General features: G+C 38.6%; 4 protein-coding genes and 1 long non-coding RNA gene across 6 annotated transcripts; all 5 read left to right on the top strand.

The window, feature by feature from the left end:
* Positions 1 to 4,077: 4,077 nt before the first annotated feature.
* Positions 4,078 to 7,545, top strand: LOC144024464 (neoverrucotoxin subunit alpha-like). 2 transcript variants are annotated; one of them, XM_077530779.1, is made up of 4 exons: positions 4,078 to 4,297; positions 4,424 to 4,532; positions 4,618 to 6,087; positions 6,175 to 7,545. In XM_077530779.1, the coding sequence occupies exons 2-4, from the start codon at positions 4,433 to 4,435 to the stop codon at positions 6,717 to 6,719; spliced, it is 2,115 nt and encodes a 704-aa protein (XP_077386905.1). In that variant the 5' UTR covers positions 4,078 to 4,297; positions 4,424 to 4,432; the 3' UTR covers positions 6,720 to 7,545. The 2 variants fall into 2 exon arrangements, with proteins under 2 accessions (XP_077386905.1, XP_077386903.1); XM_077530777.1 differs by having other exon boundaries at positions 4,078 to 4,532.
* Positions 7,546 to 20,422: 12,877 nt separating this feature from the next.
* bhlhe40 (basic helix-loop-helix family, member e40) lies at positions 20,423 to 25,633 on the top strand. Its single transcript, XM_077528805.1, has 5 exons — positions 20,423 to 20,992; positions 21,078 to 21,141; positions 21,234 to 21,341; positions 21,732 to 21,855; positions 23,427 to 25,633. Exons 1-5 carry the CDS (start codon positions 20,916 to 20,918, stop codon positions 24,275 to 24,277), a joined length of 1,224 nt encoding a protein of 407 aa, XP_077384931.1. The 5' UTR covers positions 20,423 to 20,915; the 3' UTR covers positions 24,278 to 25,633.
* Positions 25,634 to 27,221: 1,588 nt separating this feature from the next.
* LOC144023404 (N-acylethanolamine-hydrolyzing acid amidase-like) lies at positions 27,222 to 31,288 on the top strand. The gene is made up of 11 exons (XM_077528806.1): positions 27,222 to 27,633; positions 28,273 to 28,440; positions 28,507 to 28,630; positions 29,388 to 29,478; positions 29,540 to 29,625; positions 29,845 to 30,017; positions 30,111 to 30,173; positions 30,280 to 30,346; positions 30,457 to 30,485; positions 30,646 to 30,715; positions 30,863 to 31,288. The coding sequence occupies exons 1-11, from the start codon at positions 27,452 to 27,454 to the stop codon at positions 30,881 to 30,883; spliced, it is 1,074 nt and encodes a 357-aa protein (XP_077384932.1). The 5' UTR covers positions 27,222 to 27,451; the 3' UTR covers positions 30,884 to 31,288.
* A 145-nt stretch (positions 31,289 to 31,433) lies between these two features.
* On the top strand, positions 31,434 to 37,359 carry arl8bb (ADP-ribosylation factor-like 8Bb). Its single transcript, XM_077528807.1, has 7 exons — positions 31,434 to 32,249; positions 33,244 to 33,324; positions 34,475 to 34,548; positions 35,317 to 35,410; positions 35,573 to 35,640; positions 35,774 to 35,844; positions 35,929 to 37,359. The coding sequence occupies exons 1-7, from the start codon at positions 32,127 to 32,129 to the stop codon at positions 35,976 to 35,978; spliced, it is 561 nt and encodes a 186-aa protein (XP_077384933.1). The 5' UTR covers positions 31,434 to 32,126; the 3' UTR covers positions 35,979 to 37,359.
* A 9,359-nt stretch (positions 37,360 to 46,718) lies between these two features.
* Positions 46,719 to 56,642, top strand: LOC144023369 (uncharacterized). Its single transcript, XR_013284537.1, has 3 exons — positions 46,719 to 46,835; positions 55,875 to 55,929; positions 56,038 to 56,642. It is a non-coding gene; the product is annotated as an uncharacterized LOC144023369 (long non-coding RNA).
* The last annotated feature ends 15,447 nt before the right edge of the window (positions 56,643 to 72,089 follow it).

Below are 72,089 nucleotides of genomic sequence, written 5' to 3' on the forward strand. Positions count from 1 at the left end.
CTCGTTCTTGCCCGGCGTCGGTCACTATCAAGTTTAGATTTTTTTTTTTTACGTGGCACTTGACATTGTTTTCTTTTTTTTTTTTAAACAGCCTTCCGCGGAGTAACAGCGGGTGTCTGGGGCAGCGAAAATCTGTACTAGTTCCGTCTTCGCGCGACAGGAAACAACTGACGATGACGCGAATGACGTCACATCCTGCAGACAGAGGGCGGGAAATTCGAAGGATTCGGACCGGACGCTTCCGAAATAATATTGGCCAGAGGCTTGTAGGAGTACCCATTGTGAACAGCTAAGATGTTGATCTACTAATTAGAATATGTTTCACTCATAAATGGTCAAATAAAAAGGCTATTGTTAAGATATTTTTTGGGGAAATCCTACATAGTGTAGCTTTAAGAAAATGAAATGAAAACGCTAGTATGCTGTCCTGGATCAAAGCTTCAAATAAATAAATAAATAAATAAATAAATAAATAAATAAAGATCACGGTCAGACTCTCAGGTGGATGCGCAGGCTGATACAGCACGGACGTACTGAATAAACTAAACTGGGCTGCTCATTCTGTAGCGAAAAGTGAAGCCGGCGGCGGCCATCTTGCGTTACCACACTTACAGTAAGTTGACTTTTCTGCAGCATACTTTTTCCTCCTCTGCAGCGAAAATATCACTGTGTGACGTATGGTTGTACCAATAAGTATAAAATAAGTGTAGGAGATGCTCTAAATGCAGATTTCATCAGTAAGAAATGAAGAATGTGAATATCCTGCCTAGGGTGCCAAGTTGCTTATGGACGCCACTGGCCAGCATAGACACATCCGATTGAAAATACTTTTGCATTAAACCCAGAATAACAAGCAGTTGGCGGGCCGTCTTGTAGCAGATATCTTGAAACCATAATATTACAAAACTTTGTTTTGCACTGTTAATACTATAATAGTTGTGGGCATGTGCGAAACTATTAAGGCTTCTATTGTTCCAGAGCAGAGAGAAGACGCGCATTGTGATGCTCATGAACTTTCAATTGTTCTGATCTGGGGTGGAACGGCGAGATCCCCTTTGTTGGAACTTCCTCAGAGGACTAAAGAGGTTGTCAGAGTAGCTTTAGAAACGTCATAAGGCTATTAGTGTCAAAGGTCCTGAAAGCTTGAGGCTTCATTCCAGGATTCAACGATTAGCCCGTAATATAGTTTGAAAAATTGTCCTTGATACAAAAACAATATTTTCTATAAATTGTTAAAATTAACTCACTCAAACTAACCTGTGGTGATAATACCACCTCACATATTTTAACATAGACAATATATAAACTCAGGAAAATCAGAATTCATTCCTGCAACAAAAAATGTACAGATATATTGGGCTTAATACGTTCCTCCCACGATTCTTTTTGCTGGAGCATAAACAAGAAAAATAAAGTAATGGTCTCAGACTGTGTGTGTGACGTCGAGGCTTCTCTGTCTGCCTTTCCTGCCAAGTCCTAGCGCCAGGGCGGCGTGCTACAATGCGGCACCCTGGTCCATCAGGGATGAATTCAGCTTCTGCCGAGTATATTTTTAACCAGCCGGGTTATGTAACAAGTACTTGTTGTTTGGATCTGAGCGCAGAGGAGAGGAGGCGGCTTCCAATGGCAAACATGCAGGCCAATTTACCTCGCCTGTGTTAGCTGTGATGTTTTCGTGTTGTTTCACCTCATGGTTGCAATTGGATATGTTGTGTTAAAATGGGACTGAGGAGTCAGCCATTAAGCTAACATCTACTTAAAATGAAAACCTAGCTGTTGCAGGATTTGTAGACAATGTTCTCTCAAAAAATATTCATACGCTGGACATTTTTTTGTGTCTGACTGTCTTTAAGCTGTCAATTACTCAAGAGATTCTCAATCAAATTAATAGAGTACCTTCTCAATGCAGGAATATCCAATGTTCATGAATTATGCCTGACTAGATGTTATCAGGATCCTTTTAGAATAGTGCTGAAAATAGTTTTGTCAACAATGTCTAAAAGTGCCATTTATTGAAATGGAAAAAAGTACAACAAAACTTGGTAAATACTTACTTTAACACAAGCCTACTTACAGCCTTCTTAGTAGGTAGGGTTGCCAACTTTCTCATCCCAAAATAAGGGACAGGTGCATATATATATATATATATATATATATATATATATATATATATATATATATATATATATATAAAGGGTGTAAATCTCTCTAATCAAGACGGTTCGATACGCATCTCGATACATGGGGTGCGATCCGACGCAAGGACGGTTCGATTTTAAAATGAAACGATTCGGTTCGGTTCGATTCAGTAGGATTACTATTCGATTCGGTTCGATTCGGTGTAGCGGTGCACCGATTAATTACTCAACGATTAGTTAATTGTCAAATTAATTTACAATTATTTTGTTACTCAGTTTATGGTTTGAATATCTTGTTTAATTTAAAGTGATCAAAATGTGTTGTAACTTGTACATTTGTAAAAATCTGCTTTTATTTTGTAAATACAGCGATCTGTAATGTTCTAACATGTTGCAGACCAAATTAGTAACTATCAAGTCTCTTAAATTGTTTTTTATACATCTGCCGAAATACTCCACTCGTAAGTTGTAACTACTAATTAATATATTTTTCAAAGTGCCACCTTACTACATGTAAACTAATTAACTTAAATGCTGATACAGGCCAAGTTTTGATTATCACTCAGAAAAAAACCTTATGAGAGAAAATGTATATACACATTCTTACTGAGTAGATAGATAGATAGATAGATAGATAGATACTTAATTTGTTTATTTATGTATTAATCCCCCTAAGGGGAAATTTAGTTGTCCATCAGTAGCACCAGGAAAATAAATAGACAACAACAAAAAGACATCTCGAAAGTACTCAATATGTAAGAACCCGACAGTTTACATCACTACTAATTATTATAAAAATGGATAGCAGCTGGAATAAAACATCTCTTAAGCTCTTTATAGCTTGCTTGTGTGTGAAACTGTGAACACAATGACACAGACAGATAAACAAACATACTGCACAATATGCATGAATTCAACCTCTTTTCTAATTCTAAGACCCTCCATCCTCTCTTGAACTCAGTCAACCCTGCTTACCTGGATGACTGTGTTTCCACCCTCCAGCAGGGCAATGGCTAGCAGTATGCTTTCTTGGAAGACGTGATCGCTGGTCACGTTCCAGATCAGGTAGCACTGGACCTCTGCTAATCTCTCTTCACCTCGCCCTCTGACCCCAGGACTAACAACTACCATCACAAAAAAAAACAAAAAAAAAAAAAAAAACGATCAACATTTATTATACTTTTGCCAAAGTGCATAGAGTAGAATGGGTTAAAATGCTGTTAAAATCGCGATTTATTTAATAGCTTAGATTAGGGGTGTCAAACTCATATTTACTCAGGGGCCACATGGACGAAAATATATTACCAAGAGGGCCTGCCCGGTAAAGTCATGGCATATAACTTAAAAACAATTGGTGTCAGTTATACACAGATTTAAGACTTTAGCCGTGTCATTTCTGTTTGTGTTACCAGTAGCTGAATGTGTATCATATTCAGAATGTTTGTTTGATTTATGTTGGTCTATGTTTTTATATTTTTCCACAAACAGTAACTTTAGGTTGTGTGTAAAATAACATCCAGGTCAATTCCGGGTTCAAGTTGCATTGCTCATCTGAGAATTGCTCATGAAGTTCCGAATTTATGTTTTGATCTTGGACATCTGATTAATTGGTCCAACATGATTCATATTTGTAGTTTACAAGATCATCTCACTCTACCTCTAATACATTCAACCACACCATTCCTCTCTCAACTTGATAATTCTAATTTGAAGCCTTCCTGTATATAACATTCAAGAGCAGGTAATTTGCCAAGAGCTATCGAGTATGTCATAAAATAACTGCTGTCGTAAGTGCGACTGTCATTATTTATTTAATTATCTGCTTGACCACTCATTTCCAGGTATCAATGAACAATCTTAGAGGTAGATGACTAACAGAACAAAGCGCAAAATGTCAGTCTCAGAGTACCTTAGTGGTTCGGTTATTTGATAATTAAATTAGAAACGGTAACTAACTGAAGACAGGCAATATGAAAATACACGCAAATGATAATGAAATCATTGAACAAACTGAACGTCTGCAATAGGCAGACACATGCAAAAGACCAGGCAATTCTAACTATAAAAGGGCTGGCCATCTCACTGATGATCACACTGGCATCTCCGGTTCGAAGCCCAGAAGACTCAAACAACTCAGCTGATCATCACACCTTCATCAGGTGAGTGCTAACTCAGCAGCTGTACGAATTGTGCGTTGACGACAGGAGAAATCAGAGAGAACGCTGCTATTGGATGGTCGCATAGCTTTTATGTTACAATGACATGTTTTATTGTTTGCCTGTCAGGTACTCATCATGTCTTCAACTGCGACAAAACCCATGCAATTGCCTGCTCTGGGTCAGCCCTATACCTTGGGGATGCTCTATGATGCTCGCAAAGATACACTGATTCCAGGTAGAAATTGACGCACAGTCGTCCTTATTGGGGGGGGATCGATTGTCGAGGTTCTTACATACAATATATATGTCTTTTCGTGCAGGTTTCACTCTGTGGGATAGAGACAGTCTCGATAGCCAGACCACTGAAACAACTCAAAAAAGCAGTTCCTTTAAGATAACAGCCTCTGACACCATTGAATCAAAGTCTTCTCTGATGGATATTGAAGCTTCTCTGAATATAAGTTGGTTAGGTGGATTGGTTGAAGTTTCAGGATCTGCCAAGTACCTGAATAATAAGAAGAAATTCAAGAACCAGAGCAGGGTATCTTTTCAGTATAAAGCTACCACCGTCTTTAAGCAGCTTTCTCTTCCTGCTCTTGGGCCACTAACCAGCCAACAACAGAAAGTGATTGAGAACAGCTCGGCAACACATTTGGTCACAGGTCTCCTTTATGGGGCAAATGCAGTCTTTGTGTTTGACAGTCAGAAGTTGGATGCCAGCAGTGTTGAAGACATCCAGGGTAGCATGAAGGCTGTCATCAAGAAGATTCCTACATTTGATATTGAAGGAAGTGCTCAAATAAAACTGACTGCTGAGGAGCAAAAGCTGACAAATAAGTTCAGCTGCACATTCTATGGAGACCTCATTCTTGAAAAAAACCCTTCCACCTTTGTCCAAGCTGTACAAACCTACAGTGAGCTTCCAACACTATTGGGAGATAAGGAAAATTATGCTCCTGTGACTGTCTGGCTGTATCCTCTGCACAAACTGTACGAGAGAGCTTCTGTGCTGGTCAAAGAGCTCAGCATCTCACTAGCAAGTCAAATTCAAAGAGCTATAGAAGATGAAAATGAAGTGTATATGAGATGCAACGACAGTTTGTATAGCAATGCAGCAAGAAATTTTCCCGCAATTCGCAAGAATATAAGCAGTTTCCAAAAACTTTGTTCTTATTACAAAGCTGCAGTCACACAGTACCTAGCCAGAAATCTCCCTTGCATCCGCAATGGCAAAGAAGATGAGAGCGCATTAGCAAAATTTTTAAATGATCGAGAAAATTCTCCATTCCGCCAACCACACCTAAACGGGTGGTTGGCGAACAAGGAACGAGACATCAATGTCATTGATTCCTGTGTTAACATGATACTGAATGGCACAGACGCTCAAATAGTGCACAATAAATCAGAATTGGATAAAGTGATTCTTACTCCAGGTGTCACAGATGTTGTTTGCTTTGTTTTCACTGACTTGGAGACAAATGACCCCTGCCTTAATTCCATGGCCAAGTACCTGGAGGAATTCCAGCCTGGAGGAATTGATGACAAACACATTGTGTTCACGACTGACGTCATCATCAAAATGAGAGAAAAAGCCCAAGAGTTCATTCAATATGGCAAACTTTTGAGAAATAGCAAAAGTGTCAAGTTTCTTATCACTGCTATGACAAATAACAAATACAAGGGAGCTTCCATCTACCATTACAAAGATTTGAGCCTACGCACTGACAACTTCACAAAGCCATCTGTCCCATCAGTAGAGACGATCACAGAGAGAAAGGACCTCATCTGGTGTAAGTTCCTTTTTTGTGCCGCTATTCACACTTCCAAATTATGAAATGAAACCAATTGTAAGATGTTTATTTTTGTCTATCCACTAGATGCTACTGATCTCACGCTGGATGAAAAGACTGTCAACAAACATCTGACTCTGTCACAAGAGAACAAGAAAGTGACCTTCGGCACTGTCAAGTCATATCCTAATAACTCAGAAAGGTTTATTGATTTCGAGCAAGTTCTATGCAAAGAGCCGCTAACTGGTCGTCATTATTGGGAGGTTGAGTTTAGGGGTGAGGTTGATTTTGTTGTTGCATACGCGTCAACTCCGAGGAGCACTTCAGAGGTTGGATGGAATAAGCACAGCTTCGCAGATTCCAAAACTTCCTGGGGAATATACGCTGGAAATTCCTATCTATTAGAAATGTCATTCATATATTTCATTCCATATGTGTCCTGGCAAGCTTATGCTCCAGGCGTGCAAAAGCTTGGAATTTATCTGGACTGTCCTGGGGGTACTTTGTCCTTCTACGCTGTCTCTGGAGAAACGCTGAAATACTACCGGACTATCTCACAGCAGTTTGATAACACACTCTACGCAGGATTTAAACTTACGGAACAAGCGAGTTATGCTTGCCTGTTGATTTAGCACAGGAAAGCCATTTTCCTCGATTGTACTTCGGCAACGATATTTGCTCCGTTAGGTTGAAACAGCTTTTTAAGCAGTCAGCACCGCTTTTTAATTTGTATAACCACCTTCGCGACTTAAGCTTCACAATAAGGCCTCGCATAGCAATGATTTATCAAAGAATTGCGGACATGTTTAGAATTACCAATCCTTGTTAGAACGCTGTACTTCTAGTACTTTTTAATTAAGCATAGTGAACTGATCCCCAGGCATATACATCTGCCACAAACATGACACAGGTCTGTGTTTTTGTTTTTTTTTGTCTGTAGTCTCCTCAGTGTTCTCTCCTGACGCACAATCAGAATGGCTTTACTGTCATTGTAAACATGCCACAATGAAATTGGAGTTGACGTATATGCAACAGCCAACAGACTTATTTTCCTGCAGCAGCACAGTTTTTGATTAGGCTAAACACAATACAAATTTAAAGTAACTCCTCCATGGAAAGGTAACAAGTTATCTTTGTTTATCATCCAACAGTCTTTGTAATAATCTTTGTTTCTCATCCAATAATTAGAATCAATCCTGTTATTTTGCTAAATAGTATTTCCCAAATGTGTAATTGATTAATATGCATAAGTGTATCTATGTAGACAGCTTTGAGCATGTGTTCTCACTAATTAGCAGCTGAATCAACAAAGATGCAACGCTTCACTTGATGAGCTATGAGCTTTTCACTGACCGTAGCAAGCGCCACTGTGTGTTCTATACGATGTAACTGTAGACTTTTGTTGTCTCTCTCTACATTTGTGTAGTCACATGGACAATAAAAATGCTTTATGCACTATTCTTTTGTTCCTCATTCTGTCTCCCTTGTGATAAAAATTTTATTGGGGGTTGAAACAAGAATCTTCTCTCAATTGACCTTCCCGTGGCACGCCATATATATATATATATATATATATATATATATATATATATATATATATATATATATATATATATATATATATATATATATATATATATATATATATATATATATATATATATATATATCACAAAATCTGGTGTTTGAGCAGGCGCGTGTGTGTGTGGCCAAATATATGCCAACCACTTGTGATTTTAAAGTGCTGTTTCCGTTCCATCCAAATTTACTGTTGCATTCTTAGAAGTGGAAGAAGCTTTAGTTATGTAGTAGAACTGTTGAGTTGTGGCAAAACTCTGAGCACATTGGTGATGCAACATCACAACAGTTTAGAGATGGGCTGCGTTTCTGGGTAGTGTAAACAATGAAACACCTCCGCTTCCCAGAATGACTGGTTAGTCACGTCAGGTTCTGTTGGGGAGTGTTTTTTGTTTTTTTTTCTATTGGTTTAGACCTGTTATTTCACACATGGTCCTCTTCCATCACGTAAGTCTTCATTCTTGGCTTTGTAACACAACTTCTTGTTTAACAGACTAATAAACGCTTCATTTTTTAACTTCATCTAAAGAATAAGACACATTGGCCATCATTTAGTGCAACACATAGTTTTAGCAAATGACTGCTTTGACACTTTGCCTGACCAGCCCTCATGACCGTATTTCCTCCTGCTTTTTATTATTTTTATTTTATTTTTTTACCCATTTTGTTGTTGAGGTAACAAGCACAATTATGTCATGTTACCCACAAGTTAGCATTAAAAAAATAATAATAATAATCGTAAAAGAGGTTTTTAAGAGAGCATGTTGTTAATCTGTGTGTGTCATTTGTCCTTGATTAATTCAGGTTTGGAGAGAGATAAATTTGACAATAAGATGGTTACCTTTGAGGAGCACATCAAAGTTGTACCTATTCTTCATCGTCCTGGTGAAGTATACTACGTGGCTGAAATGATCAGAGTAAGGTTATTGGAATGCATTTAAAAAGCGCCAATCCTAATCTATTTTAATCTTTGCCTCTCAACATTTTAGCAACAAGTTCAAATGGATTCATCTACAACAGTTTATTTTAGCGCACAAGTATCACACAGTGTTGGCTTGACACATTTGAACCAAGAGTAGCAAGACAGCATTATGTAATCCCACCCCCTTAAATTCTTCTGAAGTATTATTGCATGACTCGGCTTTGTGACTGGAGAATTAACATCCAGGCCGTCTGCCTCCAGCATATATTGCTTAATCCCCCAGGCAACATGCATGCACACGCACACTCGCGCACAACAAAAGAGTTACGAACCGAAATTTGACTATGTTCTGTGCCATGCCTTGGTACAATCCTAGAAGGTTTCCTCAGCGATCCTCCACAGCTCCGTCATCACGACCATAGTAAAGTCAACCGCAGCATCAAAACGGGTCTCCTTGAAGACCCTTTTTGAACTTGTGAAAGAGGAGAAAATCACAGGGCCAGATCCGGTTAGTGGAGAAGTTGGTCTAGAATGGAACTTTCAGATGCTCAAGGCATTTTGAGCAGCAAACACTTTGTCATGATGAAGCAGTTGTTCTATACACAACTCTCACCTCTTCGGTAGATGTGCTGACTACATCTGGCCTACATTGAAGGTGAAATCCTGCAATTGACAATTTGGATTTGAAAAGTATCTTTTGTATTTTTTTGGACACATGTTGCATACCTATTTGCCAATGTAACCAGCCAATGAATTACTACGTGTCTGCCCCGTGTCACATTGCATACAAATATATATTCATCAAGTGCATTTTTTACATAAAAATGGAAATAAGTGACTCATAATTGATTGTTCAAGCTCACCCAAAAGCAATGAAAGCAGAATATAATTTAGTTGTTACTCATTTTTTATTTTGTGCCGCTATCAGGCTTTGTCACTGGACCCCATCTTGCTCACTTCATTGTCTTTTGTTTGACGTGTTTCTCTCAGTCTTGTGAGCAACCACCTGATTTGGGATTAACTCCATCCTCACTCCTATTAACCTCACACCCTGTTGAACCAAAATTCGGTTTTCAAGGCTGCATTGTTATTAGCTTGTGTTGTTTCTTGCAATTTGCTAAGTGGTACAAAAATGAATGTGCTTTAACCAATCAGATTTAGATTCTCCTCTCTGGACCAGTTAGCTAGCCCATGAAAATGGCAACATTTCTCTGTTCTCTGACTGGTTGGTCAAAACACAAAACATTTTCTAGTTCAAAACATGTCTGGAGCAATCTGCACACATAATACCTTGGCTGGGCATTGTGCACATAACTTATTTGTGCATATAAAGTACAAACGTTTTAAAACAAAACAAAACAAAACAGAAACAAGATACTTGTGTATAAAACTGCATGTAAACTTAAACAGGCTAATCTTGTACATGGAAATGAAAGAAGAAATGTTGATCTTGTCTCATATCTTTTGATTTCAAACCCAAATGTTTTGATTCGACACCAAAAATAAAATAATTTTCCTCTGTGTTCCAATATTTTTGGACAGGATTGCGTCAAACTATTTGTGATTTCCATCAGTGCCTTTATCTATTAAGGTCTGTCGGCTTTCATTCTGTTCCGTGACGAAATAGTGTGGAAGAAGCATCAGGAGAGAAGGCGATGGAAAGCGGACTACTCTGACATTAGCTTGAATTGACGTCAGTCGTGGAGGAGTTGGGGTGAAGTGTCACGTACACAACATAAAATGATGACTCGTAATCACTCATTGCTCTTACTTTGATTGCGTATGTGAAACCCAGCATCTATTCAGTATGTATAACAATCCAAACCTATTGGTGTTCCCTTGTATGCTGAAATATTTTTTTCTTGGTCAGATTTGTAGTTTATTTTTTTGTTTTTAAACAAAGAAAGCTTGTCAATCTTCTTGTGGGATGTTTCTCTGATGATAAAGACCGTAGTTTTGTAATTACCATTGAATCTCTACTATAGTCTGAATGTCATGTCTGCACTATTTAACTGTGAGACTCAAAAGTGGCTGATATAAACAATCTTTTGGCCCATTTTAGAAAACATAATGCTTTGCCAAGTAAATATTTACTTTTATTTTAGAATAGTGCAGAACTGAAAATGAGAAGCATAATGCACTCATTCACTGCCTTTGACAAGTATACTTGTCAATTGTATTTTTTAGAGCAAGGGCTAATCTGACTATGCTCCACAGTAATTGTCAAACTTGGAAACAACTTTACTGATGCCGAATCACCGGTAGATGACATCATTGCCCCATTTTATACGAAATAAACACAGTTTCAGACTCCATGGAATAATGGCTGTATTTTGGCAAACCTACATTTTTCTACTGTCAATTATAAAAGAACGGGACGGGACAAAATGTCGGGAGTCTATTCTGTCATTTGGTAGATTCGGTTTGCATATAATTATTGAACGTAATATAACATGGGTATTGAAAATTTTGAAATTTTCTAAAATGGCTGGCAGTGAATGAGTTAAAAAGCTTTAAAATACTATTGCAACATAACATTCAAAAGCAATATATATTGTTTTCTTTTTAAGTTCATAGAGGAAAGCTCTCAGCTGTTGTGTTTGTAGACACCTTTCCAATGCAAGCTTCATTTATGTCATGGAAGTGGAGCCTGCACATGCCATTTCTTGTGTCCTTTCACAATGAGTGTGCGCTACTACTTATCTTAGTTTTGTGTTATTCCCCTTCACCACCAGTTTGTGGTGTGGGTACACGCAGTTGTATTCAAAACTAGAGTAGCTATAAAGGGCTCTCGCAGCCTGGGCCACTTTGGGGTACTGGCACATTGGAATGAGATTATTTTTATTTATTTTTAAATTGCATAAAAAAACATTTGTTGTTCATATGGATTTTTAGTTTAGTGGTAGTCCTGTTGCGTATTCAAACGTTCACGAGTTTTCACATGTTTAGACCACCCATATCAGCATACTTTTTCTTGGCAAACAGTGTGTAGCCCCAGCAACAACATGTGGTGAAGTAAAATAAGTTTTGCTTTTATTTGGAAGATTTTTTAAATGTCTGACAATAAACTGTTAAAATATTGATTATTTTGCCAGGCCTGATGTGTGAGCAAAGTTTCATGAATTTTTGTCCATGTTAAAGGGATAGTTCGGGTTTTTTGACATGAATCTGTATTTCATCCTCACCTCCAGTGTGTGCGATCAGCACTGACTTACCCCTGACAGCGTTCTGTGACACGAGTTCTGGTCCGGTTTTGCTCAAGAGGAAAATAGTCCGCCAAGTTGGATGGGGCCACCTAAATAAAACGTTTTTCATGTGAAAACAATTTGTATTCAAAAGAGTAATATATTTGCATTACAAAACTCCCTCCTGAAGAAAAGTCAGACTCCATTACTGCTTTTTACTCCGGCACTACTTTACTTTTCTCCTACTACAAGTTGTTTGTCTTTTCAAAGGCAGAAGGCGCGACTATCAGCTGTCTGCAGGGCGACGCGCAGTGATACGAATGAACAGAAAAATAGTGCCTGGCAGTAATGGAGTCTAACTTTTTTTTAGGGCGAAGTTTTGTGACGCAAATTTATCACTCTTTTGAACACAAATTGTTTTTAGAAGAAAAACATTTTATTTAGGTGACCCCAGCCAACTTGCTGGACTATTTTCCTCTCGAGCAAAACCGGACAAGAACTCGTGTCACAGAACGCTGTCAGGGGTAAGTCAGTGCTGATCGCACACACTGGAGGTGAGGATCAAATTGAGATTCATGTCAAAAATCCAAACTATCCCTTTAGGACACTCAAAAATGTGCGTGTGTGTGTGTGTGTGTTTTTTTTTTTTGGGTCAATCAATGCATTGCCACGGCAACAGAATTTCACAGCATGACCACTATGGTGAAAAATAATTCCACATATGTTTTCAGGCCTGGACTGTCATCAGATATGTGAAATTTTGAGAAGATCATCCGGGTCAAGTTACAGCGGCACTTGCTGCTCGGGCCCTAATAATAGCAGCACAACATCACTAACTAGATCAAACACAGTTTTTGGTGTACTGTACTTTCTATTTCTACATGTCATATGATTTTGTTGAGTAATGTCAGTCATGACAAAAAAAAAAAAAGTGGCCCTTATTTAGTGATGAAGACAAATACGGAATGAAAATGGGGGCAAATTGGATCATTGTGGACATTTTTCAGACTTAATCAAACTTGATCGTGTGAGGAAAACATAAATGCAGAAAAATGATAGAATGCTCAGATAAAGTGTTCTTAAATACTTGAATGGAAGAAAATTTGGTCCTGGAGCCCACAGATTGTTTGTGCGACGAGTTCCAAACATTGAATAGAAGCCATAGCACACGATGGAAAAAGTGACACATGGGAGCCCTCAGCCCAAGCATTATGGGATGTATTTTATTTTATTTTATTTACTGATGTAAAATGTATTTACTTGAAAAAAAACTTGTATTGCACTTCAAAATGTTTGCTTTGTTCTTGTTTACTGCAAAACTGATATTTATGTTTCATGTACAGCACTTTGTATACAGCAATGCTTGTTCTTAAAGCACTTTAGAAATAAAGTTGAGTTGAGTTGAGTTGAGTTGAGTGTTGGCCTTGTTTATTCCATGTCAGGAATCTTGCATCAGATGGGATAGCCTATATCAGAATACTTGAAGAGGTTACGTTGTCTTATACCAGTGGTGGGCAAACGAGGTCCTCAAGGGTTGGAGTCCTGCAGGTTTTGGATGTTTTCCTGCTCCAACACAGCTGGTACATGATCAGCTCATCAGCAAGCCTTGCATAATCCTGATAACGATCCTGTTGATTGGAATCAACTTGTGTTGGAAGAGGGAACCCTCCAAAACCTGCAGAACTCTGGCCCTCGAGGACCCAGTTTGCCCACCTCTGCCTTAGATCACTCTGCTCTTATTCTGATTGTGATTGTCTATCACTTGTGTCCGAATTTTCTCAGTAGTGGCCACATTAGTTGTAAATAGTCTTATGGCAAGAGTTTGTGGGAAAATGTGTTGAAGGGTTAAACACTGACCCCTTCATATGACTCATGTGGCTGATTTGGAGGTAGGTTCAGACATGAACTCACACCGACACGTGGTGGTCAAGTCAGTCATAAAAGTAGAATAGAAGCATGAAGGAATTCAGCCAAGTTGCCCTTTTGACCCTGCTAGGATAATTAGTCTAGATTAGAGAGGTCACCAACGTTATTGAAACCTAAAGCTACTTTTGGCAACTGATTAATGCGGGAGCGAAGGGCTACTAGTAACAAATTGTCTTAAATGATCTTTCATTATGTTATTATTAATAAAAAATTAAATTCTTCTATCTGAAGACACCAATCATGTTAATGATTTCTCACAATTATCGAGCTGATACAGTAGTAGCAAATTAGCTTGTAAAAATCACCTGAATAACAATGACACACGTGATCGCTGGTTTGCTCACTCGAGTTGCACAATTTTTCCAATCTTATTTTTCTAGTAAACAGAATTGTACAACGGCTTTACCCTTGAAATGAGAACCGCATTTGAGGAAGTGAATGTCACCAAGACTTTTTGACCCAGACAAGAGGAAATGATGGTGTTGCTTGTGATGTGGAGCTTACTTTTAATCAAAAGAAAATAGTTTGAATGAAGTCTGTTATTCATTTCACTTGATGTTTTTCAACAAATCATATTTCCACTTTGTCATTTCACTTTTGATATGTCATTATGGCAAAAAGTTTCTGTGAATTCAGCTTAGTCTTTACCTTTACTTTCTCAATATTTCAAAGAATATCTTGTGTTTTTATTAAAGTGGAAATATATATATATATATACACATATATACATATATATATATATATGTATATATATGTATACAGGACTGTCTCAGAAAATTAGAATATTGTGATAAAGTTCTTTATTTTCTGTAATGCAATTAAAAAAACAAAAATGTCATAGATTCTGGATTCATTACAAATCAACTGAAATATTGCAAGCCTTTTATTATTTTAATATTTCTGATTATGGCTTACAGCTTAAGAAAACTCAAGTATCCTATTGCAAAATATTAGAATATTTCCTCAGACCAAGTAAAAAAAAAAAAAAAAAAAAGCCATAAAAGGCTTGCAATATTTCAGTTGATTTGTAATGAATCCAGAATGTATGGCATTTTTGCTTATTTAATTGCATTACAGAAAATAAAGGACTTTATCACAATATTCTAGTTTTCGGAGACACACACACACACACACACATATATATATATATATATATATATATATATATATATATATATATATATATATATATATATATATATATATATATATGTATATATATATATATTGGATTGTCATCATTTCATTCTTTTAAGTATTAGTTCCCTGAAAATTCTTCATTTGTTTAGTTTTTATTAGTATTATTATTATTTTTTTATTTACTGTGTGCTAGATTTAAAAAAAAAAAACAAACAAAAAAAAAAAAAACATTACCAGTCCAGGGTCGATCTCACCAACCGCCCATACTCAGACGGAATAGGATCCAACTCACCAACTTCCCGAATGAGGATAAGCGGTGTTGAAAATGGATGGATGGAATAATAATTTACATTCAACTCATTTCACCATTCAGTTTTTACAGCATTGACTTGTCTTTCTCATAACGTCTATATTTGTTCAGGCAAACTAAAGTTGTCATTTTTGAAATTGGAAAAATGATTCCAAATGCTCACAACCACAATATGGGGCCGATTTGAATCACAAACATGAATGCCAAAGGAACAAAGTGTCACTTTAGATTTAAATCACTGCCAACATGTTAATCCAAGACCAACATATGTCAAGGTGCAAACAACCAACTACAAAGTTGGCTCTGAACAGAAAGCGAGTGCTATGAGTCAATAGTTGACATTTTATATGCGTGGCTTTCAGTATTAGTGTTGCATATTGCGCATCTTCCATCTGATGACGTGATAGTAGTGTACAGAAAAGATCAGTAGACTTTCAACTTTTTCCCCTATGCAGCCACGTTGTCCTCTTTTCGATAACCGAACACGGAGAAAGCAAAAGAAGCGGATTGGCCTGCTGGGACATCCACAGAACATGAATGTCGTCGTCAGCCCCCAGCAGCCTGCGTAGGCTCGAGAGACGGCACATGAAGCGCCTCAGCATCGACCTTATGTCTGGACAGAGTTGCACGTAAACAGTGTGAGTACAGGAGAATGGAACTTGGAAGGACGCTGTGTAATATAGATGTAGTGATAATACAGTATAGTGTATTAATCTCACTCAGAACATTGACACTCAACCACCATTTCCACCTTTCCAGTCCAGAAAGTTGTTTGTGCCAAATGTTTCCTGTGTAATATTACACCGGGTTTCCCATGCATGTCATTTACTGGTCGCACTTGCGAATTGGAGATGACAAATCGTCCAGTTTTATTAGCCTCCATTTTAAATCATTTCTATTTTAAGCCGAACAAGCAGTATTTTGAATTTGTTGGATATATCAAATTAAATATGCAACTTCATGTAGATGTGAGTTCCATAAAACATTTTATTTCACAGTGTTGACCTGTATTTTGTATTTAACACTTGATGGACAAAATAGGGACTTTTGAATTTACTTTTACAATTGTTGAGATTATACTGTATTTAATAAGATGGCTTTATTTTTTCTTTGTGTATTATTTAAATTAAGTGTTCTGCACACAATAAGAATGTTTTTGCAAAAAGAATGCCGTGTTGTATTTAATTTTCCTGTCTGTGTAAATCCAAATCTTATTCTCAGTAAAAACGATGTACTGTAGTATTATTTCTCAGCAGTCAAGTGTGTTGTATAATTGATTAAGTATCACTGCCCAGTTATGGTTTACGGGACATTTGGGTCATTCTTACCTGAGCAAATGGCAATCAGCATTTCTTCTCTCTTCTTTGCAGCAAATATGCTTGTTTTCTGACTCTTCTTTTTCTGAATTATTTGGGCTTGCAATTAACTTTTCGTGCCCAGCTCACCTGTGAACCTTGCAAGGACAGATAGTGTAGAAAATGGATGGGATGTCTTCAAATTATTATTTTTTTGTTCACTGTACGTATGTGTCAAGTTTATTGCTTGCCTTTGCCTTTGTACAGTATTGACATATTTCTTAGTTTACAATTGGTCATTTATAGAATTGTTAGAAATAATAAAAAAGAAGGCCATGCTGTTTTGTATATTACAGTAGAAATGTTTATTAAAATTAATGGAATTATCCTTTTTGTTCTGTTGTCTTTTTAGAGCTATAAAACATATCACAAGACACCTAATGATTAGTGTCATTTTTTTCCTTCTGCATACATTGTCATACATTGGTCTCTACACAATGACTCATTTTGTGTGTCATTTTCTAATGTGTTAATTTGTTACACTGTAAAAATAAATAAAATAACAGAATTTAGATGTTTATTTTATGTTACAGATTTCTCCTGTGTTTTTAAAATATTTAATTTTCAAAAATAGACTGTGATATTATATGCTGAATGTAAAAATTAACATGAAATCACTGTAACTGTGAAAACACGCAATATTCCTGTTCTTTGACTGAGAAACGCATTAGAAATACATATATTCATTGTTAAAATATGTTCACAATCACAAATGAATCTTAATTTCACAAATATCTGCCTGTTATTAAAGGGAATATACTGTGAAATAAAACTTTAAAATAAAAAAATAACATTGAAAATTACTGAGAAATTAATATAGTATTTTTAATTTTATGATAAATTGTATATTAATTGACTGATGTTTTTTTTTATTGAAAAAAACTACAATTACTGAAATGCTGATGGTAACATTCATTGACATTGTACATTTATTTTGAAAGGACATCTAAAGATACATAGGGAAAGCTTGAGAGGGTGAATATTATGCAAAAAATTGCACTTGAACTTGGGCATGCTTCCGCTTATGGGGCCAGCAACTAAAATTATATATTTCATGTGATCTAAAATGACTAATAACAGCGGCGGCGTGGCTCACTGGTAGAGTAGTACTACTACCGTAGTAGGCTAGTATCACCGAGGTTTTGGGTTTGTTCCCCTTTGTGACCATGTCGAAGTACATTTGAGCAAGATACTGAACTCCTGATGTTGCATCATCAGAAGGCGAATGAGTCGTCAAAATGTAAAGCGGTTTGAAAGCTTCGTAAGGTAGAAAAGCATTATATAAATGAATTACCATAACAGGAAATTGTTACAATTTTAAACCTAACGTCTAGTTTTTCAACTGCTTTTTGATATATGTTTTGAAAGATGAGTCACATTATTTTTTCCCCGTCATATACTGTGATATTACATCAATCGCAAATTATACAACCTCTTTCCATAAAATCACGTCACAACTAGTAACGGAACATTTAGTTCAGTTTAAAATAGCACAAATAAGGTACAAAGCACAGAACAATCTACTCTGCCACAGTACTCAGATGCCATTTGAAATTAAAGAGAGTCCTTATGACATAAGGGGTACGAGTGTCTACAAAAAAAAAATCAAAAATCAAAACAAGAACAAATATTAAGCAAAGGAGTGTTTCTGTATGAGGCGTTAATTTGTGGAATCATTTTTGTACATACCTGAAAAGATGCAAGTTACTTGCTGAGTTTAAGAAAATGTTTAAAGCATAGTTCAAGAAAATTATTTCAATCAGACATGAGCTGATAAAATTGCAGAAATGTAAATTTGTTCAATGTATCAGTATGAGTGTAATGAAAATTGTATATGTGAATATGAGGATGTATTATTATGGTGTATGCCTTTGAATTACATGGACATATGCTATTGGCAAATGTACGTACATGTCAAAGTGCAGTTGTATACACGAGCACTGGTACACATTTTTTTTCTGTCATTGAAAAATATTAACCTATTATTGTATCAATAATGAAATAAGTCAAAACACAAAGAATAAGGGGTAGGACTAGATAAATTTTCAACTTCTTCCTACTCCTTTTGAACATGTAAATTGACTAATGATTGTATACGTTTTTTCTCAATTGTTTTAAAATATGATAATGTTTCTAATTATCAACATTAAACATTAAAAACAACCTGAAAATATGGCAAAATCTTGTTGAGATTTTAACTACAAACTGTGCTTTAATTATGGGAGAAAAAAGTTTTAATGAGTAAGCAATAAATTTCAGTTAATTCACTGTATTTTTTTTGCATCCTAGCTGCTGAAAAATTGTTTTTTTTAAACATATTTTGCAATGTACTGTACTCATTCATTCATTCATTCATTCATTGCAATGTCATAACTGTCATGTATTGGTAGTAAATACCAGAGTTGAACAAACAACAGTTTTCATATGCTAGATAATTGGTAACAATTAAATTAATTAACCGGGACAAAATTGACTTTTAAATGAATTATATATAAATAGCGTTGGGTCTGTGGAGCGAGTCCACCAATGCGCCACATACAGGCAGTAGTGTATGGAAGTAAAATGCTTTTATTGTTTTTGTGGATATACTCTTTTTTTTTTTTTTTTTTTTTTTTTTTTTTTTTTTTCCCCCTCTCACACTCTGAGCTCTGCTTCCGCAAAACAAAAAGTTCGTCTCTGCGCACACTTGCTGGCAAGAGTAAAACCATTCCAACTGAGCAATCCTGAAGCACAATCAAGCCCCGCACATGCTCAGTGGTGAAATCCAATCCACAGTTACACACACACAGACACTCGGAGCACACACTTACTGGCAAGATTCAGCCCACTGATATGCGCGCACTTGCCGGCAAGAGGCTGTCAAGTTGCAAAGCTCAGGATCCAGAACCTGTCATCACAGTAGTCAAAGCAGGATTTGAGACGGGCACAGCTGTATATCGGTGTGGTGAGGACCCTAAGATGGTCTGATCACAGCAAGTTGTTTTTCTTGCTTGCAGTTCGGAGGCAACGTGACACGGAACAAGCAGGTCTAGTTTCGGAGTTATCATAGTCATCATATTCATGACAGCAAGCATAAACCAACCACGCACGTAGCAAACCCAAGCACGCTGCCAAACCCTCAATGTCTGTCGACAGTTACACAACCATTTGGAAGATCGCCATGATTGTCAAAATAACCACACGTGTTTACCATCTGGCCTATGCTGGAATGTAATATGTTACCTTGAAATCAAATCTGTTTTTTTTTTTCCCCAAATGAAATTATTAACATTGACGTTATGGAATACCATTGTAATCCATTTAAATTTGTTTATGATAAAGTAGCCTAATCATCCATTGATCTCCAGAGAAATTCAAGTGAACCATAAATATCATGCAACTTTTAAAAATTATTATATAGCAACATAATTGGTACAGCAGCAGTTATCAATAATAGAAGTAGATATCTATTTTTTATTTTTTTTTAAAGAAAAAAACAAAACAAACAAACCCCAAAAATAGTATATAGGTACATTGCATAGCAACATTACATAATACAAATACATACATGTTTTATTGTTTTTGCTATCATTATTATCAATCAGAATGTCAGTGTAGTGCTGGGTTGCCAAAGTGGTGCCCACGGGCACCAGGTAGGTAGCCCCTAAGCACCACTGAGGCAATACATTTCTAGCAAAACATTTTTTAGCCAAGAAGTTGCTCAGTTTCCAAAAGGTTGGTTGACCCCTATGACCCCTGTGTGACTTTATTAATTCGTTTGTGAAAGTCAAACGTTTTCATTTTGCACGCTGTGTTTATGACTGCAATCCACATTAAAGGAATGTTTGTAGATGCCCGCTGCTCTACTTTTTGTCTTTGATACCAAATGGGGAGCTGCGTTAATTGCGTGAGGACAAAAGCTTGTACAGTGTGTCCAGAGAGTCAGAGCGTGGTGGTACACGGGACTCTGCTTACGTGGGTGGCGATAGGCCTACTACAGTAACAGGCTGTTTACTCGCGTATGTGCGTGTGTTCATAGACAGGAAGCAGCGCCGCGGGGAGGGGGGCTTGAAACGCGCCGTCCAACACGTGAGGCTCATGTGATTGACTTCACAGTTGCACAGTGTTGGGAGACGAGGGACGTGCCTGTAGTCACAGGACTCGTTCCACACGTAGGCATCGAGCCACCCGCCCATTCCTGGCGCACACGCAGTTGAGCCACGGACGTGTGTCAGAACTGCGGTCCGGTTCGCAAACCTCACAAGGGTGACAAACACGCGGTGGCCGCAGCTCCCAAGGGACAGAAAGAGAGAGAGAGCGGCGTTGAGAACAAACAGGAAATTCAGGAATACCGAAAGCTTTTGGTGGATTTTTTCGCTTTGGATCTTTGCAATTTGTTGTATGTTTTTAGTCGTTTGACTTTTTTGAGCAACATGGAGGGGATTACGAGGGCGCAGCCGCCACCATGTGTCCCCAAACGCCCATCGATGGATATCGCTGACATGCAGGGGTAAGGATTACATAACAAACAGTTAGTGCAACTACATGGAAAACGTTCAATCCTGATTTTTGCTTAAATTCACTTCTCTCCAAAGGATGGATTTCCCTATTTACGTGTACAAGTCAAGAAGGGGCTTAAAACGCGGCGATGACAGCAGGGTAATTTCAAGTTCCAATGTACTTTTTTTTTTTTCTTCTCTTAAATGACAACTCACGAGATGTCAACGTGAGCGTGTGATTTATACGTGCAGGAGACTTACAAGTTGCCACATCGACTCATCGAAAAGAAACGACGAGACAGAATCAACGAATGCATTGCTCAGCTGAAAGATTTGCTCCCAGAACACCTCAAGCTCACAGTAATGTTTTTTTGTTTTACTTTGATGCATCGTGTCTGTGAAGATAACGTAAATCGTGGATTGTTCAGATTAAAAAAACAAACAAACAAAAAACATTTAAATGGAAAGCTCAATTTACAAAAACTACAGTTTATCTGACAGGTTGTTTGTACACATTTATAATAATAATAATAATAATAATAATAATAATAATAATAATAATAATAATAATAATAACATAGTTGATGTATTTTTTATTTTTATTTTTTTTATACATATACTCAATTTTATCAGATGTTCTGGATTGCCTTGCATGACTTCCCGGGGGCGGGAGGCTTAGCCTCTGTTTGGCTGCTGAATGTGTTACATAAGAAAGATCAACATTCTTATCGAAGGTCTTCCTGTTTTTAGACGCTGGGTCATTTGGAGAAAGCCGTGGTGCTGGAACTCACTCTGAAGCACGTGAATGCCTTGAACACCCTGCTGGAGCAGCAGCAGCAGCAGATCATGGAACTGCAAAAGGACCTGCAAATAAGTACGTTTGATGTCACAGAATATGTGCGTGTATATTTTGAACCCCCCGTTTATTGCAGCAGATACATTCCAGACCCGCAATAGTGAAAATCCACAATATGGAGAATCCATATTGATAATCCGTCTTTAAACACTAGAACACCAACCAAAACATACAACTTCGTCTAATGAAAGTCCACTTGCTTGATGCTAACTGCTAATGCAAAATGCCATTGACGGGCTAACACAAATTACTACACACGGTACGGTAATTAAAAGCCTTCAAACAACTATACATACGGAGCAGCAAGCCACACAAAATACAGATATAACAATAGTCACAGGTGTGTGATATCGCTGCTACAACAAATATTAAAATGACAAAACACAATGCAATACTTCACTAAAAATGTGTAAATTTGGACTTGCATGTAGATTGTAAATCCTTAACTCATTCAAACCCCAAAATGTATAAATAGTTTTTTAATACTTTTTCACTCACTCCCAAAAACGTATTTATACGTTTTTTTTTTTTTGTTTCAGCAGGTAGCAGCAGAGTATAAGAGATCAGCCAGGGCCATGTTGCAACAAGCTATTTTCCCCAGTGTTTTCAACAGATTTGTGAATAATGATGAAACTTAGCTATACTCTCATGCTAATTGCTACAAAATAGATAGAAATAGATACAAATAGGGGTGTTAAAAAAAATCGATTCGGCAATATATCGCGATACTACATTGCGCAATTCTCGAATCGATTCAATAGGCGGCTGAATCGATTTTTAAACTTCCATTTTTAATGGAAAAATATTCAACAAAACGTCTGACTTCGGGTTAGGATTCACACCTTGAGCATGGAAGAATGTTATATGAACGGAACATTAAGCCTTAATATTTTATTTTAATGCTGTTCAAACATGAAACAGATTACAACCTCTATAAGACTGAAATTTCAGATAAATAAATAATACATTTTCATACGAATCTTACACTCTACAAGCTTACTGATTAGTATTTTCTAAATTTGAATGAAAAAAAAAATCACAATAATCGACTTATAAATTCGTATCGGGATTAATCGGTATCGAATCGAATCGTGACCTGTGAATCGTAATACGAATCGAATCGTCAGGTACTAGGCAATTCACACCACTAGATACAAATATACTTTTTTTTTTTCCTGATGAAAGAAGAGAGAATCTAATGTTTCTTTTTGGTAGGTTCCATGTTTTTATGGCAAAACACAATATTCTGTTGGACTTGCAAAATCAGTCAAAATGCAGTAATACAGAAGCGAAGGGGTGGTTCAGTGAAAATGGCTGGGAGCGAATGAGTTAAAAAAAGGATTTCAGTAATCCATGGTGTAGCAAGATCTGAGGGTCATGAACAATGAACGTGATATAGCGGGTGTTGCGTTGAATGCAAATGTTTGCTGTTATATAGCTAGTTAGCTACCTAGCTAGACAGCAAGATAGATAGGTAGGTAGGAAGGTAGGTTCATTTTATGGATGGGAAATTAAATTTTAGTTTGATGGGAAACTTGAAGTTGTGTGTGATGCATTTTAGAGTAACATTGTTCCTAAAATTGCGCCAGGTGATCATGGCAGTGACGGTCCGGAAATGAGCGAGCAGATGTTCCGTTCGGGATTCCACCTGTGCGCAAAAGAGGTCCTCCACTATCTGGCTCGCCGAGACAGCAGTCAGGACCTGATGCCATCCCATGTCATCAGCCACATCCGCAAGGTCGCTTTGGAGGTACTACAACATCAAAGCGACACACTTGTCAGCGAGTCCATCGTTCAGAGTTCAGAGAAAGTGAAGAAACCCCCAGAGCAGCACTCCAGAACTACCGAGGGCGCGTCTAAGAACTGCGTTCCCGTCATTCGAAGGACTTACCCTGGTGGGATGGGGGAGCAGAGTGGCAGCGACACAGACACCGACAGCGGCTACGGGGGCGAACATGATAAACGTGACCCCAAAGCCCGGTGGTCCGACAGCCGCAAAAAGGAGGGGGAGCATCAGCATGCTACGTCCGACGGTATCAAGCACGAGGCGGACGAGCCTCGAGCGAAGAAGTTGAGGTCTGACTCCTCTGAGGACGAAAACCCCTCTGGTCTTCCAGCCGGAGGCCCTGGCAGCTACATGGCTTTCTCCCCCAACCAGCACCCCCTCTGCCTGCCCTTCTATGTCATTCCCCCTGCGGCTGCGGCAGCGGCGGGGTACCTGCCCATGCTGGAGAAATGTTGGTATCCTGGAGGCATGCCAGTAATGTTCCCTGGCATGAGCGTCTCTGCTGCCAGCTTACCCCCAGAGACACTTTCCCCACCTCTGGTGATGTCCCAAAGGGCGGGGTCTCCAGTTTCACGCCAGAGCCCTATGGACTCACCTGTACTTCACAAAGCTTTAAAACAGGGCTCCCCATTAAACATGGAAACCAAAGAGTAACAGACTTGTAACAAAAGAGGTCCTGAACTCTTAAACTTTCAACCACCGTCTTATCTGCTCCTCCATGTGGCATTCCAAGGGTCATGCCCACCTGTCGCATGGCTCTGAATCACTGTGAACCTGCAAGAGTGTAGCAGAGATTCACTTTTCTGCACTCAGTGTTGAATGTCAGGTGAATCTAGAATGTTAGGGACATAAGATCCCACCCCACAAAAGGTATCTACCACAGGTGTCAAACTCAAAGCCCGGGAGGCGGGAGCCTGACCGGGCCTGCCACATCATTTTACGTCGCCCGTGAAAGCAATTCGACTTCCATGAACCCTGCTAAAATCTTGACCAAAATTACAAATTGTTGGACTTCTGATTTCAAAACGTAATCCGTTAATAAAATGAGACGATTCAACAATTACTTGGTCTCACCAGGTAAGCTGTAACTACAAAATTGCCCGCGGCAAAAATGGGTTTGACACGCCTAGTATATACAACAGGCTATATAGTATGTTTAGACCTGTCTATTTGCACACACGCACACCTGTTAGAATGAATGTAACGATTAAACAAAAGCCCCTTGTACTACACAATAGATGCTGCTTGGACATGCACATTCGAACTGCTGTAGTTCCAAGAACAACAGATCTACTGATCAAGTGTTTTTGTCTCGGAACTGCAATTTATACATGATTTTTATTTTATTTTTACTAACACAATTCCTTTTTGTGTTGACCACAGTATATCACTCATCTTCCGGCTATCTTGGGAGATGAATTTATGAGTGTTTGTAAAGAATTCAGGGCGTTGTCACAGTATGAGGCGTGTCACTCATGATCTGTTGAAGTGAGCATACATCCGTTTTTTTTTTATGATTTCCTTGTGACACGACTCATATATGCGTCAAAATTGATCTCCTGTGAAGTCATGTTCTTTTTTTTTTTATGCTACTCTCTACATTTTTATTTTTGATACGTGACCTATGAGTGTATTTGCGTTGCCACCCGGGGAGGGTTTATGGTAGTCGTGTGCCGTAATGCCAAGTGTTGTACATAGCTTTCGTTTTCAACCCAACTTGTGTTGTCGTTCAAATTCCAGATCAAGTATGATCTCCACTTACGATGTTGCCTTTGACTCATTTTGTGCAGACACACTGACGATAGATTTTTCATGCATTTTGCTTTAAAATGTCATGTCTGTGGCAAACAGAGTGAATGTAAAGTTGAGGCAAAAAGTAGTAATAGTTTTCTATAGAAAGAGGTACTTGGGATTTTTATTTTGAAATATAACAGGCTTGTTGGTCGGAATTTTGTAAAGTATTATTGATATATATTAAAGTATTAATAAAGCTTTTTTTTTTTTTTTTGACCCTGTGGAATCCACCGCCTGTTGGTGTACGTGTTGTAGCCAGCCCTCCTGACAGCTCTCCGTAACAACACATGCTTACATAACGCTTACATAACCCATAAAGTAGTCAAGTGGCTGTAAATCAGTAGCAGGTCTTAGATTACAAGCTGTAAACATATCAAATTCTGAAAGATGGCAAATCAAATATGCACAGAAGTTTTAGCAGAAATGCACAGTAAAAATTGTACTCATGGTTCTGATTTTTTTTTTCAATATAATGCATAATGCTTACCATTAGATGACATTTACTGTAAGAAACTAAGACTGCAATCCTTGCTCTTAGTTAAAGAACACAAGGTAAGTTTAGGTTTAATCAATATATAATTTACTTAATACTGAATTAAATTTTTTAAATGCCATTACCTGTTGTCAGTGATGAATTTTATGACCATTAAATGACCATCCCATTTGCGAATGTATAGTTTTGAGAACCAAAAAAGGAAAATGACATAGGAATAGTGCCCCTTTTTATTTTATCACTTTTTAAAAATGTTTATTTTAAAAACTGAAGGAAGAACAGACGTAACAAATTCTGTTGTTGCAGTTGCTTCAGCAATACAAATTGAAAGTTTCCACCATATGTTTGTATTTTTGTAAAATGTTTTGTAACTGGGAAAACAAATATAGAATTCCCAACTTCATAAATTCAGCATTCGTCCCCAATGATTTGCTGTTTCTTATAAGCACAAAACCTGGACGGCTATTACCACCTAGTGGTAATTTTGTGCATTTCAGTTTGCAGGCACTCATTTTCACAAAACAACCAGTCCTCGGTTTACAACGTCACCGACAAACGACATTTACGGTTGCAAACTGTCCATGACCATTGACTTCTCTAGATGGTACTAGTGGTTATTAAACTATTTCAACATGTAAAGTAATTTTAGCAATTCTCAGTGGACATTTCTAAACTGGTCGTGTTTTTGACTGTGTGACAAGAAACTACAGTATCTTGAAAATGTCTGCTTTTGCATTTACATAACTTTTAAAGAGTTGTTTAGGTTTCCAGACAACGTTTGAAAGTAGCTAAAATTGTTGCTGGTCCTTTTGAGGAAAAAGTTGCTCGGGTAGTTTGATCTAATGGCTGTGGCATCAACGCGCTCTATCCACGGACGTTGACTCACAATTTGGCTGAAGCAAACGGGCAGCCATCTTTCGTTGCCATTGCTATTTTTTATTTTTATTTATTTTTGGCTGAAAACAGCGCTTGATGTCATTGTTCATGGTTCATGTAATAACGTGATACAGACGAATCTTTTAGTAACTCTTGGTGACATATGCCTTATAAGAGAAACCTTATAATCGAATTTTTTTATTTATTTTTTTACCGATGAAATGAGCATGTAGCGCTTCGCCCAGAGACAACCGTAGGCGTTTTCGCTATGGAGACAGAAAATAACATGAAAACGCCCAGAGAAATATTTGGCGTGGCTCAGCGAGTGGCAACGCTAGATGGCCACCGGTGGCTTCACTACTTGTCTCGCTCCGAGGAGTAGGCGGGGCAGTCCAAAACTCACCCGGATTTCACAATAAACATGTTTTAGTTGTTGTTTCGATTTTTACATACGTAATAACAATTGTCACTACTAAATAACGCAGTCTGTCCGTGGTTGGGTTTGGCAACTTTAACTTTCAGGCTTGATTTTTAACCGAAGCCTTAGTTGTTGAAGAATTCAGAGCGGAAGTACAGTCCTGACTGACCTTGACAGAGAAAACCGTTTGAGAGCGCCTGTATCTCTCCCAGGTGAAAGAGGCGTTCCGGACCGGTCCGGCTCAGTCATGCTGTTGCTGCTGGTCCGTGCTGCGGCTCTGCTTGTCGGATTAGCAGTGTCGTGCAGTTCGGACTTCACCCCTCCCACAATCGACATTAACCTGGATGATGATCCACATGTCAGATGGGTGCCGATACTCAAAGCGTTTGACTCCGACTTCCTCAAGAAAGCTGCTCAAGAAGTCATAGAGTAAGGGAAATATATACTTTTTTTAAATAACGTACTTTCAACGAAAATATAAGACGATATCTTCATTTCTCATCTTTTATTTTAATCTTTACAATGTCTTTCAAAATGTGGATGGAAACACGAATTGTATCCTTATAGATTTTACCTGTGTTGTGTGGCATACGAGTGTGGCTACACTGACCATTAAGTTTGATATTTTCCAGAAAAATCCTCTAATTTCACGATTAAAAAAAACATACATCTTTTTTCAGTAATGTTCAAGATTAGATTTATACTATCAAGAGTAGGTTTTATATTTAAAATATGACGAGAATACAGTAAAGCCATATCTTTACATGAAAAGTTGTGTACAGTATTTTAGAAAAAAATGTATATTTTTAAGGGGGAAAAAAAGTTGTTTTCAGGAAGAGAAATTGTGTATTTTCAAAAATAGTATTATTTAGTGTCATCTTTGTTTGCCTTCACAGTGGGCTGATTCCTCTTGTCCATTAAATACTAATTAAACCTATCCATTAAATAACAATAAAAAAAAAATAATATTGATGTTGTAAATGTAACAATTGCTATTAACACAAACATTTTTTTTTTCCTCTTATTGTTATGGTTACGTTAACATTTTTTTTACCTTTTTCTTGCCAGATCAACAATTCCAAAATGGCTTCACGAAGTTCTCCGATCTGTGATAAAGGTCTCAGAGCAGTTCATTCTTCCAAAACCTTACGGCGAGGAGCTTCGTGGCATGGCCGCACACTTTGGCTCAAGTCTCCCTGATGCCATCATGCTCAACTTTGCTTACGAAGCAACCGCGTATGTATTCTTTGTAATTAATACATGAATATTACGTGTAATACATCAATATTTTGGCACTTGCAGATTCTGCACCAGCATTGTGGCTCAGGACAAAGATGGCAACATTTACCATGGCAGGAATCTCGACTACCCATACTCAGTTCTGAGGAATCTTACTGTCAATGTTGTTTTCCGGAAGAAAGGAAAGGTACAGCATAATAATTCGGGAATCCTTTAAATGGTGTCAAGTTCTCGGGTAGGGGTGTTAAAAAAAAATCGATTCGCCGATATATCGCGATACTACATCGCGCGATTCTCGAATCGATTCAATAAAAAAAAAATCGATTTATTTATTTTATTTTTTTTTTTTTTTTTTTAAGAGAGCTCAGAATTGTTCATTCGGTAGTCTTACCGATTCAACGTCTTATCATCATTGCCTTTTTTGTGTGTGTGTGTGTGTGTGTGAATCGATTTTTAAACTTCCATTTTTAATGGAAAAATATTCAACAAAACGTCTGACTTCGGGTTAGGATTCACACCTTGAGCATGGAAGAATGTTATATGAACGGAACATTAAGCCTTAATATTTTATTTTAATGCTGTTCAAACATGAAACAGATTACAACCTCTATAAGACTGAAATTTCAGATAAATAAATAATACATTTTCATATAAATCTTACACTCTACAAGCTTACTGATTAGTATTTTCTAAATTTGAATGAAAAAAACCCGCAACAATCGACTTATAAATTCGTATCGGGATTAATCGGTATCCAATCGAATCGTGACCTGTGAATCGTGATACGAATCGAATCGTCAGGTAGTAGGCAATTCACACCCCTATTCTCGGGCATTTTGTATGGGATGTCATTTCAAAACAATCAGTTGAGAAATACGATTGCAAACAAAGTGATAAAGAGTGATATGAGCTAAAAGTTGTCTTACAACCTTGGACCATTGCAGATCTCATACATTGGAACCACATTTGCTGGCTATGTGGGTCTGTGGACAGGACAAAGTCCATACAAGTTTACAGTCTCTGGTGATGAGCGAGGTAAGACCACACTTCATCCAAACGTGATGGTCCAAGAATATTGCTTTGTGTGCATGTCCAGACAAGGATCACTGGTGGGACTTCTGGAAGAATATGGTGTCAGCTTTTCTGTTGAGGAGAAGCCCAGTCAGCTGGCTGGTGAGAGAGGTGAGATGAGGAAAGAGCAGATAAGGAAGCACGGTGAAATCTGGTCTGTTGAACGCATCCACTAAATCGACCCATTTGTAGGTTACAAACATGTGAAAAGACACACAAAGTAACACCAGAGCATAAAGACAACTAGTACCAACACAACACAATTGAATCCATTTTCTTGTGCAGAGGCTTGATTGAACTTTACATACGGTTCATTGATGTTCTGTGCAGACTTTAGAAGAGGCAGAAGACTTTCAAGATGCCGTCCTGCGCCTTTCCAAAATTCCCATCATCACAGGAGTGTATTACATTGTGGGTGGGACACGTCCAGGTGAAGGGGTCGTCATCACCAGAGACCGAGCGGGCCCCGCAGACATCTGGCCATTGGATCCAGCCAGTGGAGGGTTGGTGTATTATGACACACAACTCAAGCCTTCTTGTTATGGGCTATTTGTTCAATGGCATTACACAACTTTTTGTTGTTTTTGTTTGTTTAGATGGTTCAGAGTCGAGACCAACTTTGACCATTGGCGTCCTTCCCCAGCCAAAGATCATAGAAAGTGAGCTGCATAAAGATAAATACTGTTGGAATATGAAATATGACACAACATACACAACTTTAATAATGTGATGTTAATACCACACACTATCATCTCTTGTTCTTAGAGAAGCAGCAGAAAAAGCAATGAATGCTACTGGTCAAGAGCATATCAATATGTATTCGCTTTATCAGGTAAGAACAAATGAATGAATATTCACAGGAAACATAATGTAACTAACCAGTTTATGTTGGAACCATTTTGAAAGAATATATTTGTCACTTATAACATTCTCTCTCAACAGGTTTTGTCATTGTTTCCAGTGTGTAATGGGTAAGCAGAACATCTGTTCATTGGGCTCGCTCTCATTTTTGTGACAATGAATCTCATAACAATCCATTTAGTTACCGGGACAGGGAATGAATATCACCTTACATAGCCCTTTGCAAATATTTATTTACTTGCATTGTTTGCTGTTTCAATCATTTCACAGGATTACAGTTTATACAACAACAATGAGTGCAGAAACACCTGAGAACTATACCACACTTGTCAGACCACCGGTATGTCAGTAGATGACATTATTATTATACATTATTATTATATTTATTATTTTACAGTCTTTCCTTCATCTTGTTCAGTTCCTTTTAGAATAACAAGTGACATGCACTATCCACTAAATCACACCTTCCCTTTTAATCTCCTACAAGGACTGCCGCATGATTCATTGACCTGAAGTGCTTCCAGTGGTTCGTGAAATGGAACCGTGATTTTCCCTGTGCCTGAGTGGGACAGATGAGCAAATTTTTTTAGCACCCTGATTACTGCAAGTTAAAGGAATTTTGTCTACTGTGATCATCTGCTACACAACACAACTATGAATGTGGTCAGGTCATCTGACATTTTTCAAAGAGTATAAATCACCAATCCGTTACAGATGTCAACGTGCTTTTCATATGGTGAATTACAGAATAGAGGACTATTTTGTTGTTGTATGTTACAGTCATTGTTGGTTGCATTATTATCTGAACAGGGAAGATTCTTAGGATTAAGTTTAGAAGTTCTGGAGGTGCTATTAAAATAGTTTTAAAATTATACTGATACTAATTTGTTTAATAAATCGATTTCTACAATGATTCAGAATCAGAACTCAGAATCTGTCTGCCTGTGCCTCGTTTAAATTCCCAAAATCATGTTACACCACCTGAGCCACAAGTTGGACCTGGTTTTATGTAGTCTAAAATCTAGTCTACTTTTGGTCACCAAATTGCCAGATGCACCGGGCCATCCATGACAGTCAACATTAGAGTTCTGAAGAATTTGACCCAATGTAGCATAATATGGTTGGACAAAAAGGGGTCCAAGGAGGGATCCTAAGTTGAGGGACCTCACATGTCAAGGGCATTCAATCAGATTCAAAACTTCCAGTGGTCAAAACAAATAATTCCATCCATCCATTTCCTTGATCGCTTTACCCTGGACCGGTTGCCAGCCAATCGCAGACAAATAATTCCTTTCCTCATTTTAGAACAGTTACGCGGTATAGTCCTACCCAAATTGCTCACCAATCCCATGTTGGTGACCACTGACCAGCAGTTTATAACAGCTGCACTAGCATGAAAACCGGTACATGGAAAATGGGAAATTCTGTTTTCTCTCTCAACGCAATGATAAACAACTATTGTGGTTGACATTATCAACGCAAAGTCACCACTCAACATAGTGTGTGTGTACTACGCTAAGCTAGTAAGATACTCTAAGTGTTCTGGAAATATGTATCTTTTGTCTACTATAACAGCAAAGAAAACACAGATAGCCAGATGTGAGAATTTCCAATTTTCGGGTATTACGCGAACGCAACTGTAGGTCACATGATACGCCAGAGTAGCTCCATACTTCCGGTGTGGATTGCTACGAACCTACAACTCGTCAGATCGGAAAGTCGTCGCAATTTTGACCAGCGTGTCATCCAAGATGCTGGCCCTCATAAACAGGCTTTTGGACTGGTTCAGGTCCCTCTTTTGGAAAGAAGAGATGGAACTTACACTCGTGGGACTTCAGTATTCCGGGAAGACCACATTCGTCAATGTGATTGCTGTAAGTCGCTAACAAACATGCTCTGTCAGTGTGGGCCCAAGGCTGTGCTAAGGTTGCACGACAAACGTGTCAAGTTTAGTCTAAAGGTTAATATTCAGATATGTTTAGTCCCCTTTCCTAAACACCCGGAAAAGAATGACTCGACTGCAAACGGGGCGTAATATTGGCTTCCACCCAAGTCTGGTTGCTCGTCTACTGACCAAGTTGACATGACTGGGCGCTTCTTTAAATAGTCACGTGGATGTAACTGCTGGTGTTGTCATACTCTCTGCCCAACGCATGTCAACATCATCCAGCATCATAGCAGCAAAAGCATTCACTGTTGGAATCAGTGACGTGCAGGCCTGCAGTCATCACGAGTAGTCTTCCTAGAAAATAGCGTCATAATAGAACTAAGTACTGTACAGTGTATGATAGAATTAGCAATAGCCACATATAGATTTGTTCTCAACTTGCTTATCTATCCCATCCTTTTCTAAGATCATAATTTTACTAAAACTGTTATGTCTGGGGTGCAGCAAGGATCAGCGTCAGCACACCAGACTCACAGTTGAGAAGTTCTGGGTTCGAACCTCAGGCCAGGCCTTACAGTGTGAAGTTAGCTTGTTCTACATGTGCTTGCAAGGCTTTTCTCAGTCAGCTTGGATAGGATCCATCTCACCTCGAAAATTGAGAGTTAGGTTTTTGGGGAAAAGCTCCTGATAAAGCTTAAAAAGCAGAGATTTTGTTTGTTGCCATTTTTGCAATCAAGCAATTACAGTACTCTCTTTCTTCTGCATACGTGAGAAAAGTGACTTGCCTATAACTTCCATACAATACACATCACTGTACACACTAAACCAAGTTAATAATAAACACATTGTACAATACAGCAGCAACAATTCACAGTAACCAATCGGTATGTATATGTTTTTGAAAATTCCTTATAACGTGTAGATTATTTTGTGCTTTATTTGCTCTTGATGGTGACAAACCTATTGTTTTGCATTAACAGTCGGGGCAGTTCAGTGAAGACATGATTCCTACAGTTGGATTCAACATGCGGAAGGTCACAAAAGGCAATGTAACAATAAAGGTAGGTATGTGAACTAGGCTAGCAGGATGTTTGGTATCCTGAGGTGCCAAGGTCTTGTGACAGTGTAATTAATTGTGTAGGGCTGAATGGTTTTGGAAAATAATTGAATTACGATTGATTTATTTTTATTTATTTTTATTATTTTTTTTTATCCCCCCTCAAAATTGTGATTTAATATGCAATTATTTTTGAATAATTCTTTTCAATATACTGTATTTTTAAACAAGCAATAAATTCATCTTTATTACTAGGGGTGTTAAAAAAAAATCGATTCGGCGATATATCGCGATACTACATCGCGCGATTCTCGAATCGATTCAATAATCGGCAGAATCGATTTTTTTTATTATTTTTTTTATTTTTTATTTTTTTTTAGGATTCACACCTTGAGCATGGAAGAATGTTATATGAACGGCACATTAAGCCTTAATATTTTTATTTTAATGCTGTTCAAATGTGAAACAGATTGCAAACTGTTTGTGTACAGTGGCTCACGGTTATAAGCCTCAAGTTTTAGATAAATATATTCATACAAATCTTACAGTGTACATGTACAAATTTACTGATAGTATTTTCTAAATTTGAATGGAAAAAAATCGCAACAATCGACTTATAAATTCGTATCGGGATTAATCGGTATCGAATCGTGACCATTCGTATCGGGATTAATCGGTATCGAATCGAATCGTGACCTGTGAATCGTGATACGAATCGAATCGTCAGGTACTAGGCAATTCACACCCCTATTTATTACAATAAACAATGTCACTCAGTTCTCTTATAAACTATAATATATTAAGATAAAGACTAATTTAAACATTAATTTTTATGAGAGAGTTTATTTAGCTACTGCAATTCCAGATTTAAACATACAAAATACTTTGATATGCAGTCTAAAGACGCATCCCACTGAGGGGGTGAACATTTGCGATGCTAGCAAATGTTGGTTTCAGGGTTCGTTCAAGTTTGCACACGTTTGCTAAACGGCAGAGTTTTAATGGTCTTTCTTGTCGCAAGGAAATTGACTGTTCAAAAGGTTAGGTTTAGTCAATTTAAGTGGGATACATCATAATGTAAACATAATTCAGTTTTTGAAAAAAAAAAAAAAGTTATGAAAATGTTTTTTTTTTTTTTTTTTTTTTGTCCTCAGATATGGGATATAGGTGGACAGCCCCGCTTCAGAAGCATGTGGGAGCGCTACTGCCGAGGAGTCAATGCTATTGTGTAAGTGTATGGACGTTTCGGGTCAGTATGTCCCTTTTCGTTATTTTTAGATTAGTGGAAGCTAGAAGCCAAATGTAAATAATTGAACAAGATGCCTTTGGAGTTGAGTTGAATTTTTTTTCAGCCTGGCATAACACATCCACTTTCTTGAATGAAAGAAAGTTGGTCTGGTCAGTCGGCCGCTGAAAGTTATTTCAGCCCGGCTCAAAATGAACCATGCAATCCAATTTATTTATTTTCTGTGACGTATTCTTTAGAGAAGCATCACTCTTCGGTGCCGGAAGTCTTATCATCATAACATTCAAAATGGTGCACGGTTTGTTTCATTCATATGACTCATTCACGTTGAGTCATATTAAAATCCCGCATCTGAAGGCCTATAAGCAATTATTTCAAAGAAGACGTGTTTGCCTTGCTTCCCATTGGCTTTGGAAAGACTTTAGCAGTTAGCTCCACCCCTGGTGGCCAAGGCAGGCACACGAACAAAAGCAGCACATTAAGTTGGACTGCAGCATTATGCATATGTCTTGATGTAAAAACTGCTTAATTCTTTACATTCTATTTAAGTATGTTGTTAGTCTGGTTTTTATAAAAACAACAAAAACCCCCATTATTACAGAGCTGTATTCATCTTTCATAAAAAACAAAACAAAACTGGCATGTGGATACATCATAAGTTAAATTATTATCTTCAGATACTGCTGTATTTTATTAACTATTTTCTGTTTATTCATTACTACTTTTTTTCTCTTTTTTTTGTTTGTACAGGTACATGGTGGATGCAGCAGATCGAGATAAGATCGAAGCATCCCGAAACGAACTCCACAACTTGCTGGACAAACCACAATTACAAGGAATTCCGGTAAGTCAGTGCAAACACAACATCGTTTGAAAGATGAGCTCGTTTTTTGGGCATTTCCACACCAGTAGCATGAACTCCACCCACAAGCAAGTTTTCTTAAGAAACAAGAAGAATTGCTGACTTGCGAGTGATTAATCAGCCTTTGCCATTGTTGTTTTTCAGGTTCTAGTGCTCGGCAACAAACGAGACCTAGACAACGCTCTGGATGAGAAGCAGCTTATTGAAAAGATGTGAGGCACACTGATTCCCTATTAGCACCCCTTTTGCCCAAATCATTAACTGGTTATTAATTACTTTGAATGTGTGACCTTAAGATCTTCTAATCAAGTTGTGGATTTGGTATCGACTGCTTTCCTTCAACAGGAACCTGTCGGCCATTCAGGATCGGGAAATCTGCTGCTACTCGGTATCCTGCAAAGAGAAGGACAACATAGGTACACAATGCAGTTCAATCACTTGAAATCATTGTTGCTGTGCGCCATACTGAATGCTGGTGACGACGAATGTCCCCACGGCAGATATCACATTGCAGTGGCTCATCCAGCACTCCAAGTCTCGGAGAAGCTGAAAGCGAAACACAGCCCCGACCACTTCCCGACTGTCCACAGTCATCCCTTTCAACTGCCTCTGTGAAGTACTTCAGATCTGTCTGCCTACTACCGCCCGCCCGCCCGCACCATCTCTCACTTCTACCGTAGCTGTGTACAGCACTATTAATTAATATTAGACCAACTTTGGAGTCCTGAAATGTTACCAATGCTAGAAGGTGGATTGTTCATGCCCATCATGCCTTCATACCCGTTCCTCCACACACGAGTCAAACGTTTTGTTCTCAAAACTCTCCTAATAACGTCACAAATGACCATTTGTTTTGTGTTTACAGTGTGATTGTGGTTTTTCTCGGTTTGCCAAATGAGGATTGCGCTAATGCCTTCAATCACCAATGAAACACTTCGCAATGTAGCCTTCATTTGCAGTAGGTAAAATTACGTAATTAATTCCAAGGCTTGGAGTCAAGTTTGTACAAAGATGAGTAGACTGTAAAATAATGAACGCTTGTTGCTTGTCTGAGGCAGAAATAGGCCTGCAGAATTTTAAGTGCCTTTTGGCTAAGTGAGAGCTCCAATTAGACAGCTACGTCAAACACACTATTATGAAATCATTTCAGACCAACTTGCTTACACAACAACCATGTCATGTGAATCTTAATCTATAAGCACTAATGCAACATGAGGCAAAAATAATAATAATAACAAAAAAAAAGGCATTTCAAACAATTGATGGATATGTATTTTTTGTTCTTTAAATGGGAGGGACAATTAACAGGCCTTTTAAAAATAAATATTGTGGAAATAATATGGGTGCGCCCAAGGAACATGTTTCATAATCCTGATTTTGTTTAGGTTCAGTAACAGAAAGCTAGAAAGATCAATCACTAAGTCACAGAGAGCAAAAGCGTTAGACGATCATTTTGAGTCTTGATGTCTGTTCGTGCCGCTGAAGACTGATCGTCGTTTCCTTTCGATGGCATGACAGTTTTCTTCTCGCTTTTATCTAAGTGACACTTTAATCTTTATGTGAATCTATTCCATGCTAGCGAGTTGGTTACTCTCTTCGATCATATTGGCCTAGATGGCGTTTGTTCATATGGTCATCTTGTCTGTGCAGTCATCACATGCTCCTTGTTGTCATGTTGTCCAGTGTGTATTGGTGATGAGCAGAATTATCAAATGTTTTGACCACAGCATAGGGGCTGTGAAGTTGGTTGACCGAGGAAACCGGGAGAATAAAAAGCTTGTGTAATATTTGAGCAATTTGTATGTGCATGTGCTATTCACATTCAGTTGCAGACTTTGTAAATAAGAAGTTGGCATTTTTATTGCAACAATGCTCCTCTAGATGTCATGCATTATTTCCATGTGATTGCTAATAAATTCGTGTTTTTCTTTTGTTTTGTTTTTTTAATGGTTTCCACGAGTTTCTGCCTGGTCAGGTGTGTTAACTATTTCACCACTAGATGGCAGCAAAGGATTTTGTGTTGTGCTTGTACTTTGCGCGTATTATTTGGCCACAAGTTTGATTGGACGTGTTGCTGAAGTTGCTACCACTGTCCATTTGATGTAACACTTACTGCATTGCACCAAAATTGATGTTTTGAATTGGTATCGTCAGCCTGTAAAAGACATGAGAGGCACGTACTTTACCTTGTTAGAAATGATAATGAAAATATTTAATTTTTCTGTTTCCATCCGTGTTTGTATTCATTTGGGTCATAGTTGAGCCGGACTATGTTGCCTGCTGACACCGGACTTGTCAACCAACCATATTCGGCACGTGGCAACCCCCTTTTTTTTTTTCTTTCTTTTTTTCTTTTTTTTTTAAATTACCTGAAGAAGATGGAGTAGCAAGTGAAAAAACCGCAAGCACACATAGATCATGCTAACTCCACATAGGAAACTGACATTCAAACAGAAGTGAAGAAGCGAGGCAACTGTGCTAACCACTAATTCATCATGCTGACATCAATTATTATTTTTCCCTCCCCTTGCTGGTGCTCATTTTACCTAATGACGATAACGAAATTAATCTTGCATATTCTAAAGCATTCAGGTAATTTCTAATGTAATGTCCAACTTAATCTTATAGAGAATAATAAAACAAATAAAAATACGTTTATTTATATAGCACCTTTCAAGCAATGTAGCACAAAGTGCTTTACAAAAAAAGTGAAATACATGCAGACAAAGCATTCAAACAGCATAAAAGTAAATATACATGCGAATATACTAATACAATAGAAAATTTAAAACTAAAATCTGGAAAAGCAAGCCTAAACAAAATGAGCCTTTAAAAGCGACTGAAAAGATGTCAAAGACTCCGCATTTCTAATATCTTTTACAAGTTGTAGTGAGCAATCGTGCAGTTGAGTTTTTGCATTTTTTTCCCCCCCAAAGAATTCTTATTTAGGCAAGTGAATAATGAGTTGCAATAGCCTAGTCTTGATGAAACAGGTGTGAATAATTCTTTTTCAGTATCTTCATATGAAGGAACAGACCTAGCATGATTGTTCAAGCTTCTTGACGTGATTTTAAACTTTAGTTCTGAATGAAATAACACACTGAGATTTCGGGGTGAGGGTCTAATATCAATCTAATAGGCTATATTTATTCATATATTTATCTATATACAAATCCAATATATTTGTCAACCAGTTTCGAACATCAGTTAAACAGTCATGCAGCACATATAAACTATTAAATGAGAATGTTATACCACATTAAGTGTCAACACAAAACCTTCAGACTTATGCAGGAGGCAAAAAAAAAAAAAGTCAAGAAAAGCTTACTAGAGTAGTTGAGTTTTATTTGGAGTACAGATACACTTTATGTGGTGGCACTTCTTTTTTTTTTGGTAACAAAACCTGGCATTTCAAAAGGGCTCTGTAAGACTTTATTTTCACTCTTGGTCTGAGAAAAAAAATATTTGATTTGATTCTGTATTTTTAATTTATGAAGGCATTACGTCTGTCATGATGACTGGCATATTTGTATTTTATGTCTTCTTTTGTTGGGGGGAGGGGGAAAGAAATGTAAGCCACTTTCAAAGTGACAATTAAGGCAGTGGGATGTGGCAGCAATGAAATAAACCATGTTCATTCTGAGTACTACAACCACGAAGACATACCATATTTGTTAGGGCTGTTCCGCCTTTTAATTCATCTCATTCCTTAAACGCAGCAATTATGAACAGCTGCTGCCATTTATTGTACGTCAACGTTGGACTTGTGGACAGATGGAGGTGTTTCTCGATGACTTCCACAGGTTCTTGCCTTGCAGCCTGTGTGAGAGCGCGTGTGGTTTGCTGTTGTACTGACCACAAGGGATTACAATGTGGTTACAAATATGCCACAAGGATTTATGTGGCAAGCAGGTCGTTGAGTGACCTGAAAGTGCGACATACCATTCATGTAGCTACACTCCATTACAAATGTGTTCATTATGTAATGAGTGTTTCACATTTGACCTTCTGATTGGTCTAAATGTATCACCAAAATTCCAAGTTCTGATATACATCATCAGGACACAGTTTTGGTATCAAGGCTGACATGCCAATATTAATTTGTACTTTAATTCAGTTTACCGCCTGAGATTATTGTATTGTATTATTGTATGTTTTGTATACAATATAATCTCTACACTCAGTCAATAATTAATAAAAAGCTTACATTTGATAGCCTTAGTATAGTTTATATGGTTCAGAATAGGGATAGGCATGATACAGTTGCCAACACTGACCTGGTTTTGAGGTACTAGTGGAGGCTGCAGTGCAGATACCAGCCACCCATAGCGAGGGGGAAAAAAACTAACAAAAAAAAAAAAAGATATTGAGTAAGTCCTCCTCAGCATTAGTTGGCGCTATACTGCAGCAGTAAGACACATTGGTCAATCATCATCTGTGTCAGAAATAGACTTTACCCATCGGGTAATCGGCTGGATCGGATCAGCCAATATTTTGCATTTTATGCAAAATTGGTCATTGGTTGTAATGTCATAATTTGTTGCTAGCTAGATCAACGTTGTAATTTAATTGCTCGGATCTGCAAAGTAAGCCATTAACAGAAAACACAATCTTAATTGTTCACTCCAGGTACTTTCTGTGCTACCATGGTTAAATATTTCTCATCATATAGACTCAGATTTATTTTCTATTCCACCAACCCCTCCCCCCAATAATTTTTTACAAAGTTGTGAATAATTTTCTTTCTTTCTTTCTTTCTTTCTTTCTTTCTTTCTTTCTTTCTTTCTTTCTTTCTTTCTTTCTTTCTTTCTTTCTTTCTTTCTTTCTTTCTTTCTTTCTAAAACTCGCTGATCGGGCACTGGCTCCGAAATCCTGATTACGTAAAGCCTAGTCAGAAAGAAAGATCTTTGTTCAAAATGTGTGTCATTGTTTTGAATGAAATTTCCTACATATAATATACAAGAGGCTGCAACTGGCTGGAATAGGCTCCAGCACCGACACGACCCTTGCGAGGAAAAGCGGCTCAGTGAGTACTAGTGACGCACTGAAAAAATGCTTACCACACAGCATGAAGGTGCATAGGTCAAACACTTTGTTTTCTTAACTGAGCCTTTTACATGACATTATTAACGTCAGGTTGGTAGATTATTTCCTAGTTTAAATAGTGCCCTATTTACTGCAAATTGTTAATCTAATGACATTTGGTGACAAAGACTGCATTCGAACACTTGTACTACTGAAGCAAGTCTCGATCTCTGCTTCATCTAAAATGGCAACTTTTTTAAAATGCCTATGAAAAATTGGTCATGGAACCTACAGTGTTTCAAGCAATGTAGATATTTTGCTGTATAGTTGTTGAATTAATAATTTGGAGATCAGATGTTTAGTGCTTTAAAATTGGCGCTGTCAAGCTTCTACAGGCACCTCATTCAACTTGCATGTGTGAAAAACCATTTGGAACTAATCACCATGTGTGGAATGTAACAGGATTAAGCCCTTAATTAACTGTTGTACACCATGTGAGAAACAGACGCTTGGTGGCATACACATTGTTAAGTTTAATAAGGCTCAATGGACAAATCTATTTTCCTATAATGATGGTTTACTTATTAGCATTAGCTAAACGCACTACAGCGGCACGGTGGTCGAGTGGTTAGCACGTCGCCTCCCAGTTCTGAGGACTCCGGTTCGAGTCCAGGCTTCGGCCATTCCTGGGTGGAGTTTGCATGTTCTCCCCGTACCTGCGTGGGTCTTCTCCGGGTACTCCGGTCTCCTCCCACATTCCAAAGACATGCATGGCAGGTTAATTAGGCGCTCCGAATTGTCCCTAGGTGTGCTTGTGAGTGTGGATGGTTGTTCGTCTCTGTGTGCCCTGCGATTGGCTGGCAACCAGTCCAGGGTGTCCCCTGCCTACTGCCCAGAGCCAGCTGAGATAGGCGCCAGCACCCCCCGCGACCCTTGTGAGGAATAAGCGGTCAAGAAAATGGATGGATGGATAAACGCACTACAATTGGGGGTCCATGGAAAACGCCATCTTTTGGATCTGTTGCAGTGCCAATCAAAATTACAAGGTTAAAAAAACATCTCGGCGTGTTGCTTACAGTCTACACCACTACAAACTGAAACTGTAGTTACAACAATACAATATATTGTTTCATTAAAATTTAACTGTGCTAATCACAACTTCATTTAAACAAACAACAACAGCATGCTGTTTCTCCTTCTACTGTAAGTTTCCATTCTGCACGTTTCTACAACACAGTTAAGAGTGGCAAATCAAAAGTTACGTTTTATTTTAGACATCCTTGACTTGTCTCCAGTGCAAATGTGGTCATGCCGAAAATCTACAGAGACCTTTGAAATGCAATAATTTTATTTGCACTCAGTGAGAGTAATCTTTCTTGTACTCTGTTATCCAGCATCCTCTCCCTTGTGAAAGCTTTCATACTTTCACCTTGCAGCCTCGGCCGCAACATGCAACCCTCCTCCCCTCAGATTCCATTAAAAAATCACAACTTCAGCTCCTGGGCCTCTGGTCAAACAGGGCGCTTAATGCATTTTCCCAATGTACCTCATATTTACATATAGATTGACTACTTATCAGTATTCATTTTTAACATAGATTTAATGTAAGCCACTTTTTTTTTTTTTTAATCCATGTTGGATTTATGTACTGTATATTTAAAAGAAAAGTTGATGTAGTTGGTGGAATTTTATGAGCGCAGTATGCGTGATGAGAAGTATGAACCCAACATGCGACTTACCGCTTAGTGCAACCATCTACCGCCAGACCTTCGGTTTATAAACTTGAACAAGTTTGATATGATGTAATTCACATTCCCAAAGGTAAGGTAACTAAGTTTGTTCTTTTTGTGCAAACCTTGCATCACTGTCAAACATTTAGGATTAAAACGTTAACTGCCAAAACATGTAGGCTATTTTATTTGATGGCTGGTCATTATGCACCATTTACCATTAAGGAAATTGTGCCATTGTATCCTCAGTACCTCGGTTAACTTTTATGGAGCTCAAAAGTATTTAGATAACTGCAAATAAATCAATATAATCATAAATTTTTGCTACTTTTGTAATTAAATTATTCCTACTTTCAGAGACACCCTTAGTAACAAAGTAGTGCAGTCAGTGCTTCAGTATTTATGATGTCATGGCCTAATGCTGTTTTGTACTGAGGTTGGATCCCAAAGCGCAGACACAAATAAGATTTTAACTATTTATTCACATCGAAAGGCGAGAAACAATGAGAGCTGCACACAGGAACAGAGGTAATAATCTGACAAACACTTCTCGGACAGCTACTACAGACAGTGCATCGATCAGATTGGTTGTGACCAAGTAAAGGATTAAAGATTGACATTACAAAGCTCATGACATCACATGGCATAAAACCAGTTGAAACATCACATAGCGCTTTTCCAGTTGAAACCAGATGATGGTTGCATCAGTTCAAAACAGACACTTGTTGCATCCCTTCTTTATTGTTTTCTTTTTGTTTCAAATGACCCTTTGTTTACTCTGTGTTTGCTTAACGTGGCTGTACTCCACAACTGACTATGTGTGTGTGATGAAAGGAGTTATTATTATTATTATTATTATTATTATTATTTTAGTGTTCACTGTTCACTAGGCTGGCATGCTACACTATCATGTCATGTTAGTGCCCATAATATGAAGCATAAATTGATGCTACTGGATACACTATACTTTCTCATTGTAATCACATTTGTTGCATTTAGGAAATTGTACTTTATCAAATCATAATGTAATTGCTAATGCAATTAGCAAGTTAAATCCCACCACCAGTGTGGTCAGATTGGACCCACCTCAGTGAGCAGGACATATGTTCCCAACCGTCCAGATGTGCCAGGGACCTCCTGACGTTTGGATGCAGACCAAGGAAGTTACCTTTGATATCGCATACAGACTTGGCAGCATTTTAAACAAGCGCCAGAAAATGTTTTCTCTTGAGACTTTCATACATATACAGAGAAAGGATTGCATCCTGTTGATATTTTGAAGTTCCCTTGAAGTTACTTTAAACCTCCATCCATCTGCTATACGAGTTTCAGAACTCTAGACTGTGCTGCCTCCTGACAACCTCAGCGATATAGTTGAAGGTTGCTTTTGGAAATACATTTTTGGACCCTTTGGGGCCACCGTACTTGTGTTTTGCACTTTTCTGAGCTTGCCAAAGTTGAGCTGAGGGTGAAACAGTTTGGAACTGCGGGCACGACCACATCACATTTGTCACATTGCACAGCTGGCTATGCATTCATATGCATATGCAATACCAAAAGTCATCTGAGCAGGGGTGAAGTTACCACACTTGAACTCTGGGAGCTCAAAGTGGCCATGCTTGGCAGAAAACATGAAGCCAATTAAATGGAAGACGGTTTTGCTGTGATCCCCTGCCAGGGGCGTCTTCCGCACGACTTTCCTAGCAGGCACAAGGTTGCAAAATCTTACACTGCATTCCCTATGCAGCAATGACTGAGTGATTCATGGGGTGGCGTACAGACAGGTCAAGACAGATCTTGACTGCATTTGGTGGAGTTTTTTTTTTTTTTTTCATTCCCTTTTATATTACTTAGGGGAAATAACTGCATGGCTTACTTTTGCTCATACAGCACAAGCGCAGGTTCCCCTCAGGGGTCTCATTGTAAGCCTGAAGTCCTGCTGATGAGAAACAGCTGTAGCCTCAGCTACCTCAGTCACACGCATGAAACGTACAACTTGGACTCATTTTCAAATGCATTGCCTGTAAATATCACTTTTTCTACAAGTAGCCCAAAGAGGGAAACTTGAATTGGTTGTACTACAGTAGAATGAAGTCTGACTAATAAATTTATTATGTATATCCATGATGTATTGTTTTCCTTCTGAGAGCACATTCATGTTTTCCACAGTGCATTCTCAGTGTGGAAGATTAATTAACTGTCCATTTTAATTCCACACTTGCCAGCAATTTGCTTTGCTTGAGCGTTTTGTTGTTCTTGAGCAACTTCCAAAAGAAACTTTGCACTCCACAATTCTGTTGCCTTGTTTTGTTTGTAGCCTTGCCCATACAATCCTCTCTCCCCTTCTGTGTTATTGTACAATTAAAGATGTGTTTGAGCCGAAAGTGCTGAAGTGTTTGGATGCACATGCGCGGAGGAAGACGAGGCACAGCAATGACAGCTGGAGAAAGAATAGCGTTCTTTGAAAGTGCGTCCTTCACACTCACTCCACTGCCAGCTTTGCGAGCAGTGTGATTAAATGCTGCTTGTGTAACGCTCGCGCTCAGCGCATGTATGTCTTTAAGCGGCAAGACATCCTTTGTATGGAAGCACCATGAAGCATGACAAGAATGCTATTGTTTGACTGGAATGCAGCTTATTCGCGCTGTGGCATTTTGACACTGAGGCAAAGAAAAATGTCATTTTGCCAGGTGGCAATGAACACACTGAAGGTGATGCCTCGAAACTGGGGGGGTGGGGATACATGTGGTCCAACGTATAGTAGTATTGTATTTAATTAAAGTACCATATTTTCCGCACTATAAGGCACACCGCATTATAAGGCGCACCTTCAATGAATGACATATTTTAAAATTTTTCCATATATAAGGCGCTACAGTGGAGGCTGGGGTTACGGTATGCATCCATTAGATGGTGCTGCGCGAAAGGGAATGTCAACAAAACAGTCAGATAGGTCAATCAAACTTTATTAATAGATCACAAACCAGCTGCCTGACAACTCCATTCACTCCCAAAATGAATAAACAGCTGTTTTATTATTTTCTCTGAGGTAAAGTATTAGTATTAGCTAGAGATCCAAGATGGCGGGCTCTTCTGCGCATGCGCGTCACCGATCGTGCAGGGTCACCGATAGCGTCTTGACAGCGAGACCTGTTGCGGCTCAATATTGATCCATATATAAGGCGCACTGGATTATCAGGCGCATGGTCAGCTTTTGAAAAATATTGAAGGCTTTTAGGTGCGCCTTATAGTGCGGAAAATACGGTACTCGCTCTGTTGCCACACTGGCCAAGAACAGTGACAATGCTTCAGTCCCATACAGACTGATGTGACCTTTTCCACTCATGCGAGATATGAGTGCCACATTTAAAGGGAATGAAAGGAGCCGCTTAGTGTGTTGCCAATCACGAAGGCACCAACAGCCCTTTTTTAAGGACACCGGCTTACATGTCTGCAAAATTACCAACACCTGGTCAAACACGCAGATTTATGCAGTGTGCTGGATTTGTGCTGGTCATAAGAATCGAGACCTTAATGCAGACGTGGGCGTGTCAATGAATTTTGAGCACCTGTCACTCAGCACCTGCCATCAATATTTCAACACGAACCAAACTGTAATCGTCAATCCATCAATGTTATTTTTACCCGGCTTCCGTCATTGCTAAATTACAGCCGCTATTTTAGGATCGACATTAATTTTAATGGCCGCAGTCTGTCAATCGTCAGTCCGTCAATGATATTTTAACACGCTTCTGTCATGCTATATTACATTTCCTCATCACTATTTTCCACTTGACGTCGTTTGTTAAGTTACTATTATTTTCTTCACTAATGTCGCCACATATAGTAGGCACACACGGTCATAACTGCCAGGAATACTGACTAAATACTTCCCATTTTTAGGACACCTTAGCTCACATGTGTCAAGATCCGGTCCTCAAGGGCCTGAGTCCTGCATGTTTTTGAGGTTTCTCTACTCCAACACACCTGATTCAATGATCAGGATAATTATCAGGCTTCTGCAGAGCTTGCTGATGAGCTTAAATATGAATCAGCTGTGTTGAATACAAACCTCGAAAACATGTAAGACACGGGCCCTCAAGGACCGGACTTTGACACCACTGCCTTAGCTGTTCATTAACTTGCCTGACGTAAAATGGCTCATTAAAGGACCCCTTAGCAGACTAAAAGGCACCTAATTTAAAAAACAAATAAATAAACAAACAAACAAACAAACAAACAAACAAATTGAGCACTAAATTACGAATTGCATAAATGTTACACATAAAGAATTTACAACAGGAGAAAAACATTATCATCGTGACCTGTCAACTGGACTGTAGAACCCGACCAGCTATCAGAATGGGCTCTTTGCACAAATCCACTACTTCCTGATCTCAACACCACTCCTTCATTTCCTGTCTTTCATGAGTGGACAATCTGATTAATCCAGGTGTGCCTGATCTCAGTAACTACAACAACATTGGCCAGACACACCTGAACTAATCAGTTTGTCCACTCATGAAAGACAGGAAACAAAAACGTGGTATTCAGTCCAGGAAGTAGTTGAGCTGTGCAAAGAGCCCATTTGGATAAAGCCAGAAGAGAGAAGGCTTGGAGAATGGCACGTCCGACATTGATGGACTGAGAAGGTCGGTTGGTACTGACCCGGTTATTGATGATTACACTAACGGACAAAATCCAACTTCCGGCACGATTGAGCTTTACTCTATCAATTTTTCTAAGTTTCCCGTCATTTGTTAATTGTCAACAAAACAGCCGTTCGCCATTAATTGATTGACAGACCTTCCGACAACATGCCCAGCTCTGCCTAAATACTTAAATAGGGTGTATGTTTGCCTGTTTTTCTTACTGTTTAAACATGAGTGGGAACTTGCCTCCGGCGATTACAGTCTTCATTATTTTACACTATTACTGTATGGATTATTTTGAGTCTTTTTTTTTTTTCCTATTGTAGTGATTATTAATTAAAAATAATAATAAAAACATCCATTTTCTGAACCGCTTGCTCCTCACAAGGGTCGCAGGGGGTGCTGGAACCTATCCCAGCTGGCTATGGGCAGTAAGCGGGGTACACCCTGCACACCTCATGCCTAACAACGTGACAGTGGCTGTGATAGAATATTTGATGTTTGCAAGAAAAGAAAATGGCAGATCTTCAGCCAAGTGTCTCCAAATCAAGGGTGAAGTGATTTCGGGATTAGACTGTGGCATAACAATATGGACAAAAAAAATACAGTATGCTGAACGATAGAATTTCTGACACAGACACCTCTTTAATATTGTGTTTGTGGAATATGAATTAAGCAGCAAAAAACACCCAACTTTACCCATCTCAGTGGGCAGCCTTTTTGCCACTTGCCGTCGACTGAAAATGGCATCAGAGCGCCTAAGGGCTCAGTTTGCAAACATCACGTGACCAAACCCAGACAACAGGTGATCTGTGATTGGTCATGACCTGAGCCTTTAGGTTGTGATGTCATTTTCAGTCGACAGCAGGATACAAAATGGCCACCCCCTAAAATGGCTAAATATTTGACCTGACTTCGCTTTAAGGTAGATGTATTCAATAAATGAGATCAATTGACCATCAAGTAGAAAATTAACCAAATACATGTTTAAATCAGAATAGCATATTGAGAGTAGTGAGACTGCATGGGACATATTTTTTGGAAAGAAAATATTTGACTTGGTTTCCTCTTTTAAAATAATTAATAATATAATATATATATAATTATTGTGTACTGTATTTCAGTGCATCAGGACAGTTGGAATGCTAACATTGTGTGCAATTTTGAATAATTCTTTGTAAACAGGAGATGGATATTATTTTGTTCTTTGGTTATATGTAGCCTATTTGTTTTTGTTTTTTTCAAATCACTATAAAGACTAATTCTTTACTTCAGAACATGACAGCAACAACAACAAAAACAACTCAAATGGAGACAGCATGAACAGAGAGAGACAAGTAGCATGGAAAATCAACAAAAAATTAAAACATAATTTTCAACAAAATGTACCTTCACATCTTTTCGTAAAGGACTCATTGGTGACACCATTTCCTCCCTCTTGCTTGTCTGTGTTTGCTTGAACATGTGGGAATGTATTGTATAATATTATATGAAATTTTCTATAGCTCGCAATTATTCACAGCCAAGATGGTTTTAACAATCTTAGAGGGGTTTTACCCTCACCATTGTTAGCCACCTTTATGTACTTTTTCAATCCATAGATGTGCTATACTAGTGCCTCTTAAACACCCATGTGACACCCATTCCCACTCATTTCTATATATGAATTCTCCACGGGGGTTCCAAACCATCCTTGTTTCCCCATGCGAGCAAAAAGATCAGCAGCACATTCCTACAGTCGATGGTCATCGAGTTGGTTCTATTGAGGTGGTTTCGACTCTCTGTCTCCAAACTGATGGATGACCTGTCTGACTTTATCTGTGCCGGACGGACGCTCTGCTTGGCTGGAGCCCAGAGATTGTCACTGCTGACTGCTTTATCAGTGTCTGACTTATAGAGCTGTCATCCGCTTGGAGCAAAGTTCCCAGGCGCCTTGTCCAGCCATCCCTCCCTCATGTCTGTCACGTTGCTGCCCAGATACCTTGGTCAAACTGTCTACTTTAGATTTTTTTCCCCCATATTGATGATGATCTATTAACTTCTTTGAGCAAGTCTTTGTTGGGAATTTCACATGGATTAAGACGAAACTATCATATTCTTCATCGGTCAAAAGAAACTGCTTCAAATTGCTTTCAGTAGAATTGCAACATCTCTGGCCTGGGTTCAAAAGATTTCATGTATGAAATTAGTGCACATGTGAGTGTAACATGGAAACATAGCAGTTCCTCCCCTATTCTGACTGTGATGAGCAATTGGAGAGCTTGGTGGATAGCCAAGTGACATCAAGGGCCTCCTGTGCATTCGGGTTTATTTCAAACAGAATTGCTTTTTTTTTTTTTCTGTCAGAAAATCAGCACTTCATATGAATGTTTAATAACCACAAACACATAACACCCACCTTTATTTTTCTTATCTAGTCCCCCCCAATGTTTCTGTCTGACATTTCAAACTGTTACTATGGATCATCTGTGTGTTTCTAAAATACTGCTGTTGAATATCTACCATACCATTGTGCTAAGCTTAAACTTAAGAGAATGAAGGCTGGTTGTAAGGTTCTAGAATCAGCTGTGCATCACGTATATGAGTGACGGATACACCGGGAGGATTTGAGAGTGCACAATTCTTAATGTTTCACAATATTGGAGCCCCATTTGACATATTCGGCAATTTTTGTCACATCAACTCTGAAAGCTGCATAACGTGACACAAATGTGAAGTGTTTGACCTGGCGGTACGCTCAAGTGGACAGCGCCACTTTCCGCCAAGGTGACCTGTCACCACAGGCTTTCACAGAGGCCCACCATGAGACTTGCACTACCCAGGGAGCTGTAAAAGTGTTAACGCCTTCTTCACTTGGCGCTATGGTATTAGAAGGGAAAGCCTGCTGACGGGAATGTCCACCTGTTCTTCTCTAGATCGGGATGGCTACCCCAGAGTGGCTTCCAAAGCACCCACTCCTGCTTCATGCATACATAGAGAGCAAAATGGCATCGCAAAATAAACATGCTTGGATTTTGAAAGTTTGTATTTCAACACAGTAATCAGACCTTCAGCCAAAATGACCCTGCACATTAGATCTGGCCCCACAATGTAAACGGAATAGAAGCGCTCTATCAAGAATTTAGCTAATGTTCAGTTTTGGTGAAGTAAAGACTGGAAAAGATGTGATACTGTGCCATTTTGCATGCTGAAAATTCCAACAATAAAACATACAACAAACATATTACTTGTGGGACTGAATACATTCATCACCACCATACAACTTCAACAGTATTTTGGCAGGCAGGACTTTTTTATTTATTTATTTATTTATTTATTTTAACCAGCTATGGTAACGGAGAACAGATTCACATTTACAATGTCAACTGCAGAGTAAAATAAGGCTAAAATTACAAATTAACAAGTAAAATATATTATGAAACATACACACAAAACATTAAACAAAACATAAAATATTACATTACATACATTAAGTTTTATTTTTATTTGATTTTGATTTGATTTATTAAACATAAACAAACAGCAGAGAAACAAAAGTTAAAAAAGAAAAGAAGAAAGAAAAACAAACAAACAAACTCATCATAGTTTACATGTTCAAAAGGGAGTAGGAAGAAGTTAAAAACTTACCTAGTCCTACCCCTCATACATTATACATTTAAACTGATTTCATTATTAATACAATACTAGGTTAATATTTTTCAAAATAAAATGATGCGTGCATTATTTTTAGTATGTACTATATGAATTATTTTTTTTTGTAATTGACTTTATTGAAATAATAGAAACAAAATTGTAATAAAAAATAATAACATTTTATTAGGTTACAGCTAATTTATGTTTTTAAGTTATCACATACCCCAAAACTAGTATAGTTCCATTTAAAGGGATACTTTACTTATTTAGCCATTTATGACAGTCAAACATTAATATTTTGCCTATTATAAATTTGGTATTTTCATTATTTTTCATGTAAATTTACTACCTTTAAAAACACATTTTGCAACTTGCCGTCAACTGAAAATGACATCACAAGGGCTCAGGTAACCAATCACAGCTCAGCTTGGGAATGTCACATGACCAAACCTAGAAAACAGGCGAGCTGTGATTGGTTTATCTGAGTCCTTGTGATGTTATTTTCAGTTGGAAGTAAGTTGCAAAATGTGTTTTTAAAGGTACTAATTGTACGTGAAAAATAATGAAAGTATCAAATTAATTATAGACAAAATATTAACTTTTTATTGCTATAATGGGCTAAATAAGTGAAGTATCCCTTTAATCAGAAATTATTAGTACAAATTACTCACAAAAGCATACAAAGTTACACAACTTCAAAAAGCTAAATTAGTAGTACCGGTAGTTTTGATAAAACTTTGAGTATTGACTACTTCATTTATTTGATTATTTTTGAACGCTTTTACAGTGCTCATTAAGCACCTTCTGCTCACCTACTCTGCGTCATAGATCCTAACCTTTAAATGTAAATATTTTTGTCACTTAATTGAATATTTGCCAATGAACAATTTGATGTAAACTTCACTGACCCCACAAGCGTTGTCACTCAGCAGCAGAGACAGTGCTGCAGTGTCCCCGACCTCCTTCGCCGCCATACTCTCATAAACACACAAACCCACTCATCATGTTTCATGCAGACAGCTGCAACAACATGCAGATGTTGGCAGAACCTCTGGCAACTGAAGCTCCACGTTAATTGTATCCATTTACTTCTCCAAATAAAGTCAGTGACCTATGCTTAGTTTATGCATGAGGGCTGATGATTACGTTGTTAGTGAGTAATGTATATTTAGACAACTGTAGCATAATTTCCTGAAAAATTTCGTTATTTATTATCCAAGGTCCTAAACTCAACCATTAAGCTGTTATTCAACATTAGTAATGGGTAATTTATTAGCCCATTACTAATTCAGCCTGTTTTAGGTAAAAGTCTCAACTCATGAACGTGTATCATGGAAGCACATGACTTGTATCTTTGGAAAGTTTGTCCAGTGGCAAATGGCAACAAATGATTTAAGCCACCACACCTTCTTTTTGTTTTTTTGTCTATAATAATATACAGGTACTGGTTCCTTTTGAAGACTTTAAATCTCAATGTTGACCATCGCGTGCCTCGAGAGACACTTTTCAATCGTTTTTTCTCGATGCGTGGCTTGGGGCTCGCAGAAAGGAGACGTGATTGCAGGGTTGGGAGCCGATGTCATTCCACTGCAGCTGTTGTTGAAAGCTTCTTTTATAGACTCTTACCTCATCATAACCAGGTTATGAAAATATCATCACTGTATGCTTGTGTGGAACGATGAAGAACTTGAGTGCTATACTAATAGTGTGTCATCTCCACGGTGCCAATTGATTAGAAACTCGTATAAGCTATTTTTTTTTCTATTCTAAATTTAATTTTAAAAAGCTGTCACTGAATAGTTGCATTGAAAAAAAAAGGAATTGCTGTAAATCTGAGCAGCCTTTTCAATACCTGAATTTTCATCCTTCATCTTGAGCTCACACACTGCAGTTTTTCTTATTTTCACATCTTTTAGACAGCTAACATCATGAAGATTTAAAACAACTTTGACACCAGGAAAAAAAAAATAGAGAATGGAACTCTCAAAGGGATTCAGAGTTAATCCCTTTGGACTGTGTTTATTATATCAATATATAATTGTGTCTACGTTCAAAACAGCAAAGAATGTGAAGTGTCAAAAGCGTGTTAACAGCCTTCTCATAAATTACATGAAGAGGCGCGTGGGCTTACAGTGCCATTTAGGAAAAATTGGATAGGGGTTGTGATCTAGGGCGCTGCGGTCTGTCAGTCTGTGGGAGTGAGAGTGTGATGGTTGGGAGGTGAGTAATTGACCGTCCAGGGAGGAAGAGACAGACACAGAAAGAGAGAGAGTACTTGTTTGGATTTGTATTTGGTTTTGTTTTATCTGATGTCTTTTCCCTACTCATTTGTTTTTCCCTCCCACCTGTGCTCATCAACCAGGTCCCTTTTATCTTCCAATCAGCTCCCATGTCAGATTATGTTGCCCATAATCTGATGGGACTTTAATTTAATATTTTGATTCAACCAATGACAGTGCCCCTTCAATATAATACACACAGGGAATCTCTCAGTGTTAAATTTCCAATGTTCAATGAAATCTGGTGTAAACAGTGTTATTCTGAGACTGTTAGGATAAAAAAAAATTCCTCAAGTGTTGGAGCGGAAGCTAAGTGCAACCTTAATAGCCCTAACTTAAGTGTTAAATTGGCCATACACTCTTTTCCGGTGAAGGACAAATGTTCCAATTTCCAGCGTGCTGTTGGCATTTCAATAGTGATTGTTGTTGTTATTCTTGGGGCAGCGTGGCTCAGTGGTAGAATGGTTGTCACCCAACCCTGAGAGCTTGGGTTTGATGTCAGGCCAGTGCAACTATGTCAAATAGCGGACTTCCATTGCAGCCCAGCACCGCGCTGTGCAAAGCTAGAACGGTGTTGGCGAGTGTTTCCATTACAGCTGACCGTGTCGGAAGTGGACCGTGCCGAGCCGCTCGCGGCCCTCTCGCCTACCTGGGCCAGAGCGAGCCCAGGACATGATGTAAAACACCACGCCAGTTGATTGGGTGGTTGGTCCTGTGATGTCATCAGTGGGCTTACCAGCCGCGTCCTTTTCGACAAGTGTTCGTCATCTTCTTCGCCCCCATTGCTATCAGCGTGTATGAACACGAGGGTTTTCCGATGATAAAATATCGTTCTTTACTTCGCGGTGGCGATCCTCCTTGCATTGCGAGCTCTGAAGAAGCGCCACATCTGAAGCACCACAAATAACAGAACAAACAACCGATACCGGGCAGCGTCGTCCTCCATGGCTTTTGTGTTTTGGTTATGTGTTGTTTCCCGCGCTCGACTATTGTGTCGCAGCCAGTTATGTGTCACTTCCGCCTAGCGTCCCAGATGCACATTGGAGGTGGAAACACAGTGCGTGCGTGGTTTGGGCTAGGCCAGTGCTTCTCAATTATTTTCTGTCATGGCCCCCTTAGGAAGAAGAAAACATCTCCCCCACCCCCCCATACGCTTCGTCATATTTCCTCGTCTTAGCTTTCGGGCTACTTTCATTTGTCTCTTTATCTCCGTCTCTCTCCGCCTGTCTTCTCATCCCTGTTAAATATTTTTTCATGGTGTCACTTGAGGATCTTCTACACTTCGTGCCTACTTCATACTCATAGTCTGTGCTGTGTGCAAAGCGCGCATGCTCAGTGCAAACAAAACCCCTACACCACCGAGCGAATGCTCCCTGCGCACACTCTGCCAATGAGAGCGCCACTGCCCCCTAATGTAGTGGAGGTGCAATTGCACTTTATTCTAAGACAGTTAAAAAAAATAATAAAAAAAATTAAAAAAGCATGTTCCCCGAGGTCAAACGCCCCCCCCCTGGAGGGGCCCGCCTCACTATTTGAGAAGCACTGGGCTAGGCTGGCCTGCCAGCGAGCCGACCAGCGCGGTGCTGGGCTTCAGTGGAAATACGCTAAAAGTATCCTTAAGCAACAAACTTAACCCCCAAGTTGTGTCTGATGCCGTGTCATCATTAGTTAAAAGTAGTGTTGTTCCGTTACCGATACTGTTATTGGCAGAGGTATTGGTGAGTACTCACAAGTAACATGCCAATACCATTAATTCCAACGTTAATTTTGGATTTTGGATGCAGCATCTTGTGTCTTGCTTGTGCATGACATTCACTGATATGTGACATGTTCACTACATGCTGATCTAAGATATACTATTGGCCCTTGAATGCTCTGAACCAATGGCAGGGCAGCTTTTTCATGTTGAGGAAAACAAAACAAAACATAGGTATCGGTATGGTATCGGTATCGGACGATACGGCAAAGCTGGGTACCGGAATCGGTATCGGGGGCCAAAAAAAAACGGTATCGGAACAACACTAGTCAAAAGCACTTTGAGGGCCTTGTAAGGAGGAAAAAACGTTAAAAATGAAAATGAAGTACCTTTTACCAGAGTAAAGTGTTAGTTTGAGTTAAATTTTTAACACTGACACTAGTGTAGAGTAGGCTACTTTCAACACAACAGTGTTTACCAGTGTAGATTTATAACACTACACTGTAAACAGTTGGAGTAACACTGGTAAAGTGTAAAATAAATAAATAAAAATAAATCACACTATGAAAAGTGTCAGATTAACACTCATTGGTGTGGACACATATAAACACTTTAAATCTAACTATAGTGTTATATTTAACACGACTCTATTTTGCTGTGCATGCATAGAAACAAGAGTGTAGCATAATACAGTACTGTAACTGTCATGTTTCGGCCCTGTGTGGTTGGGTTTCTGTTTGTTTTGGGTGTTCATATTTTTTAATGTCTTTGTTTTAATGTGTTTTTTGTTCCTTGTCTTTCCCCTTGTCTCGTTATGTGTAACCACGTCCACCTGTGTGTCTTCCCTTCCCCTGTGTGACAAACTAGCAGTGCCCTCAGCTGCTTGTCTTGCATGTCTTGAAGCCAAACCAAGCCCAGCCACGTCTTCTTGTTCAGTCATGACGTCCTGTCCAGTTGCGGCGACCAGTCTAATCGCGTCCTGTCACGTCCACGTATTGCACTTAATTCCTGTCTCACTGCCTAACTTCCCTGCATTTAGGTCCACCATACCTCAATCACTCACATCCACCATGACCTTAACTTGAGGGGGGAAAAACGGTAAAACAAAACCATAAAAACTAAAGTAAAACAGTTAGAATTAATCAATACAACATAGGTAATAACATACCTGCTACACATGTTCGAAAAGGAGTAGGCGGAAGTATAAACTAATCTATTCCCACCCCCTTATTTTTATTTTATTTTCAGTGTATTTTAGTCATGATATGTTGTTTGCACTTTCTTTTTTTTTTTGTTAAAGCGGAAGTCAAACACAAAAAATGGTTAAATATGATGTATGGGCCCCCATTATTATAAATACGGAATTGTGAGTAATATTGTTTGTGGAATTTGGGTTAATCAGCTAAATGCACCTGTTTTTCTTCACCTCAGGGGGCGGCCATTTTGCCACTTGCTGTCGACAGAAAATTACATCAGAGTTGCTCAGGTAATAGGCAATCATGGCTAACATTCAGAAAACAGGTGTGCCATATTGGTCGTTACCAACAGTGATCCTACCTGAAGTGGTTTGTTACCACATTTTTTTTCCCCACAGAATATTCCCTTGCTGAGTCAGTGAGGTCATAATACAGTGTGCAGCGCTTGTTCAAACTCCTGCCAGCAGCTCACTTCAACTACAAGCAGTCACTTTATTTCACTCTGTAGAAACAGACATGGTCTGAATTTCCTGACAGTCATTATCTCCATTGTAGCCCAAAGCAGCTGAAATGATACTCTCCCTCCAAAGCATTGCAATAATACATATGTCTGTCTATGCCTTCATATGTACAATCTCATTGTGGTTTCAAACAGTGGAAACTTCTGTGCCTTTACACAATGCTTTACGCTGTGCACATGATGTCACTGACAGCAACAGAGCCAAGCATGACAACATAATGTCACCAGTATGCTGCCTAAATTTGTATGTACAGTACGTTTGAGAAATTACTAACATTTGTTGTGTTTGGATCCAGCAACCTCCTCAGCTCATTCCTTCGAGTTGAGCATTTGTGTGAGTCTCCTTAAAAGGTTTGTTGTCATCAGAATAAGACCAAACAAAAGTTATCAGTTTCCCATGATAACAGTCCAGACTGACGTTCAGCGTCCCCACTGGGCCAGAAGAATGACATCTTTGGAATCTACTTGGGCATCTTGATGACAAGCGTCGCAAATCCATTCTTTCTGTTGTGTGAGATGAAACAACAGTCTCTCCACCACCAAAACATTGAACCTGTATGAGTCATTTTCTGATAATATACTGTACATCCTTATCTGTCTGTCGCCAGCTATTGTTTTGAGTCTATTACAAGGCTTGTCTTTCTTGAGTACAATAATGAAAAAAAAAAACAAGCTGGTTGATTAAAACAGAATAAAAAACAAAGCCTTGTTTGAAATAACCCTCAACAATGGTGGGGGCTGTAGGAGCCAATGTGACATTGGTTAATAATTTCTCATATGTTGCATTATAGTGTTGATATAGTTTCATATTTGATCACTTTGTTTCACTTAGCACATTTGTCTGTCTGAAGCATGTCTTCCTCACTTATGGCTTCCCTCAAAAGTTTGTGGCTTAGCAATTTATTTCTCATGCACTTCCATCCTTTGTCTTTTTTTCACCTTCCTCTTCTAAATAGATAGATAGATAGATAGAGTGGAACCTCTACTTACGAACGTCTCTTCATACGAAATTTTCGAGTTACGAAACGCCTCAACGGAAAAATATTGCCTCTTGTTACGAAAGAAATTTCTAGATACGAAGGTAAAAATACATTACCGAACGCAAAATATTTTCGGCTATGGCTATTTCTTACCATAGGTACCTATGAGCGTAAATACTGGATCGGTGTTTGTGCATCGTTCTGGCATCCCATTGGCTAAGAGGAACCTTTACCATAGGTATCTATGAGCCTAGATACTAGATCGGTGTCTATACAGCGTCCTCATTGTTCATCCCGCGGCCCATGAGGTGTTCCAATAGTTTTTCGTAAATGTATGAACGAACGGCCGACGAATTTGTGCAAAAATTCAAACAATTGGTGATTGACGAAGGCACAGTAAGTTTTTAATTACGACGAGACGGGCCTTTTTTTGGGGGGGGGGGGGGGGGGGGTGCGTCGCCGTACCGGAAGTTTCCATGACGTTTCAGAATTTGTTTAAAAGAATCGGCCAGAAAAAGTGTTCACCAGTCGGGTGTTTGCTCACTAAGATGATGTTTGCCTTGGACATTTACGAAGCATTGTTTAAAAACAAAACAAACAAACAAAAAAAAAAACATCCTTGGATCAGTTCTTTGCAAAACACCAGGCAGAAAAAACACTTCTGAGAGAGAACATGAACCAAACAGGGCAAAAAACGATGAGGACAGCAGTTAAAAAGGTAAATGACCATCATTTTTATTCTTTACTCTATTCTTTGTTTTTTACATTACGCAGAACTCTCATTTATTGTGCAATAATCTAATTGTAACATGTATTTGTTACATGTTTTGATGCAATTTTATGCTTTATAAACATTTATGTCTGAATTTTGGGAGGCTCGGAATGGATTAGGGCATTTACATGGAAAATGCGTCTCTACTTACAAAATTTTCTACTTAAGAACTTTCTTCCGGAACCAATTAATTTTGTAAGTAGAGGTACCACTGTAGATGACTTTCCTTTCTGCCTGCAGTTTCATCTACCCCCTTTTCACCTCTCTCACTGGTGGTACAAAGCTGACTCCAGAGGGGAGTTACGGTTCACTTGAAATAAATTAAACTTAAAATTCCTTTCATTAAGATGCCCCCGATTTTCGGGGTTAAAGGCAATATTGATGCTTTCTTAGTAAACATCTAACTATAGAGGCAAATGAAGGAATTCATGCTAAATTGAATTGGATACAGGGCTCCCGACTACCCCGAAATGGTGGCATTTTGCCTCTAAAATTTGTGCATCTTATGCACATACACACAAATAGGGATGTTCCATACCACTCTTTTCGAGACTGATCCCTGTACGAGTACTCAACTCTGGAATAGTCACCGTCACCACCAATGCCGAGTACTGATACCACTAGTACTTTTGATTAGGGATGTTCAGTGCCACTTTTTTTTTTTTTTTTTTTTTTTTTTTTTCAAAATCGATACCAGTACAAGTACTCAACTCGTGTAGTTAGTTACCAATATCAATATCACATATACTTTTGATTAGGGATGCTTGATACCACTTTTTTTCCAGATCGATATCAGTACAAGTGCTCAACTCTTGAGTAGTCACCAATACTGTGTACAAGTAGTACCTATACTACTAGTAAGCTGTAAATTCTGTAGAGTAAATTTGACTCTATTTAGAGTGAGACCAAATAGACTCAGTTTTAGAGTAGGCTAATATTTACGTTTGGAAGAGAGTAAAATAAGAATTGACAAAAGATAAAATAAAGTCACTCAAGGGTTGAGGAACGAACTCATGACCTTGAGTTTGGGAGACTGCCACACTCCCACCTGAGCTATGCTCCTCCTATTGTTTTGCTTATCTCCAAGAAGAGACAAAAAAAGATATGTTTTTAGTTTTGGATTTACGAAGACATAAGTGATAGAGTAACACACATCAGGAGCTGCGTGGCTCAGGGAGTAGATTGGCTGTCTCCCTAGCTGAAGGTCAGGAGTTTATTCCTTAACCCTTGAGTGACTTTTATTTTATTGTTTTTCCAATTATTTATTTTACTTTCTTCCAAGTGTAAATATTCCTCTAAAATTGAGTTTATTCGGTCCCACTCTAAATAGTCAAATTTACTCTACAGAATTTAGTGTGTACTTTTGATGCATAAAATGTCCCAAGAAAACATTGACAGATCATTTTAAATAACGATCTCAATACCCCATTATAGCATTTTCCTCAAAATTGCATGCAATTAATGGCAATTTTCTATTCTTCTGACTTCTAATTTGTAGTTCCTGACCAACACCGTGAAATCAAGCCTGGTATCGGCTCAATACCGATACCTAGTATCTGTACTCATTATCTAGTCAGTGAAATCTTGTTGAACTGAGGTCTTGTACGCTTGTTTCGTGTGTGATGTTATTAACATGACATCAGTGCAAATTTTGCCATTTTGAGCGCCTTTGGCAGTATATTCCAAAATATTTGGGCCAAATTACAAATCATGTGACTTTTGACTCCATAGGTTCCACATTTAGTGTCTCCAGAGCTCTTTGAACAGACTGTCCAAGTGGACAGCTCTCAAACCGACTTTGTTTGCTCTTTTCATGTACAGTAGCTATGGCTCAACCTGAAAGGGCTCTGAGATATCCTCACCACAGGAGTGCATCCTTGCTTTGCTAAAAGAAAAAAGAAAAATAACTCATTTCTCTGATCTCTTCCGCTATCCCCTAGAGAAAAGGTTTTCATCTCTATTCCCAATGAATCTATGAACAAAAACAAAAGACACCAGTGTTCATCAAAGGCAGCTGAGAAGATCTGTAACTTGTCAGTGTAGTCTTTTATTCATATCACATGAGAATCTCCCTTGGTTTTTAGATGAAGAATATTAGAACATGCTTTTTTACAGTTTAAGTATAGGCATTGAAACACAGCTGACACACAGCTGACCTTTTGATGAGGCCACATTAGTAGCGTACGGTAAGTTAACGAGCAAATACTTGTTACAATATACATTGCTCAGCTTGGAGTAGACAAGTGTGCCTGTTGATTTTTGAATTGTCTTTGCGCATCTCAATAAAACGCTTAGATTATTTTGTAGAACTGCCCCCCTCCCCAAAAAAAAACCACACAAAAAAAAAACAAAAAAAACACACAAAAATACTGGACAGTAAAGAATCATTAAAGGTGTATTCAAGGATCTTTGGTCGCTGCGTTTTCCGGGTGGATCATCTTAACGATTGGTCAATCAATCTGCCATAACGACGTCGTGCGTGCTCGTCCCTCGCTGCACACGCGTACTTTGAGTGTTTGTAGCATGTAGCCGCTAAGCTTCAGATTCAGCCATTCATCGTTGCGGCTCCCCGACGACACCGCATACTTTGAAAATGGCTGAATGGCTATGAAGTGAAGCTGGCTGCAGAGACTGATGAAGATAAGCTTGCACGTTCGGCGCAAACCCCTCCCACCCCACCCCCGTGGAAGAGCAGGAGAGCTGGTAGGATGGTCTGCCGCATGCACATTTTTTAAAGTGACAAATGGACGTTTGGCTTCTACTTTTTGAGAAGATCCTTGAATACACCTTTAAATGCATAGTAAAATATTCAACATTTTTCCAACTTCAACCAAGTTTCTATATTTAAAATCATTTTGAAAGTCATATTGAAAAGTTTTGTGTCAGAGAATTTTTGATTCTTGTAATCACAACAACATTTGAAAAAATAAAATGACAAAATACAGTTTAGCAAGTGGACACCTTAAAAAGCCAAGGCTCACAGTGATTAAATCTAAACCAGTCTCTTCCAATGGGAGCCATAGAGCAGGTTTCCGCTCACCACAAAAGATTCTGGTTAGTTGACCCGGAACTGTAAACTACTTTTTATTTCAAGGGTGGAAATCTGATCGCGATTTCCAGGTACAAAAACTCAATTGCTGCTTCAAATTTGCCCTTTGCCAGTGAACATTTATGTTCCTTAAGTCATCCTGCTTCCGAATACTTCCTGGCAGAACTTAACTAGCAGATTAAGCATGGAAAGAAAAATAGCAGCTAACTGCTTGCTTATCATGTTGTCACATTCTGTATTACTCTTGTGGTTCCGTGCTATGTGATCAGTGGAGTGTGCTGGTTCTGGTTTGGATGAACAAGAGCTGGTACGTGTAGAATTTGGACAGCGGTTTCTATGTGTCAGCAGTGTCTTGACCTTTCTGGTTCTCATTAGGTTCCTTGTCTGAGACAAGGAAGCATGGAGAGCGAGGCAGAGGAAATGAAGGACACAAAGTCGCCGTTGCCCTCCATCCCTTTACATTATCATCGAGAATAACCTCAGAGAACATGCCTATGACAGGCATGTCTGTCAAAGGGGCCCCCTAACTAGGAATACCTATTTAAACACACCAGGGATTTTGGATTAAGGGTATGAGGGCAAAGAATCCGCTAGTCGATCAGAGTGAACGTTTCCTCTCACAGTTTGACACACGCCGATTGCCGACACCTGGCTGAGGCAAAACAGACCTTGCAGCCCTTTAATGCCAGATGTGAAAGTTGTCATATTTAAACATTGGGCAAGAAGTTCTGTTTGCTCTATGGAAGTACTGTATGTGTATCCGCTCCTGAAGGGTTGAAATTGGGGGGTTAGATCACCAAATGATTCCCGAGCACCTGCTGCTCACCGCTCCCTCAGGAGATGGGTCAAATGCAGAGAACAAATTTCACCCCACTTAGATGGGTGTGACAATCAGTGGTACCTTTAACTGAGCTGTCACCAATATCTTACAAATGCAATTATGCCATCTAGTGGCAGAAACTGACCTCAACACAAATCAATATCACTTGTTATTTTACAGTGCACTAGATCTTTTTAATTTTAACTCAATTTTATGAATTATTATGAAATTACTATATAAACGATTAAAAGATGCAGCCATATTTCTATTAGTTTAACATTTTTCCACTTTTAAGAGTACTAAAACTTAAAAATATTGTTCATTTTATTGTACATTTAGAACAGATATATAATTTGTGATTAATTGTGAGTCAACTATTGAAGTCATGCCATTAATTACGATTAAAAAATGTAACCGCCTGACACCCCTAGAGAGAATTTTTGAATCATTTCATGATGCTCACTTTATTTTTTATTTATTTTTTATTTTTTTTTGTGCTCACTTTATTTTGATAATATGACTCAGGAAAAAAGGCTTTATTTTTTTTATGTTACAATTTAGGATGAGGTTTGTTGTACAGAAAAGGGTTCTCAGGTGCATTACATTACACATTAGACACTAGGGGTGTGAATTGCCTAGTACGTGACGATTCGATCTGTATCACGATTCATAGGTCACTATTCGATTCAATACCCATTGATCCCGATATGAATTTACAAGTCGATTGTTGTGACTTTTTACTCAAATTTAGAAAATACCATTCAGTAAACTTGTACATGCACACTGTAAGATTTGTATGAAAATGAAATTTATTGATCTGAAACTTCAGTCAGTGAGCCACTGTATTTAACAAACGGGTTGTAACCTTTTTCATGTTTGAACAGCATTGAAATAAAAATATTAAGGCTTAATGTTCCATTAATATAACAGTCTTCCATGCTTAAGGTGTGAAAGTTAGACGTTTTGTTGAATTTTCCATCAAAAAAGGATGTTAAAAAATCGATGCCTCTTGAATCGATTCGAGAATTGCGTGCTGCAGTATCGCGATATATTGCCGAATCGATTTTTTAACACCCCTATTAGACACTATTCGCTCAACAAACTCAAAGTAATCATCTGAGCAAAAAGCACATAACTACCTAAGATTTTTTTCTCTTTTGGTTTTCACAGTGATGAATACTGATTTTGTTGAAGGGTGAATAAATAACACCATGAGTAAGAGTTTGTATTGGAAAGTGTTGCTGCATGTGTCACTCGGAATCATTAGCCACTTCCTCTCTTTGCAACCGCGAAAGCCACATGACCCTCGTAAACATGACAAACAGCATGTCTTGAGTTACCTCTTCAGGTTAACCCCAAAAAGATTACATTTGCATTATAAAGAAGATGTTTTATTGTTGAATAAATTCAAATTGACATAGACTTACTGTAACTTCTCAAAATCATGTTACTTTCCTCTGTGAAAGGAGTTCCTCGTTAAATTAGTATTTAAAAGCTCTTCTGCCATCGTACGGTCATGAATGGGGTTTAAGACGGCTCAATGGCATAGCGGCACATCGCTTAGCAAACACATGACGTTGATTAATGCACAGCAAGGATGGTTTTATGGGGTTCACTGTAATGCCACACCAGAAGTTGGAGAACATTAACTCTGCTTGTTTGACTTTAATGGAAACGAGGGAGCCTCATGGGCAAGCATCCACTTCTCTCCAAGATTTTTTTTCCCATTCCTTACAAAAGTCATACATTTCCCCTCCCTATCCTGACTTTTATAGATTTGTGTTTCCATGGATTACTTTACACAGAAAAAATAAAATAAAAATATCTGATTGTTGTTTTGAGTCAGTAAAGATGCATAGAGGTAAAGTGCATTACTTAATGCTGCCTAAGAATTGTTAGTGCACGGAAGTGTCTGGTGCACCTTGTACATAATCAGATATGATTCAATTAGAAAATGAAGACTGATTCATAAAGGACTACATTAACCTGCATATCACTGTTGTTGGGAGGAATCCTTGCATCTTTAAAAATCATCACATTTCAGGACTATTAATAATAATAATAATAATAATAACAATAATAATAATAATAATAATAATAATAATAAATTAATTATTATTTTTGTTATTATTATTATTATTATTATTATTATTATTATTATTATTATTATAATATAATAATAATAATTCTTATTATTCTTATTATTATAACAATATAATAATAATAATAATAATAATGATAATGATAATAGGGCGGCACGGTAGTCGAGTGGTTAGCACGTCTGCTTCCCAGTTCTGAGGTCTCCGGTTCGAGTCCAGGCTCGGACCTTCCTGGGTGGAGTTTGCATGTTCTCCCCGTGCCCGCGTGGGTCTTCTCCGGGTACTCCGGTCTCCTCCCACATTCCAAAGACATGCATGGCAGGTTAATTGGGCGCTCCAAATTGTCCCTAGGTGTGTGTGTGAGTGTGGATGGTTGTTCGTCTCTGTGTGCCCTGCGATTGGTTGGCAACCAGTCCAGGGTGTCCCCCGCCTACTGCCCAGAGCCAGCTGAGATAGGCGCCAGCAGCCCCCGTGACCCTTGTGAGGAATAAGCGGTCAAGAAAATGGATGGATGGATGGATAATGATAATAATAATAATAATAATAATAATAATAATAATTAATCAGTCCAGTCCACACCAGTCCAGGGTGTACCCCGCCTACTGCCCAGAGCCAGCTGAGATAGGCTCCAGCACCTCCCACGACCCTTGTGAGGAATAAGCGGTCAGGAAAATGGATGGATGGATAGATGGATGGATGGATGGATAATAATAATAATTAAAAAAGGCTTTCTTTGTTGGACCTTTGGTCATTGGGCCATTAACATTGCCACCCATATGGGTCTAAGCAATAATATAGGTGTGTGCAAAAATATGAAATCAACAAAATTTGAACATTTGAATATTTCATTCCGACGCCAGTGATATGAATATAAAATGTTGGTTTGTTTATTCCTCACTGTTTTCATCCACGCCTGCATAAAATGTAAAAACCACCATAGCAAAATATTTACTGCTAACCTAAAAAGAGCTATAAGTACATTGGCAGAATTTCAGATGATGTGTGATTAATAAACACTTTTCATATGTAGAATGTAATTTCCTGTCTCATCTGTCTGGTGAACTTTTGAACCTGCCACTGTAACCGCGAGGTTTGTTTACAACGCTAATAAAATTGAGCAGTTGCTTGTTGGAAAATCGAATGATGTTTTTTCTGGAATCTTTTTTGTTTTAAGTCTGTAGCTCTACTCTGCAACTCAGTTGATCTGCGTACATGCATTCAGTCAAATAGCTTTAACTAAAGCAAGTCTCTTATAAATAAATTGGCACAGATCATGGCGTAAATGTGCGCAGAGGTGTGTTAGACCGAGCAACAGTAATTTTGCAGACCTGAACAAGCCAAAAAACAGTTTATGGCGCTGTTGTGGGCATGAACACAGCTTACTCCATCCGGTAGTGGTATGCAATTCTACAAATTTTGGTATCGATCCGATACCATGTAAATACAGGGCCAGTATCGCCGATACCAATACTTTTTGAAAATTATAGTATATATCATTGAATTGCTTTCTCTCAATCCAATTTCAACCTTTACGTGTTTTTGTGGACAAAATTAGGACAATGTTAATTGATAAATAGAAAAAACGTTATCAATGTTTCCCCCCAGAAACATTCCAACATGACAAAATATTTTTTTAACATTATTAAACAAAGTGCACAAACTGATCATATGAAAATAAATTTAAACAAATCATAATATGTTGTTCAGAAACTACAAATACAAAAATTAACTAAAAATGCTGCTTTCAACACTTATTTTTCAACCTAAATAAACAAGATATTACAGATTATCATGCAACAACAAATATAAACCATAAAACAACATGCCAAAAACTATTTTTTTTCAAGTACAATACTGTATGTGTTCATGCAATCTACTACAAAGATAAGATACTAAGTCACGTGATAGCACACGATCGAAACAGACTACTATGACATGCCCGTTATCTGTTTGACCAAACAGCAGCAGTGCATAAAAAAGGCCAAACTGAAACTAAACTACTAGATCGATATTTTAGTGCCAGTTTCGATCCAATATCGATACTGACTTGGTATCGCTAATATCAATATTTGGATCGATTCACCCACCTCTACCATATGTATTGCCCTTATGAATGCAAGACTGGATGTCTGATCTATCTACGAGTATTTTAGATGCATATACTGTATACTGTAGTTACAGCATGGTGGTAGGCATTATTATTATTATTTTCCAAATTACTGACCAATCTAAAGGTTTGAAAATGGCTTGCTCTCTTTGATGATGCAATGTTCGAACAATCATGCTGTCTTTGGGGTCTCCTTAATAGTGACTATTCTGGAAGTAGGTTTCAGGGTTTTGGCCTGACGCCAGCGATGTCTAATAAAAGCAAAGTAGTAGCACTCTGACCTGATCCAGTGAGTTGTGGCAGACGCTCATTAGGGCTCACATAAGGTGCGGTGTCATAAAAAAAAAAAACACGGCCACAGCTATGGGTACTGGGTTTATATGAAATAGTATTGTGGAAGGGGTACTGAGTCTGCTGGTGGGATCTAACATAGGATTTTGTTTTTCCGCACTTACAGAACACTGACATGGGAAAGTACTGCAACCATCAGGTGCTGTAATTTGATTATGTTCGTCGTGCATGATTAAAAGACTGGAGTAGCAGTAGGTGCCTCGAACATCATGCCCTTTGTAACCTCCCTCCCACACTACATAAGTACATCCACTTATTGCTCAGCGACATTTTTGAAATCCTTGAGTGTTAAAGTTTGTGGTTTCCTAGCACAAATACTCCCACACTTGTTGCTGACTAAAGATTGTGACTTACACCAAGGTCCTTGTTACTCATCTGTCTCTATACTTTAGATGCATCCAGTCAGACTGTGTACTAACTTAGTCACAGAATGACTTGTGTATCCTAAATAGTGATTCAAGGGTTGAAACAGTTCAGACGGGATCTTTAGTATGACCACCACATTTGTGTTTGACATCTGAATCATTATTTGCTGCTCATGAGTCAGCTGTGACCAAATTTATACAATGTGTCCATTGTAGGAACTAGCTCAAGTCATCTCCATGTTTAAATGAGATCTAAGAAAGTGTTGGGGGAATTATAATAATAATGTGATTATTTTAGATGTGAATAAAAGTGACTGTTTTGTGTATACAGTCTGAATGCATGTAATGACAACATGTAAGAACACTCTTTACTAATTATTCCTTTAGAAGTGTGAGTTATTTATTGTACGCATGTTCTAGTATATTTACACTAAGCGCTGAAAACAATATTCATCACCTACAATTTGGATGATTTTTTTATTCAGATTACATTTATTTAGCTAGTTTCCCTAAGACCTGGCTGTTGCTCTTTATTATACTCCACTAATCCTGCCAAGTGCCATTTGCCTATTCCCTGCGCTAAATAATCAAAGTCATCCCATGAGGTTGAAATTCAACTGTGTTGCATCATGCCTTGGCATCTGGGACCATTTGTTTGTGGCATTTGAAGCTTTCCGATGAGCGGCTGGAACCTGAGAGCCCGTTCTATTCCCATGAGTTAGGGATGTGCATCATCTCCCCTGCTCCCCCATGCCGCTGCGCACAAACCACAGCAGATGTTATTGAGTGAGCATTTGTAAATATTGTCTTTGGTGAGCAGTCTATAGATGGAGGTGCTCAGATGTGCAAATATTGTCCTTTATATTAAACTGCATTTTGACCCTCCAATGCCCTCTAAAGACACATAAAGGAAGAAAGAGAAAATGCCCTCCATATCTAATATCAAGTCAGATCTGCTGCCCCGTGATGAATGATGGAAGAAGAGCAAAAATGTTTTGGTTTTGTTTTGAGCTGAAAGCGGCGCCTTCTTTCTAATGAAGATAAAACAGGCATGCTGACTCTATTCTGCTCGGATGCAAATCATTACCTTAGCTAATTACTAGATTAATCAGCAAAAAGGCACACAATACCTTCAAGGCATTTTTTTTTTTAAATTGGTAGACGGTTAGTATGAAAATTTTGTCATGCCTGGACAGATTGTGTAATAACTGGCATATCTTGTTCTTTCTTGTGTTCACACTTGTCTTATCTCAGCACATATTCATAGATGTGATATGTTCCATTCAACGGTGTCTCTGCTCTCTATTAAAGGAATAATTTCTTGACTGATAATGGAGGTTTTATTTTCCTGAGGCATAACCAAAATACATTTTGGGCCACACCTTTTTATTAGCCGATCAGAGGTACGCAAAGGCCTTGTTCAGACTGATAGGCCAAAATCAGTTTTTATTTTATTTTTTTTTTTTTTTTATTTAGCCCACCTAGATTGAAACTGGACGGCTCCTTTGTAGACTGAACTCTGAACAGTCATAAAGCACGTGAAATTCAATTTTTGCGAGACAGATTGAAACCACATTTGGGAGGCAATTCCATATCACCGTTGGACAGGACTGTCATAGTTTGGGTTGGGTTTTGGTTTGTTTTTTTTGCTTTTGTCAGGGTTCTAGTTTTGAGTGGCTTTTGTTTGACGTCAATACGTTCCTTTAAGTTCGTTATGATCTATTATGTTCTGCTTTCCTTGTGTGTCTCTCATTGTCTCGTCAAGCATTGTCCTGCCCGCCTGTGTTTGCCTGACTTCCTCGTGTGTCAGCCTATCAGAACCCTCTGCCACTTGTGTCTTGCCCAGCTGTGTCTCGTTGTGTCAATTAGTGTGCGTGTGTATTTATTCTCTTATTTCTCCTCTGTCTGTCGATTCATTGTCATTTTCTTCCCGTCATACTGCCGGTTCTGTTCTTGCCTTGTCTTGTTTTACCCTGTTGGACTTTGTTGTTTTGGTTTCTTAGTTTGTAGCTCATTTTTTGCCTCCTCATTTTTGTTTATTAAACTTTTTGTTTTTTTATCGCATTCTTTGCCTCCTGGCAAAGAATGTTCCCTGCACCTGGATCCTCTACCCTCCGCAACATGACAGTCTCATTCTGTCATGTGCTGGAGGTTGGATCCCAAAGCGCAGACACAAATAAGGTTTGAACTATTTATTCACATCGAGAGGCGTAGAACAAACTTGACTAGTTGAGAATCAAAGAGAGTTGTACAGAGGGACAGAAAGCAATAATCCGGCAAAACACAAACAATTCTCAGACTGCACCTACAGACAGTGAATCGATCTGATTGGTTGTAGCAAGTAAAGGACTAAAGAACAACATCATATATGTCATGACATCACCTAAAGGATTAAAGATTGACATTACATAGCCTAAAACTAGTTGAAACTAGAAGATGGTTATATGATGGTTACATCAGTTCAAAACAGACACTTGTTATATCTGTACAAAACAGACACGACCTCACGGTCGTGAACCCGTCTTAACAGGTCATAAACTCAAACTTAACCTTGGTGTGACCCCAGACATGACACAGTCTGAACGGCTCCAAACACGCTGGTCAGTTTGACTGTCTGTGACGTCACTCTACGCAAGACCAAACGTACCAGACCAGAGAGCGCCAATCGAAGTGCGGAGAGGTAAATGGAGCACAACAAAGAAATTGAAAACAGCAGTATCTGGACAGAGGAGGAAAGATGTATTGCCTTTTATCAGTCAGTGGGGAGATATGTAGCGCCATACAATCATGCTCAAGGGCATGTATTGAAATCTCCATGTTTTACCTTGGTTTTGTTGGCGGTGTCACAATTTTGACAAACACTACACGAGCTGGATGACACCCGCATTCGGACGCCGTTGCTGCCGCAACCTGTCAGATGGGTCAATGTGGACCAGTCAGAACAGGGACAGATTCTGCCTGACACGGAGCTGTGAATCTGTGGGACTAGTGCAAGTCTAGTGAAAAGCACAGTGTGTTGTGCACATGGGTAGAGTTTTATTTGTTGTGGTATTTTGCTAGATTAGTGCAGATAGACGAATGCGTTTGCGCCTTTGTGGGATGGAACTCAGCCAACTCCCGTCAATTCGAATTGACTAACCTCATTAACCCATTTGCTCCCAAAAATGTATAAATGTTCTATTTTAAATGTATTGTGTCCCAAAGACGTATTTTTGCATTTTTTAATGTTTATTTATTTATTTATTTATTAAAAAAAAATTTTTAATGCTAGAGCACACACAAGGCTTTTTGATGCAGCCTCTCAAGGGCAGGGAACGGGTGAAAAATTGTAGTAATTACAAAAACGGCCAGCAGCTGGCAGCAGAGTATAATAGATCAACCAGGGCCATGATGAAACAAGCTGTTTCTCCACAATTCTAAAAATGTTTGTGAATAATGATGAAACTTAGCTATATCTCTAATGCTAATTACTGCAAAACGGAAACAAATATATACTTTTTTCCAGATGAGAGAAAAGACTCTAATCTTTCTTTTGGTAGGTTCCATATTTTTATAGTAATAAAACACAATATTCTGTGGCCCTTGCAAAATCAGTCAAAATCCAGTAAAACATCCAGGAGTAAAGCTTCAGTGAAAATGGCTGGGAGTGAATGAGTTAATTCATATAATTACAGCAGGGAGCTACACTACTGTCTGGTCTACACGGCGGAAGGGCTTGATGGAATCCATGCAGGAGATCAGCAAGCGGCAAGTGCGAATTGCTGGCCAAAAGCTTGTAGCTCCAAAATCGTCACTTTTCTGGAAACCCCATAAATGGTGTGTTTGTTAAATCAAGCCAAATCAACTAACTTTGCTCATGCAAGATGAATTCTCACGACATTTGTGAGTTCACAAACCCCCGACAATACATCTTGTACCGCGCCCGCTGATAACCACTGTGGTTCGGAACAATCACAGAGCGACATTGTGTTTGGGGGCGGGATATGTAACTGTGCCGAAACCAGGAAGCCAACACCGGAGCTAACAAACAAACCTAACATGGACCTAACATGACTTCAGCAAGAACAAAGACGAAATTTGCACCCATGTCCGCGATTGGGTAAAACAAACATGTAGTATGACGCATCGTCCAATCAGCTCGAATTATTGTACAGAATGATGTCCCGCCTTTTCCCGACCAAATTATTGTGGAGAGGTACCAGATGGATATTGAAGCGCATATCCATCTGGCTATAGCCAGGTTAATTTTCAACACTAGATTGGTCAATAATTTGCAAAAACGACATCCACATGTGGACTGACCAAAAGTATAGATTTTGGGGAAAAAAATGAATGAGATTTTGGGCCGACGCCAGTGACATACAGTGTAAAGTAACAGCGAGAAGAGCTCCACTTGCAGACGATATAGTCCACCGTGATTTTGAGGTGGTTCCTTAGCCTACTGCATGATACAAAATTAGCCCCCTTCGCACAGCTGGATGAATGGACTAAAAAAGATAGCCAGCGTTCACTCTCTAATTGGTTTCTTTGGTACTCCACATTCCCTGCTCGGAGTGCAGATCTGGGCCAGAAGATCGTGGCCTTGCTTTGCTCTGCCATGCTGGGTTGGTGCGTGTGTGGGGGTGAGGTTGTGCGGTGTTGTTGATTGTACTTCTTTCATGATAAATTCCCTTTATGGAAGCCAGTTAGTGAGGTCTGTAGCAGTGGGCGGCGCTTTCCTCCATGAAATGGCATAGCCTTTGCGTTGTTTGAATGGACCTCGAGTTTCTGAGGACACTCCATTGGGAAGGTCAGAACAAGCACGGGTAAATTTTTATTTTAAAAATAATATTAATTGGTAGAGACTTTAGATGTTGTATTTGGTTAGCCCTTTCTGCTTGGGTCTTGTAGTGTGTATCCGCAAGACAATGTGATCTCAGCCACCAGATTTTTTTCTGTGAAAGGGCTGCCCCCAATCCTCATGGCGTCTCCCATCTCTCTGGTCTGTGTTACTCCGCATGAATCCTCACTTAAGTGACATGGGGATCCCTTTATAGCCCGACGTGCAGGCCAAGCCTCTACCTCTCATGTTACACAGGGTGGCGACTGTTCTGTCTGTGATGACCCAAGGGTAGACGCAAAGCTATACGTTGAGTTGTGAGGGAGGTTTTGTTCCAGTTATGGCTTTTTGAAAACATTCAAAAAGAAAACGGAGCCTTTGCAGGCACTTCCTGTTTTATATGCTCTCTGGGTCAATTTCAAACAATGCTCCACTTGTACTTGTACTACACTTCTGATATGGGTGGTGATGTTTATCCAATCTGAATTCAGCTTGTGTGCCACTATGCCAATCAAATCTGCCCAGAATGCATTGTTCTGGCTGACGTTACTTGTCTCTTGTGTTTATA

The sequence above is a fragment of the Festucalex cinctus genome, chromosome 8, assembly GCF_051991245.1.
Source record: "Festucalex cinctus isolate MCC-2025b chromosome 8, RoL_Fcin_1.0, whole genome shotgun sequence".
Classification (NCBI taxonomy): domain Eukaryota; kingdom Metazoa; phylum Chordata; class Actinopteri; order Syngnathiformes; family Syngnathidae; genus Festucalex; species Festucalex cinctus.

Bases quoted from the DNA above. Each gene is read 5' to 3' on its own strand.
- bhlhe40 (XM_077528805.1), top strand. From the start codon at position 20,916: ATGGAGGGGATTACGAGGGCGCAGCCGCCACCATGTGTCCCCAAACGC. The intron at 20,993-21,077 runs GTAAGGATTACA...TTCTCTCCAAAG, and splicing joins GATATCGCTGACATGCAGGG to GATGGATTTCCCTATTTACG. The intron at 21,342-21,731 runs GTAATGTTTTTT...TCCTGTTTTTAG, and splicing joins CAGAACACCTCAAGCTCACA to ACGCTGGGTCATTTGGAGAA.
- LOC144023404 (XM_077528806.1), top strand. From the start codon at position 27,452: ATGCTGTTGCTGCTGGTCCGTGCTGCGGCTCTGCTTGTCGGATTAGCA. The intron at 29,479-29,539 runs GTAAGACCACAC...GTGCATGTCCAG, and splicing joins AGTCTCTGGTGATGAGCGAG to ACAAGGATCACTGGTGGGAC. The intron at 30,174-30,279 runs GTGAGCTGCATA...TCTTGTTCTTAG, and splicing joins CCAGCCAAAGATCATAGAAA to AGAAGCAGCAGAAAAAGCAA.
- arl8bb (XM_077528807.1), top strand. From the start codon at position 32,127: ATGCTGGCCCTCATAAACAGGCTTTTGGACTGGTTCAGGTCCCTCTTT. The intron at 35,411-35,572 runs GTAAGTCAGTGC...GTTGTTTTTCAG, and splicing joins CACAATTACAAGGAATTCCG to GTTCTAGTGCTCGGCAACAA. The intron at 35,845-35,928 runs GTACACAATGCA...TCCCCACGGCAG, and splicing joins CAAAGAGAAGGACAACATAG to ATATCACATTGCAGTGGCTC.
- LOC144024464 (XM_077530777.1), top strand. From the start codon at position 4,433: ATGTCTTCAACTGCGACAAAACCCATGCAATTGCCTGCTCTGGGTCAG. The intron at 4,533-4,617 runs GTAGAAATTGAC...CTTTTCGTGCAG, and splicing joins CAAAGATACACTGATTCCAG to GTTTCACTCTGTGGGATAGA. The intron at 6,088-6,174 runs GTAAGTTCCTTT...TCTATCCACTAG, and splicing joins GAGAAAGGACCTCATCTGGT to ATGCTACTGATCTCACGCTG.